General features: G+C 40.0%; 1 long non-coding RNA gene and 1 other non-coding gene across 2 annotated transcripts; one reads left to right on the forward strand and one right to left on the reverse strand.

Moving 5' to 3' along the window:
- Positions 1 to 25,361: 25,361 nt before the first annotated feature.
- LOC112715678 (uncharacterized) lies at positions 25,362 to 28,862 on the reverse strand. Its single transcript, XR_003159902.2, has 2 exons — positions 28,652 to 28,862; positions 25,362 to 28,300 (listed from the first exon to the last, which is right to left on the reverse strand). It is a non-coding gene; the product is annotated as an uncharacterized lncRNA (long non-coding RNA).
- Positions 28,863 to 60,078: 31,216 nt separating this feature from the next.
- LOC112718474 (small nucleolar RNA R71) lies at positions 60,079 to 60,186 on the forward strand. Its single transcript, XR_003160813.1, has one exon. It is a non-coding gene; the product is annotated as a small nucleolar RNA R71 (small nucleolar RNA).
- Positions 60,187 to 72,089: the final 11,903 nt, after the last annotated feature.

Raw genomic sequence — 72,089 nt, forward strand, 5'->3', positions numbered from 1 at the left:
GTACCGAATTTGTCGTCAAGTAAAAAACTCACAATAGAGTGAGGTCGAATCCCACAGGGATTTATTGATCAAGCAACTTTAATTAGAGGAGTGTTCTAGTTGAGCGAATCCATGAATAGAGTTGATAATTGCAGAAATTAAAATGGCGAGAAAGTAAATGACTGAAAGTAAATAGCAGAATTGTAAATGGGAATGGGGGAATTGCTCATAAAAGTAAATTGCAGAAAATAAAGAGAATGGGTAAGATCAGAAATGGGGAGTTCATTGGGCTTAGGAGATGTTGCATTCTCCGGATCAATTTCATTTTCATCTATTCCTCAATCAATGCACTCATTGATCTCCTTGGCAATCTTAAGTGATTGAATCACAATTTCTTGCAATTCAATCTCTCAAATCTTGATCAATAGCCAATTCCTTGGTCAATTGCTCATGAGAAGAGATGAAGTGTGGTCACTGATTATACCACATGCACTTCCCAAATCAAATGCTTAGAGGGTTATAGCCACATACCCATCCACACTCAATTTGGTCCAGCATGAGAAATCATTTCTAGCTAATCTCTTCATTCCTCTTTCAATGATCCGAAAAGATCCATGTTTGAATAGCTTCTTTTCCAAGATAACTATCCAATTGGATGAAGATCGAAAGCTTTCAAGTAAAATCAAAAGGAAAGATAGAAGAAGAATAAGAAAATTAGTATTGATCCATCAAATTACAACAGAGCTCCCTAACCCAATGAAAGGGGTTTAGTTGTTCATAGCTCTAGAAATTAAAATCAAAGATGGAGTGTGAAGGGGGGGAAGTCCGAAGACCCCTCATCAATCCCCCATTCCAGAATGACTTGAATGTAAAAACTAAGGCCTTTATATAGGCTTTCCTAAATTACCAAATGAAATTAAAAGCAAATTACACTTAAATGAAAATTCCTATTCTAGATGCATCTTGTGGCCTTGATTGGTTGACAATTGTGGGCTTGCTTGCTTGAGCTTTGAAGTGGACTTGAGAGAGAAGTGAGTCAAGTTGAGGTTCAGATGCTAAAGTTAGTGCTAAAGTTAGCCACACTAACGCTACAAGTGTGGCGTTAGTGCTAAAGTTATTGTGGCTAACGTTGCACTTGCTGCCCAGTTGGTGTTTTTGGGGCTTAAAAGATGCCTCTTATTTGTGCTCCAATTTCATGCCCACTATTGAGTATTATATATCGTTGGAAAGCTCTGAATGTCAGCTTTCTAACGCAACTGGAATCATCTCAATTGGACCTCTGTAGCTCAGCTTATGCCCCTTTGAAGAAGGCATGGTCAGGCATGGTTGCCAACATTAATGAAAATGTTGAGTCTCAATAATGCTAGCGATTTCCCGTTTTTGAAGCTTAAACTTAGTGTCCACCCCATACTATTATATATTTTTGGAAATTCCTGGATGTCTACTTTCCAATGCTTTTGGAAGTGCATCATTTGGAGCTCTACAACTCGAGTTATACTTCTTGGAAGGTGAAGAGGTCAGTTGGCCTTAATACAGGTTGATACCATGTTCATCATTGCACTTTCGGGGCAGGTTTTCTCCCTCAACTTTAATGTCAACCATGTAGTGCCATATATGCTTGGAAATCTCTGGAATCCTACTTTCCAATGCCACTGGAATTACCTCATTTGGAGCTTTATGGCTCAAGTTATGCATGTTTGAAGAAGGCATGGTCAGGCTGCCAGGTGGGACTTTTGTCCACGTTAACTTCCACGTTAACTAAGTTAACGTGGGAGTTAACGTGGCTCATTGTGGCTTGTGTGGCTCCTTCCAACGTTAGTGACAATGTTGAGTGTCACTAACGTTGGCCATCACCTTCTTTCATCCACGTTAGCTTCCACGTTAACCAAGTTAACGTGGAAGTTAACGTGGCTTCCTTGGGGGTTGTGTGGTTGCTTTCAACGTTAGTGACAATGTTGGGTGTCACTAACGTTGTCGACCACCCTTGCCTCTTACGTTAGCTCCCACGTTAACCAAGTTAACGTGGGAGTTAACGTTGCATTTTGCACTTAGGCCAACGTTAGTGACAATGTTGAATGTCACTAACGTTGGCTTCCTTCCCCCTTTTAACGTTAGAGGCCACGTTAACTAAGTTAACGTGGACTCTAACGTGGCCACTTATGAGCTTGGTCCAACGTTAGTGATAATGTTAAGTGTCACTAATGTTGGCTCCATTTCCTTTCTTCAAAGTTAATGCCACTAACGTTCCAACTTTCCTTCCTTCCACGTTAGTGCCCACGTTAGTGTAACTAACGTAACCACTAACGTGGCTCTTCTCTGCTTTTTTTTGCCTGAAATCAAACAAACAGAGTGCATCAAAGTCTTGCTCTTAATCATGGGATCATGCATCATCCAATTTATCATATAATTCATGCAAAATCCTCATGAAATCATGTAAAGTGCACAATGTATACTTGAATCAAGAAGTAAGTGAAATTCTACCCAAAACTAGCTTATTTCCTAAGAAAATGCTAAGAAAATGCATGAAACTACCTTAAAAATAGTGAAGAAAAGGTCAGTGAAACTAGCCAAAATGCCCTGGCATCACAACACCAAACTTAAAGCTTGCTTGTCCCTAAGCAAGTTCTGGAACAAGAGAATGATGAATGGAATGCCAAGAGTAATGAGTCATTCTTGTGGAAGTCATGTCCCTGGTTTTATGGTGGTTTCATGCATAGCAACTTAGGTTCATTCCTGGCTTTTAGACCTTTATCATGTCCTAGAATACTCACTGTGACTGCATACCATGAGACTTTTATTAATTGATCCTTTTGTTGTCAATTCAGGGTTTATTTGTGTTCTTGGGCTAGGTGTTCTGTAAGGGGGCAACTCTTTAAAATAAGCTTTCAGCCAACACTCCCGAACCAGTTGGTTCAAGGTGCTAGGTGTTGAAGCACCCCTAAGAACTTACTTGCTCAAGTCTCTTCCCCATACATACACACCACAGGCATATAGTTTATTTATTTTCTTTTCTTGAGACCTTGGTGTCCAGCACCTCTTTGGGTTACTAAATGCTCTGTAGTGAGGGTTACTCTTGATAGTGGACTTTCAGCTGATAATCCCAAGTTAGTTAACCCAAGTTACCAAGTGATAAGGCACCCCAAAGAGCTTATTCATCCAAGTAGATCCCTCACACATGAGCACCACAGACACATGCCTCAAGCTCAAAACAATTGGTGCCTAGCCTTATTGCTTACTCTTTTTCTTTTGTTTTTCAACCTTTATTGTTCTTTCCCTTTTTCTTCTTAGGATCTTCTTATTTAGTTAGTCTCATGGGGTCTGTCTCCAGCATAGTATTCATGACAGATAGTTGTCCTCCCACCTTGTGGTTGAACCAACTTAGCCAACTTATGACCACACCACAAACTCAGGAACTTACTCCATAGTATAAACTCCACTCTGGTCTTTTATAAAACACTCATTCTCTTTTCATTTGATTCAAAAGGGATAAGCATACAAGTAAGCAAAGTAAGGATGCAGTAATGACATTCAGACTAGAAAACACAGCCTTAATCAATAAAATGTTTAAAAGACAGAATTGACATGCTTATTCACAAGGAGCAAGCACACATACATACAAAGAACTTAGAAGACAATCATGCAAATCAAAGTGCTAGAAATAAGTAAGAGGAGAAAGGAACTTTACCACCTTGTATTTTATCTTCATTGTTGTTGCCCTTTTCCAACTATTCTTCCCCTTCCCACACCAGACATAGAATGATTGCTTATACTCAAGCAACAATTAAAACAGTGGTGATGGAGTCCATGATGGATCATGAATGTCTTAGAATGAAGTGTGAGTATGCATGTGTTTCAGCAAGCAAGGTTAAGGATACAATAAAGACACAAGAGATACAAACAGAGACATTTTGATTGCATTAATAAGTGGTGTTGGCATGGTACTTGCTTGAAAGTTAAGTGGAAACACTAAACTTAGTGTGCCACTATCAATTTAGAATGTTGCAAGTACCCAGTGAAGATTGAAAATCAAATTGTTGCATAGCAACACCAAACTTAGAATGCAATCATATGCCAAATTATTGAAAGCAAACTAAGCAAAGCAAGGAAATGTTACCTACGGTTGGGTTGCCTCCCAACAAGCGCTCTTTTAATGTCATTAGCTTGACATGTTGTTCATGACTTTCTTCCTCTTCTTCCAATTTGTTAAGAGGAATGACCTCAAGAGGAAAGATGAGCCAGTTAATGCCCCTTGTTTTGAGTGCCTCTCTCCAGCAAGCCTTCTTCTGTTGTTAGCTTGTGTAAACTTGCTTGATGGGGTAGGGGTGGGATGGCTTTTGGTTGACCTTTTCTTCTTCATGGATATTGTCCTTCTTTTCTTGGTCACCATCCTCTTTTTAGTGCTCATGTTGATTGCCTTCACCACCTTAGTTTCAGTACTTGGGTGTTGTATGAGGGTTAGAGCAACATCTTCATCAAGAACTTCTTGAATTGGTGGTTCAATGAACTCACCCTCTATGCAACTCTCTATTTTATTGGAGTAGTGTGGACTCCCTTGATTGACTTCCTCTCTTTCTTCTACATGATGTTGCATTGTGTCCTTTGGGAGTGAGTTTGCATGTTCCTCATCTTTTATTGCAATTTCACTTGACACAGGGACCTTTTGTTCTTGTTTTTCCACTTCCTCACCCACAAATTGGTCTTCATTCTCACTGTTTGATGGTTCTAAGTTCCCCCTTGTCTGCTCTAAGGGCCCATTCATCTTCTTGAGGATGATTTCTTTCCAGGATTGGGGTCGTGTGTATCTTTCCACGAGTTTTCTATGTATTTCTATGTATGAAGGTTGAGAATAATCTTGGTGACATGGATGTGTTGTGGTGAAGTTGTGCTGAGGGGTGTGGAATGAGTTGTGTGATTGATGGGATGACTTGTATGGACTTTGTGTTGAGGCATAATCAAGTGATGAAGAATTTAGGCATGTAAAACTTGGAGGTGAGGTTGTATAATTGAGAGGTGATGGCTCTTGATGAATGGGGTATGAATGAGTAAAATCTCTTTGATTATGATCTTCCCAGCCACAACTTGAGTAGTGATCAATTTCACCAAAATATGGATCATTTTGTGGCTCTGGAAAGTACCCCATTTCATGTTCTTGATACTCCCACCCACCATGAGCATAGTAAAGTGAATCATTCTGGGGTGGTGGAGAGTTTCCCATGAAATTTGATTGCCTAAAAGATGATGGATGCTCCTTTCTTTCCTGCAGAAAGCTCTGTCTCAAACAATAATCACCAAAAGATGATGGATGCTCCTTTCTTTCCTGCAGAAAGCTCTGTCTCAAACAATAATCACCAAAAGAAATTGGAATCTCCATTGTCACAGATGAGGAAATTCCCAGTGAGGCAATATCACAAACAGTTAGTGGGTTAGTGAACTGAATTGTAAATAACACAGAAAAACTAAGAAACAGGGTGAAGGAAAGAAATTAACTAAGACAGAAAGTAAATTACTTAAACAGAAAATTAAAGCAAACAAAATAAAAATACTCAATCTAGTGATCCTCTAATTTAATCATTGTCGATGCACAATCGATCCCCGGCAACGGCGCCATAAACTTGATCGGGGTAAAACTTGTCTCTCAACAAATTCCCATTCGGCAAGTGTACCGAATTTGTCGTCAAGTAAAAAACTCACAATAGAGTGAGGTCGAATCCCACAGGGATTTATTGATCAAGCAACTTTAATTAGAGGAGTGTTCTAGTTGAGCGAATCCATGAATAGAGTTGATAATTGCAGAAATTAAAATGGCGAGAAAGTAAATGACTGAAAGTAAATAGCAGAATTGTAAATGGGAATGGGGGAATTGCTCATAAAAGTAAATTGCAGAAAATAAAGAGAATGGGTAAGATTAGAAATGGAGAGTTCATTGGGCTTAGGAGATGTTGCATTCTCCAGATCAATTTCATTTTCATCTCTTCCTCAATCAATGCACTCATTGATCTCCTTGGCAATCTTAAGTGATTGAATCACAATTTCTTGCAATTCAATCTCTCAAATCTTGATCAATAGCCAATTCCTTGGTCAATTGCTCATGAGAAGAGATGAAGTGTGGTCACTGATTATACTACATGCACTTCCCAAATCAAATGCTTAGAGGGTTATAGCCACATACCCATCCACACTCAATTTGGTCCAGCATGAGAAAGTATTTCTAGCTAATCTCTTCATTCCTCTTTCAAGGATCCGAAGAGATCCATGTTTGAATAGCTTCTTTTCCAAGATAACTATCAAATTGGATGAAGATCGAAAGCTTTCAAGTAAAATCAAAAGGAAAGATAGAAGAAGAATAAGAAAATTAGTATTGATCCATCAAATTACAACAGAGCTCCCTAACCCAATGAAAGGGGTTTAGTTGTTCATAGCTCTAGAAATTAAAATCAAAGATGGAGTGTGAAGGGGGGGAAGTCCGAAGACCCCTCATCAATCCCCCATTCCAGAATGACGTGAATGTAAGGCCTTTATATAGGCTTTCCTAAATTACCAAATGAAATTAAAAGCAAATTACACTTAAATGAAAATTCCTATTCTAGATGCGTTTTGTGGCCTTGATTGGTTGACAATTGTGGGCTTGCTTGCTTGAGCTTTGAAGTGGACTTGAGAGAGAAGTGAGTCAAGTTGAGGTCCAGATGCTAAAGTTAGTGCTAAAGTTAGCCACACTAACGCTACAAGTGTGGCGTTAGTGCTAAAGTTATTGTGGCTAACGTTGCACTTGCTGCCCAGTTGGTGTTTTTAGGGCTTAAAAGATACCTCTTGTTTGTGCTCCAATTTCATGCCCACTATAAAGTATTATATATCGTTGGAAAGCTCTGAATGTCAGCTTTCTAGCGCAACTAGAATCACTTCAATTGGACCTCTGCAGCTCAAGTTATGCCCCTTTGAAGAAGGCATGGTCAGGCATGGTCGCCAACGTTAATGAAAATGTTGAGTCTCAATAACGCTAGCGATTTCCCGTTTTTGAAGCTCAAACTTAGTGTCTACCCCATACTATTATATATTTTTGGAAAGTCCTGGATGTCTACTTTCCAATGCTTTTAGAAGCACATCATTTGGAGCTCTACAACGCGAGTTATACTTCTTGGAAGGTGAAGAGGTCAGTTGGCCTTAATACAGGTTGATACCATGTTCATTATTGCACTTTCGGGGCAGGTTTTCTCCCTCAACTTTAGTGTCAACCATGTAGTGCCATATATGCTTGGAAAGCTCTGGAATCCTACTTTCCAATGCCACTGGAATCACCTCATTTGGAGCTTTGTGGCTCAAATTATGCATGTTTGAAGAAGGCATGGTCAGGCTGCCAGGTGGGACTTTTGCCCACGTTAACTTCCACGTTAACTGAGTTAACGTGGGAGTTAACGTGGCTCATTGTGGCTTGTGTGGCTCCTTCCAACGTTAATGACAATGTTGAGTGTCACTAATGTTGGCCATCACCATCTTTCATCCACGTTAGCTTCCACGTTAACTAAGTTAACGTGGAAGTTAACGTGGCTTCCTTGAGGGTTGTGTGGTTGCTTTCAACGTTAGTGACAATGTTGGGTGTCACTAACGTTGTCGACCACCCTTGCCTCTTACGTTAGCTCCCACGTTAACCAAGTTAACGTTGGAGTTAACGTTGCATTTTGCACTTAGGCCAACGTTAGTGACAATGTTGAATGTCACTAACGTTGGCTTCCTTCCCCCTTTTAACGTTAGAGGCCACGTTAACTAAGTTAACATAGACTCTAACGTGGCCACTTATGAGCTTGTTCCAACGTTAGTGATAATGTTAAGTGTCACTAATGTTGGCTCCATTTCCTTTCTTCAAAGTTAATGCCACTAACGTTCCAACTTTCCTTCCTTCCACGTTAGTGCCCACGTTAGTGTAACTAACGTAGCCACTAACATGGCTCTTCTCTGCTTCTTTTTGCCTGAAATCAAACAAACAGAGTGCATCAAAGTCTTGCTCTTAATCATGGGATCATGCATCATCCAATTTATCATATAATTCATGCAAAATCCTCATGAAATTATGTAAAGTGCACAATGTATACTTGAATCAAGAAGTAAGTGAAATTCTACCCAAAACTAGCTTATTTCCTAAGAAAATGCATGAAACTACCTTAAAAACAGTGAAGCAAAAGGTCAGTGAAACTGGCCAAAATGCCCTGGCATCACTCGTGTACTTCTTCCTCAAGCGCATCTAACCTCATGCATTCCCCGAATTGTTCTGGTGGGTAACTCATGGCCTTGAATACGTTGAAGGTCATCTCTTCATTATGTAGTCTCAAGGTGAGGTCACCTTTTTGGACGTCAATGACGGCTTTTGCAGTGGCCAAGAAGGGCCTTCCCAGGATAATGGAGGCTTTGGGTTCCTCTTGCATATCTAGGACCACAAAATCTGCTGGGAATATGAACTCTCCCACCTTCACCAACAAATCTTCTACTATGCCGTGAGTGAACTTGAATGATCGGTCTGCCAGTTGTAGGGCCATCTTTGTTGGCTTAGCCTCTTCGATCTTCATTTTCATCATCATAGCTACTGACATCAAATTGATGCTGGCTCCTAGGTCACAAAGAGCCTTCTCTACCGTGATCTCACCTATGACACAGGGGATCTGAAAACTCCCTGGATCCTTCAATTTCTGGGGTAATTTGTGCTGAATGATAGCACTGCATTCTTCGATCAGTATCACAGTTTCGTTGTTCTTCCAGCTTCTCTTCTTAGTCATGAGTTCCTTTAAGAATTTGGCATAGAGAGGCATTTGTTCTATTGCTTCAGCAAAGGGTATGTTGATTTGTAGCTTTTTGAAGATTTCTAAAAATATCAAAAACTGGTTGTCGTCCCCCTTTTTCTTCAATTGCTGAGGGTATGGAACTCTCGGGACATCCGGTTTCAGCTTCCCTTCTTTTTTTGACTTTTAGAAGTTGGGCTTTGGTCTCCATCTTGCTTTTCTCCTTCCTCAATTGACTCTTCTTCTAGTTTCTTCTAGTCAAATCCCTTCAGCTCCTTCCCACTCCTAAGAGTGATAGATTGACACTCCTCTTTTTTACTTCTGTTGTTGCTAGAAGTCTGATTGAATAGGTAACCAACTTGTGTTTCAAGCTTCTCAATGGCAGCATCTTGGTTCTGCATATTTGACTGTACTTCCTCTCGGAATGCTTTACTGTCTTGGATGTCTCTGCTTATGCTCTCAAGCAGGGTTTCAATCTTAGAGATTTTGTCATTAACTAAAGAATGGGCTGTATTGTTGTTGGGGTTGTGACGTCTTTGATCTTGGCCTTGATCTTGTTGATTACCCCATCCAAAGTTTGGGTGATTCCTCCATCCAGGGTTGTAGGTCTTGGAGTATGGATCATGGTTGTGTCTAGGTGAATTCCCAATGTAGTTGGCTTGCTCCTGAGTGCCTTCTTCCTCTTCACTTGCTTCCTCTTGAGTTAAAGTGGTGATCGCTGCTACTTGACTTCTCTCCATCTTCTTGGTGAGGTCAGCTAGCTGCTTGGTGATGAGCTTGTTTTGAGCAAGCAGAGCATCTACATTGTTCAGCTCCATTACTCCTCTAGTGTTCCCTCTTTCGGAAGCATAGAAGTAGTCATTCTCAGCTACAGTTTCAATGACATCTATGGCTTCCTCAATGGTCTTCTTCTTGTTCAAAGAACCTCCGGATGAATGGTCTACGACCTTCTTAGATTCATATGACAGTCCTTCATAGAAGATGTGCAGCTGCACCCATTCATTGAACATATCAGATGGACATCTCCTTGTTAGGTCTTTAAACCTCTCCCATGCTTCATATAGAGTCTCACTATCTTGTTGCCTGAAAGTTTGGACCTCAGCTCTCAGCCGATTGACTCGTTGAAGGGGGTGAAATCTTGCCAAGAATTTGTTCATAACATCATCCCAAGTTGTCAAGCTCTCCTTTGGAAAAGACTCCAACCACTTGGCTGCCTTGTCTCTGAGAGAGAATGGGAATAACAACAGTCTATAGGCGTCTGGTTGAACGCCATTGGACTTCACTGTGTCACATATTCTCAAGAATGTGTTTAAGTGTTGGTTGGGGTCTTCTTGAACACCTCCTCCAAACGAGCAATTGTTCTGAACGAGGGTGATGAGCTGTGGCTTTGGTTTAAAGTTGTTGGCATGGATGGTTGGTTTTTGGATGCTACTTCCGTAATTCCCTGGGTTTGGGTTGATGTAAGAGCCCAAGACTCTTCTATCTTCCCCACCAGGATTTGCTCTACCTCCTCCACCATGGTTGTGAACCTCTTCCTCACGATGGTCCTCCATGGTTGTTTCAAAGTATTCTTCAAAGTGTTCCTCTTCTTCTTCAGCACCAACCACACATTTTTCTTTTGCCTCCCTTCTTAATCTTAAGAAGGTTCTCTCAGGTTCAGAATCAAAGAAAGTTGAAGCTCCGCTTCTTCTCCCTGTCATACAAACCCACAGAGTACAAGTAGAGAAAAGCAATGCAGAAAGTATCTTGTTAGAATTACTTGTTAGTGTCAGTGATGCAATATATCAAACAGTTAGTGGGGTTAGTGAACTGAATTGTAAATAGCAAAGAAAAACTAAGAAACATGGGAGGGGAAAAATTAAACTAAGACGGAAAGCAAATTAAACAAATAGAAAATTAAATCAAACAAAATACAAATGCTCAATCTAGTGATCGGGGTAAAACTTGTCTCTCAACAAATTCCCATTCGGCAAGTGTACCGAATTTGTCGTCAAGTAAAAACTCACAATAGAGTGAGGTCGAATCCCACAGGGATTGATTGATCAAGCAACTTTAATTAGAGGAATGATCTAGTTGAGCGAATCCATGAATAGAGTTGATAATTGCAGAAATTAAATGGCAAGAACGTAAATGACTGAAAGTAAATAACAGAATTGTAAATGGAAATGGGGGAATTGCTCATAAAAGTAAATTGCAGAAAATAAGGAGAATGGGTAAGATCAGAAATGGGGAGTTCATTGGGCTTAGGAGATGTTGCATTCTCCGGATCAATTTCATTTTCATCTCTTCCTCAATCAATGCACTCATTGATCTCCTTAGCAATCTTAAGTGATTGAATCACAATTTCTTGCAATTAAATCTCTCAAATATTGATCAATAGCCAATTCCTTGGTCAATTGCTCATGAGAAGAGATGAAGTGTGGTCACTGATTATACCACATGCACTTCCCAAATCAAATGCTTAGAGGGTTATAGCCACATACCCATCCACACTCAATTTGGTCCAGCATGAGAAAGCATTTCTAGCTAATCTCTTCATTCCTCTTTCAAGGATCCGAAGAGATCCATGTTTGAATAGCTTCTTTTCCAAGATAACTATCCAATTGGATGAAGATCGAAAGCTTTCAAGTAAAATCAAAAGGAAAGATAGAAGAAGAATAAGAAAATTAGTATTGATCCATCAAATTACAACAGAGCTCCCTAACCCAATGAAAGGGGTTTAGTTGTTCATAGCTCTAGAAATCAAAATCAAAGATGGAGAATACATGATAAAGCTAGAAGTGCAAAGAAAGTAAATACAAAGAGTAGTTCTCTTTCCTAGCTCCTCCCCAAAAGCTCTTCTCTATTTCAAAACTACTCCTATATATACTACTCTTCTCAGCTTCTAGTTAGCTCTTCAAGTCTTGGGCCTCTGGATCTTTGAGCTTGAAGCAGTTTCTTTCTTCAATTGGGCTTGGCTTACTTGCAGGGAGAAAGTGTGAAGTGGGTAGAGACTTTAGCTCAAGACGTTAGGGGTGTTTAACATTTAGTGAAAATACAAGTTCGAGAACGTTAGTGACACTTAACATTGTCACTAACGTTGCCATGCACCCCTTTGTCTCACGTTAAAGCCCACGTTAACTGGGTTAACGTGGCTTTTAACTTTGCCTTGCTAGCCTTCGAGAACGTTAGTGACACTCAACATTGTCACTAACGTTCAAGTGTGCCCCTTCTTGCTTCACGTTAAAGTTCACGTTAACTAGGTTAACGTGGCTTCTAACGTGGCTTTTGCCAACCTTCGAGAACGTTAGTGACACTCAACATTGTCACTAACGCTCAAGTGTGCCCCTAGGTCTCACGTTAGAGTCCACGTTAATTGGGTTAACGTGGCTTCTAACGTGGCCATTCTTAGCCATCCCAACATTAGTGACAATGTTGAGTGTCACTAACGTTGGCTCATTCTTCATTCCTCATCGTTAGCTTCCACGTTAACCAAGTTAACGTGGAGGTTTAACGTGGAGGTTAACGTGGCTCTTGGGGGTTGTGTGGTTGCTCCAACGTTAGTGACAATGTTGAGTGTCACTAACGTTGTCGACAACTTCTCAATCTCTTACGTTAGCTCCCACATTAACCAAGTTAACGTGGGAGTTAACGTGGCTCTTTGCACCTTAGGCCAATGTTAGTGACAATGTTGAGTGTCACTAACGTTGGCTTCTCTTCCCCCTTTAATGTTAGAGGCCACGTTAACTAGGTTAACGTGGCTTCTAACGTGGCCATTTGTGAGCAATTGCCAATGTTAGTGACAATGTTAAGTGTCACTAATGTTGGCTCAACTTCTCTTCTCTACGTTAGAGTTCACGTTAACTTCGTTAACGTGACTCTTTAATGTGGGCATTGATGGCTTTTGAGAGTATTTTTGGCAATCACTTTTCTCCTTAACTTTGCAAGTTACCTCCCATTCCTTGCTTCCTTTGGTCCTGAAATCAAGCAATAGAGTGCATCAAAGTTCTAGTCCACATCATGGGTAATGCAATATACAATTTTGTCATTAAAATCATGCAAAATCCTCATGAAATAATGTAAAATGCACAATGTATGCTTGAATCAAGGTCTGAGTGAATATTTGACCAAAACTAACTTATTTCCTAAGAAAATGCATGAAATTACCTAAAAATAGTAAAGAAAAGGTCAGTGAAACTGGCCAAAATGCCCTGGCATCAGATGCACGATGGATTTGCTGGAGGAGGAATCTCCAAATCATCTCGCAAGCGATACCTCAAAGAAGTATACCATGTCGAAGACAAGAAGGAGGCACCAGACATCCCAGCAATCACGTTTACCAAAGAAGATGCATCCGGAATCATCTCAGGACACGACGACCCCATGGTCATCACAATCATATTGGCAAACGCCAACCTCCACCGTATATTAATTGACCAAGGAAGCTCCGCCGACATCTTATTCAAAACTGCCTTCGACAAGCTCGGCTTAGAAGAAAAAGAACTAAGAGCATACCCGAACAGCCTGTTCGGACTTGGAGATACCCCAGTACAACCACTGGGATACGTATCGTTACATACAACCTTCAGAAAGGGGAACCAATACAGAACACTCAAGATAGACTATATCGTGGTCGAGTAAGCTCAGCCTATAATGCCTTAATAGGTCAGACAACGTTAAATCAACTCGGCGCAATAGTTTCAACTCCACATCTATGTATGAAATTCCCAACTACAGAAGGGATAGCTACAATAAAATCAGATCAAAAGATGGCGCATCACTGTTATAACGAAAGTCTAAACCTCCGAGGCGAAGGAGGAGAGTTCCACATAATCAAACTCGGCGGAAATCAGAAACGAGAAAAAACGTTGCCCACGACCCGAAGGAGAAATAGAAAGAGTCCAGATCGGAGATACCCCGGATAAAACAACTAATATTGGCACGATCCTGAAAGGAGACGCAAAGGAATCACTAATACGGTTCATACAAGATAATGTTGATCTCTTCGCATGGAAAGCTGCCGACATGCCAGACATAGATCCCGAACTAATGAGCCACAAGTTGGCAGTCTACCCGGGATCCCGGCTGGTACAACAAAGATGAAGAAAACTCAGGCCAGAACGGTCTCAGGCTGTAGAAGAACAAGTACAAGCACTACTAGAGGCAGGGTTCATAAGAGAAGTTAAATACCCACCATGGCTAGCAAACGTCGTCTTGGTGAGAAAGTCAAATAGGAAATGGCGAATGTGCACCGACTACACCGACCTCAACAAAGCCTGCCCAAAAATCCCTTATCCACTCCCAAGCATCGATGCTCTAGTAGATGCCTCATCGGGATATAAGTATCTCTCGTTCATGGACGCATACTCAGGCTACAATCAGATCCCAATGTATCCATCGGATCAAGAAAAAACATCATTTCTCACACCAAAAGCAAATTATTGCTACATCGTAATGCCTTTCGGCCTTAAGAACGGGGGAGCCACTTATCAAAGGCTAATGAACAAAGTCTTCTCAGACCACATTGGAAAAATCATGGAGGTCTATGTGGATGACATGTTGATAAAGACACAAAGTGAACAAACATTACTAACCGACTTGGCTCAAGTGTTCAACACCATACGGAAGCATGGCATGCAACTCAACCCGGCTAAATGCACCTTCACAGTGGAAGCAGGTAAATTCTTGGGCTTTATGCTCACACAAAGAAGAATTGAGGCAAATCCAGATAAGTGCCAGGTCATACTCAACATGAAAAGCCCGACCTGCGTCAAAGAGGTACAACAACTCAATGGAAGATTGGCGGCCTTGTCCAAATTCCTAGCAGGGTCAGCAATAAGATCCCTCCCCTTCTACGCTACCTTAAGGAAGGGAAAGAACTTCGAATGGACAACAGAATGTGAACAAGCCTTCCGAGACTTCAAAGAATTCTTGGGACAGCCCCCATCCTAGCTCGACCACAAGAGGGAGAACCGCTCATACTGTACCTCGCAGTAGGAAGTTGGGCAATAGCCTCAGCACTAATTCGAGAAGATGAAAGGGGACAACAATTCGTCTACTTCATTAGTTAAGCACTACAGGGGTCAGAGTTGAACTGCCAGAAAATAGAGAAGTTTTCCTACGCTCTGATACTCGCATCCCAACGACTTCGCCCATACTTCCAAGCGCACACCATTAAAGTTCAGACCAACCAGCCCATAAAAGGGATATTGCAGAAAACAGATCTAGCAGGAAGAATCCTACAGTGGGCAATCGAGTTGTCCGAGTTCGACCTCCAATACGAGATGCGGACAGCCATCAAATCACAATACCTAGCCGACTTCATTGCAGAATTCACAGACACCACGAAAATCCCCATAGAGTGGAACATATACGTGGACGGTTCCTCGAATAAAACTGGAAGCGGTGCAGGTGTGATAATCGAAAGCAACCAAGGAACCCAACTTGAGCTTTCCCTGAAATTTGAATTCCCGGCCTCAAACAACCAGGTGGAATATGAAGCGTTATTAGCTGGTTTGAAGCTGGCTAGGGAAGTTGGAGCTCAGAAACTCAACATCTACAGTGACTCACTAGTCGTTACCTCGCAAATAACGGGAAGCTACCAAGCCAAAGATCCTACCATGAAAAAATATTTGGATAAAACCAAAGAACAGCTCGGACAACTCGGGGAAGATAGGATCTGCCACATACCCCGTGAGCAAAATGCCCGAGCTGACGCACTCTCAAAACTAGCCAGCACCAAACCAGGGGGAAACAATAGAAGCCTCATCCAGGAAATACTGCATAACCCATCAATATCGGAAGAAGAAAAAATCCTAGCCATAACAGGTCGGGATCAAGGATGGATGACCCCCATAAATAACTACCTCAAAACAGAAGCGCTCCCCACAGATGAAAATGAGGCAAAGAGGTTAAAAAGGGAGGCACAGTACTACACTATCATAAACAACACCCTATACAAAAGAGGGATCTCAACACCATTGTTAAAATGCGTACCGACCTCCAATACAAAGGAAGTCTTGGAGGAAGTACACAGCGGCATTTGTGGCAATCATCTCGGAGCGCAAGCTCTCACCAAAAAGGTACTACGGGCGGGATTCTATTGGCCGACTCTACAAAAGGAAGCTACCGAATTTGTAAAGACATGTCCACCATGTCAGAAGCATGTCAACTTTCAAATCGCCCCGCCGGAAAAGCTCATCAGCATAACCTCACCCTGGCCATTTGCAAAGTGGGGACTCGATCTTCTCGGACCCTTTCCCCAGGGATCGGGACAAGTCAAGTTTCTCAAAGTAGGGGTAGACTACTTCACAAAATGGATTGAGGCAAAATCCCTAGCCAATGCCACTGCTCAAAGAAGTCGGAAATTCCTATATAGGAACATTATTACAAGGTTCGGGGTTCCATACTCCATCACCACGGATAATGGCACCCAATTCACAGATGCAGGCTTTAGAAAACTAGTAGCCGACTTGAACATAAAACACCAGTTCACCTCCGTCGAACATTCCCAAGCCAATGGACAAGCCGAAGCAGCCAACAATGTCATATTGGCCGGGCTAAAACGGAGACTACAAGAAGCAAAGGGAGCTTGGGCCGAGGAACTTCCACAAGTCCTATGGGCGTATCGAACAACTCCACATTCCACTATGAATGAATCACCATTTTGATTAACATACGGAGTGGAGGCAATGATTCCAATAGAAGTTGAGGAAGGGTCTCCTCAAGTAGTACACTACAATGAACAAACCAACTCTCAACTTCAAAGAGAAGAGCTCGACCTACTTCCGGAAATTCAAGAGAGAGCTCGGATCAGAGAAGAAGCACTAAAGTGACGAATGGCTTCCAGATATAATCAAAAGGTAGTGCCAAGAGGTTTCGCTGAGAATGATCTCATCTTAATCCGAAATGATATTGGAACAACTCGACCCGGAGAAGGAAAGCTGGCAGCCAACTGGAAAGGACCCTACCGAGTCACAGAGGTACTTGGAAAGGGCTACTACAGACTGTCTGAACTCGAGGGACGAGAACTCCCCAGATCATGGCACACCTGTAACCTAAGAAGGTACTATAGTTAGATAAAGGTCTTATCACAAGATGCACTCTTTTTTCCTGAAAAGGTTTTTTAATGAGGCGTCAAGATTGAGATTTAATCCGACTTAAGGGTATGAAAAACTCCCGCCTGTATATATTTGCACTTTCTTTAAATAAAATACATTTAAGATATTCTACAAGTTCTCAAGACGCATTAATCTGAAGCATTCATCGTCCGATTATAAAGCAACGGATCGAACAGAAAGTGAAGAACAGATTCACTATACGATCTCGATAGGAATGATCGATCGACAAAGGTGAAAACGCGATTCACCTAAAGGTCGATTAAACTAGGACAGAAACCACAATCTACAAATCGGCAAAAGATGAACACAGAATAATACAAGAAGTTATCGAAAGTGATCCCAAAAAGAACCTGACGAGGTCTTATGGATTGCTATATAATAACTTAAAAAGACTGGCCGACACTAAAAAGTCGGACCAAGTGATCGGGGTAAAACTTGTCTCTCAACAAATTTCCATTCGGCAAGTGTACCGAATTTGTCGTCAAGTAAAAACTCACAATAGAGTGAGGTCGAATCCTACAGGGATTGATTGATCAAGCAACTTTAATTAGAGGAATGATCTAGTTGAGCGAATCCATGAATAGAGTTGATAATTGCAGAAATTGAAATGGCGAGAAAGTAAATGACTGAAAGTAAATAGCAGAATTGTAAATGGGAATGGGGGAATTGCTCATAAAAGTAAATTGCAGAAAATAAAGAGAATGGGTAAGATCAGAAATGGGGAGTTCATTGGGCTTAGGAGATGTTGCATTCTCCGGATCAATTTCATTTTCATCTCTTCCTCAATCAATGCACTCATTGATCTCCTTGGCAATCTTAAGTGATTGAATCACAATTTCTTGCAATTAAATCTCTCAAATCTTGATCAATAGCCAATTCCTTGGTCAATTGCTCATGAGAAGAGATAAAGTGTGGTCACTGATTATACCACATGCACTTCCCAAATCAAATGCTTAGAGGGTTATAGCCACATACCCATCCACACTCAATTTGGTCCAGCATGAGAAAGCATTTCTAGCTAATCTCTTCATTCCTCTTTCAAGGAGCTGAAGAGATCCATGTTTGAATAGCTTCTTTTCCAAGATAACTATCCAATTGGATGAAGATCGAAAGCTTTCAAGTAAAATCAAAAGGAAAGATAGAAGAAGAATAAGAAAATTAGTATTTATCCATCAAATTACAACAGAGCTCCCTAACCCAATGAAAGGGGTTTAGTTGTTCATAGCTCTAGAAATCAAAATCAAAGATGGTGTGTGAAGGGGGGGAAGTCCGAAGACCCCTCGTCAATCCCCCATTCCAGAATGACTTCAATGTAAAGACTAAGGCCTTTATATAGGCTCTCCTAAATTACAAAATGAAATTCGAAGCAAATTACAATTAAATGAAAATTTCTATTCTAGATGCTTCTTGTGGTCTTGATTGGTTGACAATTGTGGGCTTACTTGCTTGGGCTTTGAAGTGGACTTGAGAGAGAAGTGGATCAAGTTGAGGTCCAGGTGCTTATCATTAGTGCTACCGTTAGCCACACTAACGCTACAAGTGTGGCGTTAGTGCTGAAGTTAGTGTGGCTAACGTCACACTTGGTACCTGTTGGTATTTTTGGGGCTTAAAAGATTCCTCTGGTTTGTGCTCCAATTTCATGCCCACTATAGAGTATTATATATCATTGGAAAGCTCTAAATGTCAGCTTTCTAAGGCAACTAGAATCACCTCAATTGGACCTCTGTAACTCAAGTTATGCCCCTTTGAAGTGGACATGATCGCTGGCATGGTCGCCAACGTTAATGAAAATGTTGAGTCTCAATAACGCCAGCGATTTCCCGTTTTTGAAGCTCAAACTTAGTGTCCACCCCATACTATTATATATTGTTGGAAATCCCTGGATGTCTACTTTCCAATGCTTTTGGAAGCGTATTATTTGGAGCTTCACAACTCGAGTTATACTTCTTGGAAGGTGAAGAGGTCAGTTGGCCTTAATACAGGTTGATACCATGTTCATCATTGCACTTTCGGGGCAGGTTTTCTCCCTTAACTTTAGTGTCAACCATGTAGTGCCATATATGATTGGAAAGCTCTGGAATCCCGCTTTCCAATGCCACTGGAATCACCTCATTTGGAGCTTTGTGGCTTAAGTTATGCATGTTTGCAGAAGGCATGGTCAGGCTGCCAGGTGGGACTTTTGCCCACGTTAACTTCCACGTTAACTGAGTTAACGTGGGAATTAACGTGGCTCATTGTGGCTTGTGTGGCTCCTTCCAACGTTAGTGACAATGTTGAGTGTCACTAATGTTGGCCATCACCTTCTTTCATCCACTTTAGCTTCCACGTTAACTAAGTTAACGTGGAATTTAACGTGGCTTCCTTGGGGTTGTGTGGTTGCTTTCAACGTTAGTGACAATGTTGGGTGTCACTAACGTTGTCGACCACCCTTGCCTCTTACGTTAGCTCCCACGTTAACCAAGTTAACGTGGGAGTTAACGTTGCATTTTGCACTTAGGCCAACGTTAGTGACAATGTTGAATGTCACTAACGTTGGCTTCCTTCCCCCTTTTAACGTTAGAAGCCACGTTAACTAAGCTAACGTGGACTCTAACGTGGCCACTTATGAGCTTGGTCCAACGTTAGTGATAATGTTAAGTGTCACTAACGTTGGCTCCATTTCCTTTCTTCAAAGTTAATGCCACTAACGTTCCAACTTTCCTTCCTTCCACGTTAGTGCCCACGTTAGTGTAACTAACGTAGCCACTAACGTGGCTCTTCTCTGCTTCTTTTTGCCTGAAATCAAACAAACAGAGTGCATCAAAGTCTTGCTCTTAATCATGGGATCATGCATTATCCAATTTATCATATAATTCATGCAAAATCCTCATGAAATCATGTAAAGTGCACAATGTATACTTGAATCAAGAAGTAAGTGAAATTCTACCCAAAACTAGCTTATTTCCTAAGAAAATGCATGAAACTACCTTAAAAACAGTGAAGAAAAGGTCAGTGAAACTGGCCAAAATGCCCTGGCATCACCAAGTCAATCCAAGTTATCAACAAATCCCTGAAAAGAGGTCTGGCCAACCCTATTAAAGATGAATTGCTATAACTTAGAAGAGATCGACCTAACGAAGTCGGTCTCCTACGAAGACAAGTTGTAAAAGTAATCCCTGAAAGAGACCTAACAAAGGTCCAAGAAAGAGGACTACAAAAACAACTTAGAAGAGATCGACCTAACGAAGTCGGTCTCCTACAAAGACAAGTTGTAAAAGTAATCCCTGAAATAGACCTAATAAAGGTCCAAGAAAGAGGATTACAAAAACAACTTAGAAGAGATCGACCTAACGAAGTCGGTCTCCTACAAAGACAAGTTGTAAAAGTAATCCCTGAAAGAGACCTAATAAAGGTCCAAGAAAGAGGATTACAAAAACAACTTAGAAGAGATTGACCTAACGAAGTCGGTCTCCTACAAATACAAGTTGTAAAAGTAATCCCTGAAAGAAATCTAATAAAGGTCCAAGAAAGAGGATTACAAAAACAACTTAGAAGAGATTGACCTAACGAAGTCAGTCTCCTACAAAACAAGTTGTAAAAGTAATCCCTGAAAGAGACCTAGTAAAGGTCCAAGAAAGAGGATTACAAAAACAACTTAGAAGAGATCGACCTAACGAAGTCAGTCTCCTACAAAACAAGTTGTAAAAGTAATCCCTTAAAGAGACCTAACAATGGTCCAAGAAAGAGGATTACAAAAACAACTAGGAAAAGATCGACCTAACGAAGTCGGTCTCCTACAAAGATAAGTTACAAAAGTAATCCCTTAAAAAGACCTGACAAAAGGTCCGGAAAAGAGGATTATAAAAATAACTTAGAAGGGGACCAACATAAAGAAATCGGTTATAAGGCGCTAAAAATACAAGCAAAAGCGAGGAAACGGAGAAACAAGTCGGACCCCCCACAGCCACGACCTCAAAAGGATCCAAGCTGCAAACAATAAGTACGAAAGCAATTTTAAGAGGCCAAGCAGCAAGATTCCAACAGATACCCTGTTAAAGCACAATGAAAGCATAGTATGATAAAGCTTCAAGAGGCCACCAAAATCAACCTCAAAGAAACCATTTTGTTTTCAAAATAAAGTTGCTAAAATAGCAACTGGAGTATCAACAGTCAATAAAACATCATTCACAAAAAAGAGTTCAAAGCCCACAAACCGGGCTATTTACACAAATACTTAAAGGAGATCACCCAAGATCTGGAGCCTTCCCAGCAGCATCAGTACGGGGAGAAGGAGGGCAAGTCTAAATAGGCACAGCATCTACAGTTCCATCATTCTGGTTCAGAATCTGGCAATTCGGATCGGACGTAACGGGAGGAACTGAGGAGGTCGACACTTTAAGAGAAGGCACTGGGGGAGGGTCAGCATCATCATCATCCTGGTCATCAGGGACAATCTTACCATCCCTCACAACATTGTCCAGGCTGACGAGAATCAAGTCGGCATCAGGAGCAACAATCCGGAACTGCTCCATCATGTTCTCGGAGGCGGCAGTTACGCTGCCCACAAGGTGACCCTGAAGCTCGGCATAATTAACCCGAGCAGTTTCCAAATCATCCCGGAGATGCATCAACTCCCTATAAGCTGAGACATAGCTATCCTTATGCTTCAGTGCCATGTCCTCAGCCAACTTCAAAGAAGCAGCCAAGGCAATAGAGCTGGCCTTCTCACCCTCCAGCTCCTTCTCCACCTTCACCAACTTCACCTCCAACTCATCCTTCAGACCCTTGATCTAATCAAATTCTGACTTGGCCTCCTCCATGAAGGATTTTGTGGCATGAATCGGAATCCCCTGAACTGTTCGGAAAATAGCCGCACCCATATGAGCCATCTTCACACTACTTTTGGTGATAAAATCCAGACGCTGAAGAAGAGACACGTCGTCCATGGAAAGCCTACCATAGGGGGCATTTGCTGGTCAACAAACTCGATAGCATCAAAGACTGGGGCATCTAGGTTAAAAGGCTCGGATGTTTTTTGCTTTTTCAAGGGAGGGACACCAGAAGCAACGGCAGAAGTCTATGGAGGATCGACTTGATGAAATCGAGGAGTACGAATTACTTTCCTCGTCCCGAGAGAACTCGGCACAGGAGGCTTCACTGGGATCTGAGAAGACCCCTCGCCGGCCACTTTGGCCGAGATGTTCAGAGCAGCAATTGCTTTCTTTGCCCTTTTAAAAGCCTTCATGGAGTCGTTGTTCTTTGACATCTCTACAAATACAGAAATAGCCACAACAAAGAGTTACGGTCACAAACAAGAGGAAGAAAAAATTAAGAAACAAGTATAAGAGACAAGTCAGACAAGTACCCAAAACAGTCCGAACCAAGGATGGGTCATTCAAAAACCTTTTTGTATCAAGATGGGGTGGTTTCCCCCATAGATCCTCAAGAACAACAACAAAGGCACGCTCAACATCATCAAGCATCTCCCAGGTATAACGAGACACTCTCACATCCCTCTGCCACTCTAGAGGGAAAGAAGGCTCATCATTTTCATCAAGAAAAAAGGGGCGGGCCCCCTCGATAGCACGAACCTTAAAGAAGTAATTCTTGAAGTCCTTAAAGGACTCATCATACATAGCAAAAACTTTGTGGCCCTGGGTGGACCTAAAGAAAACCCAGGAAGCTTTCTTTTTTGAAGAACCACCAGGCTTGGCGGAAACAAACAAATAAAGGAAAAGAGTCTGGGAAGGTGTTACATCTAATTCACGATAGAGAAGTTAAAAAATTTTAATAAAACCCCAGGAATTAGGGTGAAGCTGGGATGGGGCAATATTACACGACCACAACAGGTCGGTCTCGAAAGCAGTAAAATTGAAAAGTAACGTTCAACTGGCTGAAGAAGTATTCATAGGCATAGAAGAAGGGACGCTCCCTCTCAATGGAAGTTGGAAAACAAACTCTCTCATCAGAATCAGGAGCAACAAGCTCGTAATCCTTCTCACGGGCATTGTTACCACAAATCCTATGGCGCTTCCTCAGCTCGGTGCAAAACTCAGCATCCACAACAGAAACACACAACAAAACAAGGGAGTCCAGCCAATCGGACATCCCGTCGGGAACTCTGGAAGACATCTCTACAATGTTATTGTGAGAAGACATGAGGCCAACTAACCCTACAAGTAAGAAAAGAAGATGGGGTTACCACAAATATCTCGGACAAAGGGAGAAAACAACTCGGTCAATACTTCTCAGGCGATGGAACAAAGAAAAGGAAAACCCCAAGACTCAAACCAAAGTCCTGGGGCATCCTTTGGAGGCAGTAACAAAGCAAGGTTTCCAGGAAAAATCTACAGCTGGCATCCCAGCATTTCTCAGAAAAAAATTCAAAACAGCAAACACTTTTCATCAAAGAAAAACACAAAAAATCATTACAAGTCTACCAAGCAAAAAGCATTCCCAAACATCAAGCACGCCAAGTAGAGACCATTAAAGATGCAACCTTTTTCAAGATCAGACAAAAAGCAATCTCAAAAAGCGAGGAACAGATGCAGATTTTCTATCGGTATCAGACAGGAAACAACCAGAAGCAACAATAAAACCCTAGAAAGCCTCAACAGAAATGCCAAGAAAATCCATAAGAGAAAGATAGGAAAAACATGTTACAGCGGCAAGCAACACAAAGAAAGCAGAAGCGCAAACAAAAAATAGAGAGCGAAGAGAGCGGGAGAAAAGAAGTTACAAAAAGGGCAAAAGGAGAGGAACCGTTTCTGGGTTTTCAAAATCGAAATAAAGAGCCAAATGGAAACGGGGCAATTAATGCTCAAATTAAAGAAGGCATTAAACCCTCGCACGTTCCCAAAAAAGCGCCGATATAAAAGCGCGCGTCTTTTAGAAGAAATGTTCTACATTCAAAAGCTACTACAAAGGAGTCAATAAAATGCTTGAGTTCGGCTTCACCAAAGAAAGACCGAAGTCAAGGACTCGATCTCAAAAAGAAGACCGAGCTCAAGTAGGGGCACTGTTCATATCCTAGGTCGAGTTGTCCAACCCGGGATGTTCTATAGACAAAGCGACCGACCTCTTCAGGTCAGGACAATCCGACCTCTTCTCAAAGAGCTCGGTCAAGTCACGAGAAAGCCCAAACAAAGGGCCCAAATAGAGGAACACGCCCCAAATCCTAAGGCAGCCCAAGCCTACAAGAGAAGGGCGGTTCCCTTAAAGATAAGATGACCTCTCTCAAAAGATAAAGATAAGATAAGATAACTAACTTATCTTATCCAAAAAGGTCACTCCACACCATTATAAATACACTGGAGCACCCAGGTATAACTCATACTCTGATTCTACTCAATACCTGCTTAATACCCTTGCTAACTTAAACATCAGAGTCTCTTGCAGGTACCCCCCACCCTCTGGGGACGAAGGATCAGCAGCACTGTCAGTCCCACAAGTCGGACACACCAACTCCGGCCGCTATACACCTGCCGGACACGTCGGCTCCGACCAACACAGAAGATCTCGACCAAGATCGACCTACAGTTTCAGGTAACCCTCGGAACAAATACCAATTCATGATACCCACATAATCATCAAAAATATAATTTTTATATTGATATCGATTTATAATAATCTTTGGTAATAAAATGGTTTTACGAAAAATCCCTACCTTGTTGACGGTAGTTTTTCAATAGTTAGATTCTCTTCTCAATCACACCCAAGCATCCGTCCATGGCTCCAAGCCTCCACTAAGTGCTCTGAAATCAAGCCAAGCCACAAAACTACAACACAAACTCAATCCAAGCAAGCTATCATTCCTTATTAAATCTAATTACACCAAACATTCACATCTCAAGCTAGGGTTTCATACATAATTAGAAAAAAAATCAAAGGAAAAGAGTTTTCTTACCTCATACCATATAATCTTAGATCAAAACCCCTTTAAAATTGGTGGTTAAGCTTTCCCTAAATATCAAAATCACAAAAATCTCAACACCACTGACGTTAGGATTTCTGCTAGTAAAGAATTTTATAAAAATAGTCGCGTTGTATGTATAGCTTCTAAACCAACAGAAAATCCTTTCGTACAAACGTTTGGTTGTCACAAGTAACAAACCCCTTTGCAGGGAAGTATGAATTATTATTGGTTATGCAAAGGTATATTTCGGGGTTTTGAAAAGGTTTGAACAAGAGAAATAGATTGCAGGAATTAATAAATTAATAACTAATAAATCTCTTGGTAAGGTATGAAAACTGGAAGTCCTATCCTATTTATCCTTATCAATGGTGATGAGAATTATATTTTTGCTACCACTAAGTCAACCTCTAACTATGGAGGTCAGTTAAGTGGACAAATTAATTTAACACCTAAAGTCCTACTCAACTCCTGAGGAAACGACTAGAGTTATAGGAATCTAAATCAATCAGTAAAGATATTAATCATCAATCACGATGAGTTTGACAACTCAAGAGTTACCAATTAATCAACTAAAGCCAAAAGGGAAAAATCTAAATTATTTATATAAATAAAGGAAAGCAATCATGAGTCTGAAATACCTCAAATTATATTAATTAAGAAAATCCTAACATGAAAAGTTCATAAGCCAATTTGGCAAACTAAAATAAAATAATAGAATGAATAAAAGTTGAAGAGAAATTGAAGTAAAGGAACATTGAACCTGTGATGAAGAAGAAATAAATCCTAATCCTAATAGAAATCCTAATCCTAAATCCTAAGAGAGAAGAGAGAGCCTCTCTCTCTAAAAACTACATCTAAATTATGAAAAGAGAATTATGATCTGATCTGAAGTATCCCTGATGAATGAATGGATTCTCCCACTTTATAACCTCTAATATGTGCTTTCTGGGCCGAAAATTGGGTCAAAAACAGCCCAAAAATCGTTTTGGTATGTACAGGTCGCGGAAAACTGACGCGGAGGCGTCGTCCACTCGTTTGCGTGGATTGAAGTTCACAAATGCGACGTGGGCGCGTCATTCATGCGTTTGTGTCACCTAACTTCGTAGCAGCTATGGTAAATTATATATCGTTGTGAAACCCCGGATGTTAGCTTTCCAACGCAACTGGAACCATCTCATTTATACCTTTGTAGCTCAAGTTATGACCATTTGAGTGCAAAGAGGTCAGGCTGGACAGCTTAGCAATTTCTTCAACTTCTTGTATTCCTTCCACTTTTGCAAGCTTCCTTTCCCATCCTCTAAGTCATTCCTGCCCTGTAATCTCTGAAATCACTTAACACAAATATCAAGGTATCGAATGGTAATAAGAGAGGATTAAATGTAGCAAAATTAAGACCAAAGAAGCATGTTTTCAATCATAGCACAAAATCAGGAAGGAAAATGTAAAACATGCGAATAGTATGAATAAGTGTATGAAAGATTGATAAAATCCACTCAATTAAGCACAAAATAAACCATAAAATTGTGGTTTATCAACCACATACCCAAAACGTGGATTGAAGGGGAGAATAAAAATGGCTCAGGGTTCTTGGGAGTACTTACTGCAAAAGTGGAATAGAATCGAAGAGCACGACGAAAGCAATGCGTGATAATGAGACTTCGATTGGAGCTACAAATTGAAAGTTATGTGGATTTAAAGATTGGAGTGAATAGTAAACAAAGATTTTTGTTCTTCTCCTCTTCTCTCTATGTGTGCCTCTCATTCAAATGAGGGATATGTGTGCTGAACTATTAAGTTAGGAGGGTTATAAACTTAGGCTTGGGACCAACATGGGTCCATTTGTGGTTTTTAGTCCGTTTTGTCCTATTTTGGGACAAAACCTTTAAGATAAGAGTCTAGATTTTTGTTTTAAATATTTTTCTTTGTCATTCATAGAACAAAGTTCAAAATCTCAAATAACTAATATTTTCAATTTTCAAAAATCCGAGGTCTTACAACCCCTCTGCAGATTGAAGCTATCCAGTTTATTTAAAATTCCACATGATGGAGAAGGAAGAAGAGCAAACACAGTTCATAATCAGATGGGTCGTACTACTTAGGAAACCGAAATTGCGCAAGGAATGCTCAAGGAACCTCCAATCAACCCTATCATAAGTATTTTCCAAGTTAATTTTAAAGGCTAAAGTACATTTTTTTATTTAGTCATTTTCATATGATGTAGAATCTCCTGTGCAACAATAATATTATCAGTAGTCCCTCAGCCGAGAATAAAGCCTCCTTAAAGAGGTCCTACTATCTCAGTGAGAAAGGGGGATAAGCAGTTAACAATAACTTTTGTAATGATCTTGTAAACCATATTGAAAAGACTAATAGGACGAAACTCTTTAAACGAAGTGGGAGACTCCACCTTGGGAATAAGCACAATGAGAGTCTGTAGAACAGAAGGATGAATATGACCCCCAATAAAGGCCACACTCACAATATGTCGAATATCCTTCCAACAATATCCTAAAACTCCTTATAGAAGAAAGTCTGAAAACTATCTGGACCAGGGGTCTAGAAAGAGTTCATGCCCATGACAGCAATCCTAACTTCTTTCAAGGTGACTGGCGCAGTAAGAGACCTACAAGCATCCTGACTCAACTGAGGAAGAGGGATATCCACTAATGTATCAATATCCACAGTCTCTCTGAAACAAAAAAGTTTTTGAAAAATATATTAGCTTCCACGCTGATATTCGTAGTTCAAGTACCATCCTCAATGAAAATACCATGTATCTTATTCTTCTTTCGTCGCATGATCATCTGAAGATGGAAAAATTTAGTATTCCGGTCACCACATCTGACCATTGTTCTTTAAATTTCTGGTACCAAAAAAGTTCTTCCTATAGAAGAATAGTACTGTACTCATTCAAAGTTTTCTCCTTCAACCATAAACTAGCATTTCCAGAAGTATCTATGCTCTGCTGAAGGCTACAAATATGCTCTTCTAGCTATCTTTTCTTAACAAAAATATTACCAAACACCTCTTTATTAAACTTTAGAGCATCCTTCTGAACCTCCTTGAGACTATCCAGCACTATCAGTGATCCCTTCCTCCAGACCTCCTTAACTACCCTAAAGAAGGCATGATGAGTCTTCCAAACTGCTTGAAATCTAAAAGGTTTATTATCTAGTTGGTCTCTTGCAACGAATCAAAAGAGGACAACGATCAAAATGGAATCTGCTCAACATATCCGTGTAGGCTTCCAGAAAAAAATGACACCAATCCTGATTAAAAAGAGCTCTATCAAGTTTTTTAGCAATGTCTCTGTTCCCAACAATCCTTCTATACCAAGTAAACTCTTTGCTGGAAGCACCTATATCAACCAAGCCACATCTATACAAAGTGTCAATAAAAACATCAGCTCTCATCTCATTAAAAGTCCCTCCTTTGACTTCCCCGTGATGGAGTATTTCATTGAAATCTCCTACCACCATCCATGGTAGAACAATGTTTTTAGCCAATCCAGTAAGGCGATGCCACAATTCCTGACGGTGCGCCACATTTGGGCTCATAAATAGCTGTATAAACACAAGACCTATTACTTAGATTAATCTCAATTGTCGCACACTGATTCATAACCTCTATGACCTTTCAATAGCTAGCAGATGCAGAAGAAAAAAATCAAATACCACCACTATGACCTTGCACTTTAGAAATACTAATAGCAGAATAACTTAAACTATTTCAAAAACTTTTAAGTCTATCAAATATCACATGAGTTTTTAAAAGAATAAAAGAGTAGGATGATATTTTCTTAAAAATTTCTTGCAATAAATACGAGCAACTCTATTAGAGACTCTGCGAATATTCCAAACCAATAAATTAAATTCACAATTATCGATAAAATAAATAGTAGAAAGAAAAGTTACTCCATGGTTGGAGAGAGCCCAACTAAGTTAGTTTCCATTAGGATCCGCCCCTTTGTGAGAAGGAGCTTCTTCCGCAATGCTAACATCGCTAGCTTGAACATCACTAACTGGAAAATTCTGAAGAGAATTGGGACGAAGCCTTTTACGATTAGATGTTCTAGCAGGAGTCTTTTTATAATCACCGACATCTTGGTTTTTGAGAGGAGCATAGGCCCACTTCATGCCATGATTCTTGTTTGACTTGTTAGTTGTTTTCACCGTGCCAGAAACAACACTAGGCTTTTTGTTTTTATTTGTAAGCACAAACCCAACTTTGACATTGGATTTCACGTGTTTAGTTCCTGATGGACCCACCTCATCATTGCTTGGGCTTATTTTTTTTCCTTTCTTTCTTGAAGACACATTAATCCATCCCTTCTCTAATTGATTCACCACTGTAATCATGCATATCTTTTCCATGCATATTACGTTCTGCAATATCCTCACTATGCATATTATTCCCCCTCATTCGAGGAGGCTTTCCAAATTCAAAAACATTTTAACTTTTTGAATCTTCCTGCACAATGGCTGCACCTTCACCACTCTGCCTTTTGTCGGCGTCCACCGGATCTTCCTTATCATCCGAATTTTGCGATGGAAAACCTTTCATGTTACCCCCACTACAAGTACACACCATTGACTCATATCCATAGCAATTACAACGATCACAAATCAACTCAAGACTTTCATATTCCACCTGATAGCAGTAACCATTGACCTTAATATGCCTTACCACCGGTAGTCCCAGATTAATTTGTACACAAGCACGTGAAAACTTTCCACGTTCAGCTTCCATTATTACCAAATCAACCTTCATCCGAGCACCAATTGCAGAAGCAAAGCGTTTTATAACACGCTCTTGGTAGAACAAGATGTTCAAACCCGCTATTCGAATCCATACCGTGTTGATCAAAACGGTTCCTCACAAGGATGGAAGGATGGTGTCCATGGCATAACCGCTAAGTAGTATCCACCAAGCCTCTACGAAGCACCAAGCAAAATCTTCTTTTTGTCCTTCAGTAGATCACATTTAACCATGAAATAGTCGAACCCGACATCGAGAATCTCGTAACCACCTTGCAGCCGCCATAAACTTTTTAAATGATGCACTAGTGTTGTGCAGCTCACATGCTTCCCAAGCAATTTGATAACAATCGAACCCTGGTAGGGTTCAAAGAGTGCCTTCATCCCCTCTTCCGAGAATGTCACACTTGGTGGAGTTGGATCACCCTGTTTGTCCAAAACCACTGCCAAGTGCTCACCATCAAGAGTATCATCCACCACCAAAGGCTTAGGGTTGCTAGCACCCACTATCTTGTCTCTGAATGACACACAGAACCCTTTGACCCCCTCCTTAACACCTGGAGCACCCACCCTCGACTCTCTCCCCTTTGTGTCCACCTCCGGCCAAACCGGTATCCTCGCTATGTTTCCCTCTCTCTTGTTCACTCATTTCCCCGCTCACTCCGTGCTCACTCATTGTCTTTTTTAGGATTTGATATATATAAAGGTCGCTAAACTAATTGATTAATAAATTATTGAAGTACAAAATGAAATTCAAACCTCAAATATATTTTAAAAAATGAACGAATTAGCTAATCATTATTTTTAGGCATATGAGAGGGTAATAGTAGGTGGCTTTCATAGACTGGACTGATCTGACATATTGAACATGAACCTATTAGACTGGGCTAACAAATTTCAGCCCAATTAAAGCTTCGAGCCTCTTTCCCACCAAAATCAAGATTCAAGCTTCATCCGGATTGCCAATGAACCTTAGCTCACAGAGCATATCTCCTCCTTTTCACTTCAAAGGTCTAAGGTTTAAATCCTAGAAATTGCAATTGAGAAAAAAATATGATAAAAGTGTGAGGAATTTGTGGATGTGTTGTGTATCTAGAATTGAAAGTTGTTTAATTTATTGGGATACTTAGGATAAAAAATTGTCCAATCCACCGACCACAAGAAAAAAAAGACTCCATCGGCATTCAAGTACAAAAAAAAAGCTTCATCAGAATTTTCTATTAAAAAAAAAAAAGAATCCATCTGAATTAAAGTTCAAAAGAAAAAATCCATTGAAATTCCAAATAAAATTAAAAAAACACACTCCGGCAAAAACCAAAAATTAGAGGAGGCTATTTTAGTAGTTGATTCTCCCAAGCATGACTGCATGCCTTATGATTTCCTCTCAATCCAACAAAATTGTGACTGGATGCCTTATGATTTCCTCTCAATCCAACAAAATTGTGATAGGGAGTGCTTACATAAAGACGTCACCAAGATTATGTTTGGTTCTAAACAGAGATATAAAATTAAAATACAGAGATATAAAATTTAATATTTTTATATTTTATTTGATAATAAATTAAAATAAATTATGAAAACTTAATATACTCTGTTGTTTTTCATACAAAAAATTTAAAATATATATATATATAATTATAAAAAGTTGATGAAAATAATAAAAAATTAAAAAATAAGTTATATTTTTTATTAGTATTTCTATTTCCTTTCAAAAAATATAAAATACACTAATTCAGTATCTTTAGAAATGATATTTCTATTTTTATCTTATCTATTAAATATCTTTTTGTCTTTGTGTTCCTGTCTCAGTATTTTGTGCATGTAAACAGTAGTGGATCTTGAAATAAAATATTAGGGAGCCAAATATATATTCAAGTATATAAATTATGTAAAAGTATATATATTTAAATTAAATATGTCAATTCTTTGATTTTAATCATTATAAATTCTAATTATAGGATTATAATAAATTCTAAACAAATTAAGAAATTATAATTACCATAATAACGTTCAGAATTATATTTTTTTCAAATTAATTTTTTAAATATTGAAAATCAATAAAAAGAATATAAAATGAAAAATTTAAAATCGAACAAGATTTTTTTTATTATTTGATTTATGATACCACTTACTCTATTGTATACAACATATTTTGGCAATGATATAGATAATTAAAAAATTAGACTTATTTAAATAATATATATATTACTTATCTGATAAATCAAGTGAAATTAATTTATCTATTTTATAGTTTATTTATTATTTTATAGTTAAATTTTATTTGGTAAAATTATATAATTTAAAATAATTAACTTATCCTTTTAATTATAAATTTAAAAAATATTACTTATAATTATAATATGAAATCAAGATATAAATAAAAAAAATAAAAAATAAAGATTTGATTTCATTAAAAGAATAAAGAGAAAAAAAAACATATCTCCAATGGACAATAAAAGAAGAAAAAATGTGGTTGAAGTAAGAATTAAACCAACGACAAATGACAATAGTATTGTAAAGAACTTATGAAAAAAATGAACATTAATTTAACAACTTTATATATATGAAACAAGTGAAAATTATTTTTTATAAAATTTTGGGAGAGGGGGCATGGCCCCATTGTCCTCCGTAATTATAAGTACCATCCCCTATTTTTAAACATAGAGTTAAATACGATTTTAGTCATTAAGATATAAGTTGAAAATTTTTTTCGTCTTTAACATTTTTTTACATATGAAATCGTCTCTAAAGTTTAAAACTAAGTTTTAAAATCATCTTTTTTACTTAAATATTAAAATTTTGTACTAAATTACCCATAATAAAAAAATTATAAAATAAAAAAAGAAAAATAAGAGAAAGAGAGCGTTTCTACTCCTGTGAAGTGAGAAGGAAAAAAGAAGAAAGAAGAAGAGAAGACGAAGAAAAATAGTTGTCCATGACCCACCTCTGTTTTCACTTCTATCGCCACCTCTGTACGATTTTGATCACTAAAGTAAGGACGATTTTAAAATCAAGTTAAATTTTAGAGACGATTTTGTATACAAAAAAGGTTGAGGAAAATTTTCGGCCAATACCTTATAGACCAAAATCGTACTTAACCCTTAAACAAACATTACATTAATGTTATATTTTAGGTTTAATTACTCTGTTGGTCCCTATAGTTTCGCAAAATTTTTAATTAGGTCTCCGTATTTTTTTTCCTTTTAATTGAGTCCTTGCACCAAGATTCTTTTTAATTGGGTCTTTACACTTTTTTTTTATTTGGGTCCTTGCATCAATTTTTTTTAATTGGGTCCCTATAAAATTAAGCAAATTACTGCTAAGAAGGACCTAATTGAAAAAAATTTGGTACAAAGACCCAATGTAACACCCTACCATACAGAGACTTATGCTTAAGTCATAATTCAGAGATGGCAAGGTATTACGACCTCTAAAATAACAATTTAGTACGTATAGTAGTATGAATAATGATTATAACTAGGAGCCTTTGAAGAAAAGGGGTAAAACAAACTGGCAACTCCAAAGCGCAACACTCTGATCGTAAACGTAACGAATAAAGGATAAGCTAACGCAAGATTATATATATACAAAAGAGTACCAAAAACATGAATATCAAAACTTAAAAATTCGGTTGCAAACATAACTGATCCGAGTATAGAAATATATACATATAAATAAAATAAGAACCCCAAGAAAACCCAAAGGGGATTAAAAATAGAAAACCTATTCTCCAAAATCTCTTCTAAGAGGAGTCATCACAGTTTGTATTATTTATTGGAGATAAAAGTATCTAAGAAAAACATATAAACCAAAATCGAGGCCCGAGAACCAAGGATCTTCGCTAATCCAGAAGTCTCCAGCATGCTTCAGCGAGAAGCCTTACGTCCTACATCTGAAAACCACAAAATCTACATGGGTGAGAACCGGAGGTTCTCAGTATGGTAACAGTGCCCACATATATAACATGTAATGTCTTTGGAAAGCCAAAGGCAATTCTAGAACTTCCAACAGATAATTCAAAGCTTATGAACAGGCTAAACCATAAATGGCAACTGACTAAATATCTTCAGTCTAACTAATAGTTCCCTTTCCAAATCCTTCAGACCTCCCACAATTCAACTTCAATCAATCATCAAGCATATATCACAACATGCATATCTCTCATGCATCACACCATCAAGGCATCAATAATCATAATCACATATATGACCACATAATATATCTCAACCATTCAACAATATCAACAATTCAATGCCTATCTTAGGGCCTCTAGCCTAAGTTTTCACACCACATTACATTTTAGATGCAGGAAACCGAGACCATACCTTAGCCGATTTCTCCCGCTCAACCGGAGCACTTCCAAACTACTTTTTCCACAAGTTCTCAAAGTCTCAACACCTCCAAGAACAGATTTTTACACACCAAATCCCTCTTCCAAGCTTTTTAAAATCTCAATCAAGCTTCAATATTAACATACACACTACCTAAGCCACAATTATCATACCCAAACACCACAACTCAATACCCAATCATCATAAACAACAAATTACCCTAGGGTTGAGAATCTTAGCACACCCAAGGTTCAAGGAGACAAGACTAATCTTCTCCTCCAAGAGAGTTGGGTCCTATAACATCAAAGAGTCCAAAATCTCAACACTTTTCTCCATTAAATTCAAAATTAAGGGATGAAGAACTGAGATAAAATTGTGGCTTACCTCAAAAATAAAGTACTGAGTTTTATAGGGCTCTTCTCGATGAACGCGTGGCTGCAAACGGTGCGGCAATCAGAGCTATAGATCAAAAGTTATGGTGATTTGAAGATCAACCAAGGGTTAGAACTTGAGAGAGTGTTCTTCCCCTTTTCTCATACCATTTCACCCTGTTCTTGAGTGTAGTGAGGAGAGAGAGTGCTGAAATGAGGGTTTTAGGTTTAGTTATGTTGGGCCAAGGGTCCAATATGGGTCCGGTTAGTTCGGTTTGGCCCGTTCGGTCCAATTTTGGTCCGATTTCTATAAAATTGGTATCAAGATTCTCGTTTCAATCTCCTCTATCATATTAAGTCATAAAAATCACATTTTTGACTTTCTAGAATAAATTCTCATTTATAGATTAATTAGTCATTAATTAACTGGGTTTTATACCCAATTAAAAAAAACGTATATAAACCTAATTAAAAATTTTGCAAAATTATAGAGACCAATAGAGTAATTAAACATATATTTTATTTATTGACACTTTCCCTTTTGAAAAAATAAAAAAACTTGTGAAAAATTAATACATGTTTATCCTATATTATTATATTTATGATAATTATATATGAGAAGAATCTACAAATTTGATTTAGTAGTTCATTACAAGGAATTACTACTTCACACAATAAAATTGAAAGTTTCTTTTCTAGAACAATACAAATTAATTATTGAATTAGTTACTATATATTATTTATATATTTATATGTATTTAATATATTATTTATAGTTATACGACATGTATAAATATTTTAGTAAATAAGTCCAACAAAACAAATCCATGCATGAATTTATGTTTTTGTGCGTGCTTCTTTTAACGTTAATTTTTTTAGTGATTTACGCTAATAAAATGAATGGAGTTTAAAATTATGCAAATATTTTAAATTAGAATTGGTTACATGTCATATTTTAAATATTTTCATATAAATTGATTCGATTTATGATGTTTATATATAAATCGAATCAAACAAGAACACTATTAAAATAGACAGTCAAATTGACAGCAAAGTCATTAATAATAGTAAAAATCGAAGACAAAAACTGTCGCTTTTAAATGAGTCAATTTTTTTTAAATCTAATAAAATCGACGATTACCGAACTGTCGATAAATTTTTAATAGAATCGACAACTAATGTGTCGATAATATGAATTTAAGATTTTTGCATATTTAATAAAATTGACCGCCTATGGTATGCTACAAGTGAATATTTACGACAAGAAATGAGTCCCAATTTTAGGATGACCGACCCCCTAAATCCAGTTCATATAATGTCTTTCTCAGGCGCTAGAGGAAATGCATCTCAAGTACACCAATTAGTGGGTATGAGAGGATTAATGTCAGATCCACAAGGACAAATGATTGATTTACCCATTCAAAGCAATTTACGCGAGACTGTCGATAATATTATCTAAAACTGACAAGATATCTGTCGATATTTGATATATTAAAATTGACAAATTAACCGTCAATTTAATTATTAAAGTACCCACGAGGCCATCGTCTATTTTTTATTTTCTTGTCTATTTTAAATAAAAAAAACAATAACAGTGTCGTCGATTTTAATAGTTATATTTTTTGTTCATTTTTTTCATTTGAAAATAGTAGATAATTAATACAAATAAATTTTAAATATAAAAATAAAATTTATACTAAATATTAAAAAATGAGACAAATAAATTTTTAAAGGATATTATATTATTATATATCAATATGATGTCTAATAATATTGATTCACAAGAAAAAAATTATCCATATAAAAATACTGAAATACATGTAAAATTAAACAACAAAATAGCTTCCAAACTTTTTTTCATTATGAGGAATAATTATGAAACTATACATATAAAAATATTAAAATAAAGTGAATAGAACTAGTTAAAATACTCTAGAATACAATTCTTTGCTTGAAATTCTGTAGTCCTTAGTGGATAATACACAGTTGAGGAAGCTGCTTTCAGCAAATATATATTACTTGCAAGTATTAAAAGCTAATTTACAACAACAACAAACAACAACAAAACCTTGTTCCACTAGGTGTGGTTGGCTACATGAATCAAACAACGTCATTGAACTCTGTCATGTATCATGTCTACAGAGAGACCGTTTACATGTAGATCTCATTTGTCCACCTCATGGATGGTCTTCTTAGGTCTTCCTCTGCCTTTCACCTCTTGTCCATCTTCCATCTCATCCACCTTCCTGACTGGGCATTCTATCGGTCTTCTTCTCACGTGTCCAAACCACTTGAGACGCAATTCTACCATATTTTCCATAATGGGTGCTACTTCAACTCTCTCCCTTATATCTTCATTCCTTATTTTATCAAATCGTGTATGACCACTCATCCATCTCAAGATCTTCATCTCTACCACACTCAACTTATGTTCGTGCTTCCCTTTGGCCGATTTAGATTTTTTTTCTTTATTATTATCATTTCACAAGAAACTCGGGATCAATTGAATAACCTCAACCTTGAAAAAGAAAGGTGGTAGGCCGTTGAACGCTTCAACTTGGCCACTGAAGAAGGGCAGGGGGAGGGCATAAGGCGGGATCTATCAGCTGCGAATTCCCCAATTCTTTGTCTTATTAGCACAGGTGTTCGTCAATGATGAAAGCCGCTGAACTTAAGACTCGAGTTGAGATAGAGGGCTAGGCCAAGGATAAGAGGCCTTTCAGGGACTGGGTCCTGTCTTTAAGATTCAAATAAGAAAAGAGTTCCAAACCTTTATGCATGCACCTACGTATACATGGAAGGCCCTGTTATTATTATGCAGGTCGCTCACATAGTGGATCTCTCTTAATAAAAAAAATTCAAGCATGAAGAGTAGCTAGTTGTAAGAACCTGTCTAGAAACTGCTAGCGAACAAAGGCCTCTTCAGCGAATTTGTCAATAATGGCATGAACCTTCTTCTTAGCATTATCCCTTAAATTACACAAGTTCATGATCTATTCATCATGTTAAATAGTTAAAGAATATCATATCAGCATCAATGGAACAAGCTAAAAACCTCTCACAAATCATGAACAAACTAAAAATTATTACCTGCTCCAGAGCGCTGATGTTTCTAGTGTCAATTGAATGAATAATTGTATATGGAGTAACTACTTTGTGGTCTCACCCGGTGATTTTTCTCCACTGCAATGAATTAACTGAACAATAAACAGAAACAAATATTATTGTCACAATTTTCAACAATATGTACAATTTCTTAGCAATTTCCTACATACACAACATGAACATAGGGGAAGTCCCAGCATAGAGACAATAAAGATGGCTCAAACATACACACACACCTCATGAACTTGAATCACATTCACTAAGTCAATGCAGCACCAATCATATCTATCATCTTCTAAAAATTCTAAATTAATCCACATAAACAACAATATTCAAACTTCACTTAGTTAACCACATACACTTCACTTCAAATATCTGACGAGGTTCTATATTTATGATAAATTGTTTATTTAGAAATAACACAAATAGTAATGATAATAAAATGAAAGTGGCAGCTACAAATTTGACATGAAAGAGCTGAGGCTTTGGAGAAAAAAGAAGCCTTGGATTGGTGAACACAACGATCACAAGTGGTGGCAATACAATACAACACAATAGATGAGATATATACTAATTACTACTATTGGGCCAGGATCTAGAAGCCCATATCACCTCAACAACATCCAAAAATTATACCCTGGTAAAATAATTTCATCCTACCCAAAACCCTACCCCTTACTTTTACTGTTTTACTGCAGCACATTTTGAAACACACACACACCGTCGCGCCAGAATACTGGGAGCTACGTGTACACCTCCTCTTCTCCTTCATCGGACGCAGCGCCTTCACCTACAACGTGCGGGTAACCTTGGAGCATTGTCGTTCCAGAATGCCGCGACCGGACCATCCCTTCGGTGCTTCCCTAATCTCAGATGCTCGTCTGTGAGAAACAATTAGGTTTAGCTGATCACGAAGGGTGCACCACTAGTGCTGCATGCCTGTTTTGGCAGTGTCGTTGAGGACTCTCGACTCTGCTCCAGCCTGGAAAACCTACCTTCACATGACTAATTGGTATGTATGTAGATGTTGCTTCTGATTTCAACTGCACGTTTTTTCAATAGAATTTGGTCAATGTATTATAACGGTGTTTTTGGGTTTTTTTTGGAGATTAGATGTTGCTATTAGGGTGTATAGTTCATGTACTAGTACTAGAAGTAGTATAGTTCATGTTACGGTGTTTATACTTATTTGAATTGAAGATTAGATGTTACTATTAGGGTGTATAGTTCATGTACTAGTATTGGAAGTAGTATAGTTCATGTTATAGTGTTTATGCTTATTTAAATTGATTTAAGGTTACTTTATGGGTAAGAGTGTTGCTATCAAAATAAAATTAATAATTTAGTTAGTTTTAGTCCATGTAAAAATTTTGCTCAAAATTTAAATGTGAAGGAACCATCTGTGTATTGTCTACAAATAATCCTTATCATGTTGTTGACTGGTATATCAGTTATCAGAATACGAGAGCAAATAATTCAATGAGAGTGGAAATTTTGAAAAAAATGTCTAATGTGATGAGAATAAGCTTTAATTTACATTACAGGCAACAGTATTTCAGTAAAAAATAGCAGGAATTATTTATTGCCTCCAACAATTATCTTGTTAACCCAACGGATTTTTATAAATGTTAAAGTGAGTATAAATATAGTTGGCAATCAATTGCATGCTCTTGGTTGAGCAGTGTTTTTTTTTTGGATTCACAGGGGGTAAGAAACGTACTTCACTGGTAATTATGATGTTTTTCCTAATTGAATTTGGGTATGAACTGATTTTATCAACTTCTAGCAAGAAAATTCGATTTTTTGTGTAAGATTTGTTGGTGGTTTTACAACATCTATTGGAGTTTATTAGTTACCTAGAACATAAAATTTGAAATGGTTTAATTCTGTTTTGTAATCTATGCTTAGCTTCATGAACTATGGTTGTAGTCGATGTGGTTTACCTTTGCTAATTTGTTGGATGTTGTTGAATTGCTATAACTAGCGAACAGATAATTCTGAAATTAGAAAGAGAAAGATGTTGTTATTGACAATTGGGTTTTGCTATATTGACTTTGATTGGTGATTGATTGTTGCTGTTCTCTTAATTGTGGTTTGGATTTTGGATGGTGAAACTATAGTAACTTTTATTTGATTTGTGTAAAACTAAGTATTGGTCCTTACTCATGATTCAAACGTCAATTTATCAGGACCTCTGAAATTGTTTCTACTACCCGTGTTGTAGCTTAATGCTTGTTAAATCATGTTTCCTATATTCAAATTTACCTGTTTGCTTTCTAACCTTTTATACCCTGGAACGCACACTTGATGCAATCTATGTAACTTAAGACTCTCTTCAGGCGGTTTTCTATTCATGTTGAATATCTGCTCTAATTTTGCATGTGTTTAAAATTGAACCTCGTGCAATTTGATATATATATATATATATATATATATATATATATATATATATATATATATATATATACTGCTTCTAATTTTGGTTTAATATGGTATTAATTGATGTCGGTTTCATAAAGCATCATCAACCATGTTTAATTGAGAATTCTTGATGTTGCCTCTGATGTTTGTTGGCAGTATCCATTAAAGGATTAGAGGTTGTTTCTTGTGAAACTGCAGTAGGATTGTTTTGAAGAAAAGCCAACCAACATGGGGAAAAAGGTAAAATGATGTCTACCATTCGCAGTTTAACATTCCACATGATCTTATAGATGACTTACAGCTAGTGTAACAATTAACAGAAATTGTTAGAGTCGCGGTGCTCACCCAGCTACATACATGACATGATGAGCACGCTATCTAAAAAAAATCCGTTGAGAAGCTGGCAGAGATTGATGAAATCGGATTCGGATTCTTAAGGCTTTTCCAAATTGGTCAGAAAAGCAAGCCATCATGGTTCACGTGGCTAAGTCGTATCCAGTTAAGCAAAGAATTTTCATACTCGACATTGGCAATATCTGACTCAATGCCGAGTTAATTGGGAAGTTTTTGGCATTCTGTCTCGAGGTAAGTTCTGCTATCTTAATTACCTAGTCTTGCGTAGGCATACTGGCGCAAATATCTTTGGGTATGGATATATTACCATGCAATAACACATGAACATGTTGTAGGGGATCCATTTCCAGCCCTGGATGACAGTAATCCGTGCCATGTGGCCATTAAAAAAAGGTTCCATAGACGGACAACAACCGAACTCTGGGATTTAGTTTACAATTGTCGAATGGCCACGGAATCAGATAGGATGGAGTTCAGGAGATATTTCCTACTGGTGGTAATGAAAATGTTCCTGTGCCCCACCAATCAACAGGTACTTTCACCATGACAAATGAATTTTTGTCGGTATAGAATTTATCAAGTGATCAATCGTAGTATAGTCTAAACCAACGCAAAATCCATCATCAAACAAATCTACAATCTATATCCGAGAGTACTAGTCTCCCGAGTCGTTCTCCCTTGGAATTGCCAAAGTGTGCATCTTATTGATTTAGTAAGCCTTGTTTGAGTTCTTTGAAGGTCTTAGCAAAGTAATGAGAAACAAACAATCAATTATCAAAAGGACTTGACTTAGGGTTGGCATTAGAAATCTTATCATTATAGTCCACTCAATGTTGACAACAATTAGGTCTTGCTCCATTTAGTTATCCCCCAAGTGTAGAGGAAAATAAAATGAAAACGATCAACTTGAGTCACAAGTTCTAGCTTCACCTCATGGGAATCTAGCTTTAGTGCACTCCAAGTCAATTGGCAATCCCTAACTCCAAATCAACCATTGACACAACCATTCAACTTATTCCAATGACCAAACCCTATGCCAAGTGTAAAAATTCTACTCCATAGCTAGCGTTGACATTTTATCAAACATGTAATGAGCAAGAAGGAAGGTCATTGTAAAATGAAGAGAAAAGTAGAATTAAAGATATTGCAATACAAGAAATTAACAACAAACAATTGTCAAAGAGCAATAATGAGGATCAAAATCTCAAAACATCAATGGAATCCAAAAATCATAAAGTTGAATCCTAGATCCAAGGAATTTTAGCAATTACAACTACAACTTGAAATTGGAAAAGAAAACCTATTACATGAACAAAGTGGAATGAAAGTTGCAATGGATCTCACCAAGGAATGGGTAAAAATCCAAAATTTTGATGAAGAAGAACCCTAGTAAGAACTTGAGTCCTCTCTCCTCTCTCTCCCCCAAAAAATATCTCAAACCTAGAAAAATGAACTAAGTGTCTTTTACCCTTGCCCCCTTGGTCCTCTTAAGCCTTTTCCCGCCAAAGCAATTTCCCAAAAGTGGGATCCTCAACTACCTCTATGCTTAAGTCATGTGACTTCTTAAAAAAAAAAACACATTCGCAAATCGGCGCGCACGCGCAAGGTACGCGTACGCGCCTGTTGAGGCGTCTTGTATTGTGCGCGGAGGCGTGATGTACGCGTGCGCATCCCTGAGGATCCTGGCTTAGCCGCCACTCAAACCGGCTCGTGGCTTGGCTCTTAGTCTCGGCTTCACGTTGCTCTTATCCGCGCGGGCGCGCCAATTGCGCGCACGCGCCCATGTGGAAGTTTCCAAAGACTAATTCTCATGCTTTCTTCCTTTTGCACCCGTCTTCCTTTTCTTTTCCTGTCCATTCCTACTCTATATCCTGAAACCACTTAACACACAAGTCATGGCATCGAATGGCATCAAGAGAAGATTAGAAATGTATCTATTTTAGTGCAAAATATGCATGTTTTCATTCATGAGGCGAAACTAGGAAAAGAATGCAATTCCTTGTGTTTTCATGCAGAAAGTGTGTGAAATCATTGATAAACCCCTTTGAAATTAGCACAAGATAAACCCTCAAAATGGGGTTTGTCAACCTCCCCACACTTAGATTCTAGCATGTCCTCATGCTTAGGAAAATGCAAAGAAACACAGAAGACCGAGGGGTCACAAACGTATAGGACTCACGAAATGCAACCTACTCATATGCATGCAACTACGACTAGTGCTGTTATCTACTTGGTTAGGAACAAATCAGCTTTCTTATGAAATATGCGAGCACATGGGACACGATGGTGGTCAATGCATAGGACTTGCCAATTTCTAAGTATCAAATGCAATATATACAACCTTGCATGAGGAATGCTCGCGAGAGCCGGGAATCAAATGATTGAGCATCGAACCCTCACCGGAAGTGTTTGCGCTCTGGTCGCTCAAGTGTTTAGGGTTGATTCTCTCAATTCTCCCCTAATCATGCTTTCCAAGATTTGTTCTTCTTCTAACAATCAACATATATTTCATGCATGCATACATCTATCATGAGGTCTTCTCCTTAGGTTGTAATGGGGTTAAGGTTAAGGTAGGATGCATATATGGTTAAGTGAGCTTGAATTTTGAATCTTTGATAAGTTTAAACTTTTCCACCTAACCTATATAATGACCTATACAATTAAGTGCTAATCTAACTACCCATTCCTCACTTTTTCACATACTCATGTATTTTCTATTCATTTCACAACACTTATGCATTGATTTTATTTAAACTTTACTTTGGGGCATTTTGTCCCCTTTATTGCTTTTCTCTTTCTTTTTTTTCTTTTTTTCTATGAATTTTTTTTTTCTTTTCCATATTATTTTTCTTTTCTCTTTCTCATTTTTTTTCTACATACAAGAGCATCAATGCATAAGGTCTATACATTTGATCAATACATGAGCATGTACCCAATTCCCAACATTTTCAATAGAAAATACAAAACTACCCTTTTATGCACCCAATGTCCCAAGGCTCTCACACTTGAACAATTCTCACTCACACTAGCCTAAGCTAATCAAAGATCCAAATAAGGATATTTATTGTTTTCCGCTTTAAGGCTTGTAGTGTGCTAAAATTAAGAACAAGCGGGTTAATCGTAGGCTCAAATTGGCTAACAAAGGAATATAAAAGGGCTGGCTATTTGGATAAGTGAGCTAAAGAAATGATGGCCTCAATCACATAAATGCATGTATACACAAAATAATGGACATAAAGGATCAAACAAATCAAAGATTGCAATCATGGAGGAGAATAGTGCACACAAGAAGGAAAATAAGTGGTTATAAGATGTAACCACACCATTAGACTCAAAACTCACTTGCTTGTGTTCTTAGCTCAAAACCATGTTCCAAAATATAATTCTTCATGCAATTTTGGCATTAAAGCATTTAAAATTTGCAATGCCCCATGGTTGCCCCAAAGTATTGGTTTCCTAAGAAAGAATTTCATTGTTCCAACCAAGTAAACTTATCATGCGAATGGTGCCAACTAAGACCTAATCATGCAACCTATCCTAATGTATTCAGATTTATTCAGATGTTACCTACGGAGATCGGTCGGCCGACCTCCCCACACTTAAAACTTAGCACGGTCCTCCGTGCTATAGGTTAGGTGCAGTGGTTGGTTGAGCTCCGAGTGTCCCACATCTCCGATGTCATCGCTTTCTCCGCTTAAAGTTGCGGTAGATGTGGAGATATCGGGTTCCTCCATAGGTGGGGTGACTATGCTTAGAAGTCTCTTCACATGAGCATAACGGCGTTGGTTGCGCCTCTCATAACGGTCCAATTTCTTGTGAAGGTCTTCAAGGCATTGGGCGGCCGATTTTTGTGATGTAGATGAAGTGGTGGTGTTGCGAGTTGGTGTGGGTAGTCTGATGTCCTTGGCGGCTTCCGGAGGCTTGAGGCATCTCTTGGTCGGAATTATATCACCATCGACCGGAATTGATGTTCTCCTATCTTTAGCCTCTCGGTTGACGCCGGCTTTTGCAACCAATTCTGTCACCAAAACGGGGAATGGTAGATTGCCTTTGGCATGAATGCGCCCCATGGATTGGCGGATGGCATGCGAAATGTTGACCGGCTTCTCGGTTAAGATGCACCATATCAATAAGGCCAACTCGGCGGTGATGGATGACCCATGTGTACTTGGGAGCACATAGTGAGCTAGAATTTGGGCCCATGCCGTGGCTTCTTGAGTGAGGTGGCAGACATCTAAACCCTTGGGTCTTTGCTTTATGGTCCCCCGAATCCAATATGCGTCGGGTAAAGCAATGACGCGGAGGATCGCGCTCCAATCGAATGCACGGTCATCGCATGTAGCCAAGGCTTCTTCGTAGGCATCATATACATCCGATGATGGTTCAATCCCAAGGACTTCTTGGATGGTTTCCACTATGACCGACACTTGCTTTCGGCGCACAAATATTGATGTGAGAAGGGGGGAGTGGTAGTTGGAGTAAAATTCCACTACCCATGAGAGATTTGCCTCCTTTGGTTGCCTCAAGAGGAACCTCCATTGCCTCCGGTCAATGTGTGGCATCACAATCGGACGGAGGTGAGCCGGTAGGACTAGGAGGGGTTCCGAATGATAATTCCTTTCGATCATTCTTGAGTAAACAAGTTCGCAGTAACGGTTGGGAAACTTGTTCGAATCCTTAGGAGGGTTGTCCTTCTCTAAAACATCAACGGGGCCCTTAGTCTTCCTTAAGAGCGGCTTGGCTGTTACGTCGTGGTGCGCTTTATTGGAAGTTGGCTTCTTGGGGGCTTTTCCTTTGTTCTTTTTGATGACCATCCTATGAGAACAAAGAAAGGGAAAAACATCAAACCCAAATAAGTGGAAGTAAATGTGATTATACAATGAAAAGTTATGCCGTAGAATATGGGTATCATTGTCACATGACAGTTGCAACATGTAACTAAGATAACATGGGAAGAGCAAGGCAAATCATATTCGTGTGGTGTAAGGGTAATTTAAGCATGCAAGTAAGGAAGCATGAGAGGCACATACCCTTAAGGACCACAAATGGAAAGTAATGTTAAGAAAAGTGTGAGTGGATGGATTGGAGGAAATGGGGATGCGCCTAAAAGTGATAAGTTGAGAGGCAATTTAGTCAAAGTGGGCTCAAAAGTCAAGTATGCCTTTCGTCGAACACTTGGTGTGCATTCTTTTGTAGTGTGTGATTAGAAGATGGTGAAAGCAATGGAGTGATCCACAATCCAATATTAATGATTACGGTCCACAGTGATTGTAAGAAAAACAAGCAACACAACTCATCTACTAATGCAAGTGAAGTGGAGACCCAAATACCCATGAAGAGTTAAGTTGAGGGAGAGGAAAAAGGAAAAAGAAAACAAAAAAACAAAAACTCCTAAAGAGGTAACTAAAATAAAAGAAGAAAGAAGCTAACTAAAAGAAGGTGAGACTAAATGAATAAGAATCACAAGAGATGGTGGCTTAGTATAGTACCTTGTGAGATGATGAAGAAAATGGGAGAGGAGGTTGTGGTGTGGGTTGATGGGGAGTGGTGGAGAAGGTAGTAAGTGGTAGAAGGTAGTGTAGAAGAGGGTATGGAGGGATGAGGGTGAAAGGGGGGTGTGTCCCTTTTTCAAGTTGGATGTGTAGTAGAAGGTCTGGGAGGGGAAAGAAAATGTGATGTGAAAGTGAAGGGGTGAGTGTGCCCCTGTTTACATTGGCGCCGATCATCCGCGCGTGCGCGCGCAGTACGCGCTCGCGCAGGGAGGCGAGGTGGGAAGGGACGCGCGCGCGCACGTTGCGCGTGCGCGTCCATGCGCTTGGGCTGGGGGCACAAGGGAGGCACAGGGGTGGCACAACTCTCTGGACGCAGTACTAGAGATTGCTTCAGGACCTTTGGCGCGCGCGCACAGTGCGCGCACGCGTCAACGCGGTTGTGCCCCAAGCATGAGAAGGGCCTGGAGGGGGCTCAACTCTCTGTGAAATGGCTCAGAGAGGAGTGCAGGATCAAAGGGCGCGTGCGCGGCTATGGCCCGCGCGCGCATCTTGTGCTCGCAGTGTATGGACGCGTGCGCGCCAGGTGCGCACACGCGGCAGAGGTTTTGGGCTGGTGGCTTGATATAGGCCTGAGAATGGCTTAACTCTCTGGAATATGTACCAGGAGTGCAGCAGGGCGATCGGCGCGGACGCGCACAGTACGCTTGCGCGTCGATTGGCAGATTTCGCCCAGGGGCGCGGACGCACCATGTGCGCGTGCGCGCGAGCTTCCTGTGCTTCAGGCATGGTCCTGGCATGGTGTGGGCGCAACTCTCGGGTGAATGTATGGAGGGTTGTTATTCGTGATCCACGCGTCCGCGCACGGTGCGCGTCCGCATAGATGACCGTTGAGTGCCTTAAGGGCGCAGCGCAGAGGGGGGTGTTTTTCCTAAATTTGCATGTGTTTACATCACTTTTGATATTTCAACTCCCCCCTCCATACAGTTGCTTAGGCACTATAGCAGGGCATTTTGCTTGGTAAAACATCAATGAATTTAACACAAAACAAGAAAGAAAAACGGGGAATCGACATTAAAATCTATCTAACAATCATGAAGTCAAGTGTCTATGTACAAAGCTCAAAGGAAGATCTTACCATGGTGGGGTGTCTCCCACCTAGCACTTTTGTTTAACATCCTTAAGTTGGACTTCCAGCAGCTCATAGTGCTTGTTCAAGAGTTACATCCCTCAAGAGGAACACTTCAAATTCCTTGGAGTTCTTTCTTTGCTCACCATGATACAATTTGAGACGGTGCCCGTTTACCTTGAAGATGTCCGGGCTTGTCGGGTGGCGCAAGTGGTAGACCCCATAAGGTTCTACTTTCTCCACTTGGTATGGTCCATCCCACCTTGATATAAGCTTTCCGGGTAGTAATCTCAACCTTGAATTGTAGAGAAGGACTAGGTCACCGGGTCGGAACTCTCTTCTCCTAATGTTCTTGTCATGGATGGCTTTCAACTTTTCCTTATAAAGCCTAGCGTTGTCGTAAGCTTCTAATCTCAAGCATTCCAATTCCGCCAATTGAAGCTTTCTCTCTATGCCGGCCCCACCCAAGTTCATATTACACTCCTTTACGGCCCAATACGCTTTGTGTTCGATCTCCACCGGTAAGTGGCATGCTTTACCATATACAAGCCGGAAGGGGCTCATGCCGATCGGTGTCTTGTAAGCCGTCCGATAGGCCCAAAGTGCATCGGAGAGTTTAATGCTCCAATCTTTCCTATTCGGCTTTACAATTCTTTCTAAGAGATGCTTGATTTCCCGATTAGAGACTTCGGCTTGGCCGTTTGTCTGAGGGTGGTAAGCCGTGGCGACTTTGTGGATGATGCCATATTTTCTCATGAGGCCGTCTATTTTTTTGTTGCAAAAGTGTGATCCTTGGTCACTTATGATTGCTCTTAGGGTGCCAAAGCGGCAAATGATATTGTTCCTCACAAAAGAGTACACAACATTAGCGTCATCCGTTCGGGTGGGGATTGCCTCCACCCATTTTGACACATAATCGACGGCTAACAAGATGTAGAGAAAGCCATTGGATTTTGGAAATGGTCCCATGAAGTCGATTCCCCATACGTCAAAGATTTCACAAAAAAGCATATTTTGTTGGGGAATTTCGTCCTTCTTGGAAATATCTCCAGTCCTAATACATTAGGAGCAAGATTTGCAATAGAGAGACGCATCCTTGAGAAGAGTTGGCCACCAAAATCCGCAATCAAGGACTTTTCTTGCCGTTCTTTGGGGCCCACAGTGACCACCTCCTTCGGAAGCATGGCAAGCATCCAAGATTGCTTGGAATTCGGTTTGAGGTATGCACCGTCGCACTATTTGGTCCGCTCCACACCTCCACAAATAGGGGTCATCCCAAATATAGTATTTGGATTCGCTTTTCAGCGTATCCCTCTTGTTTTTATCGAGATTAGGAGGGAAAGTGTGTGAAACCAAATAGTTTGCGATTGGGGCATACCAAGGAATCACTTCCGAGATTGCGTGCAAAGCATCTAAAGGAAAGGAGTCATTGATAGGAGTGGTGTCGCCTTTTGTGTGTTCGAGGCGACTTAAATGGTCCGCCACTAGGTTTTGGGAACCACTCCTATCTTTGATCTCCAAGTCAAATTCTTGTAACAAAAGCACCCAACGAATTAATCTTGGTTTTGATTCCTTTTTGGCCAACAAGTACTTTAGTGCCGCATGATCCGAGTACACTACAACCTTGGAACCAAGAAGATAGGCTCGGAACTTGTCCAAAGCAAAAACAATAGCTAGGAGTTCCTTTTCGGTAGTAGTGTAGTTGGATTGGGCTCCGTCTAATGTTTTGGAAGCATAAGCTATGACATAGGGAATCTTACCTTCGCGTTGTGCTAACGCGGCTCCTATCGCCTAATTCGAAGCATCACACATGATTTCAAAAGGTTGAGTCCAATTGGGGCCTCGCACTATAGGAGCTTGTGTCAATGCTACTTTGAGTTTGTCATATGCTTCCATACATTCCTTGCTTAGCTCAAATTCGGTGTCTTTTTGTAGTAATCGAGAGAGAGGTAAGGCCACCTTGCTAAAGTCTTTGATGAATCTCCGGTAAAATCCTGCATGTCCAAGAAAAGAACGGACTTCCCTCTCGGAGGAGGGGTAAGGTAAACTGGATATGACATTTATCTTTGCCGGATCTACGGAGATGCCCTCCTTTGATACTATGTGTCCCAAAACAATGCCTTGTTTAACCATGAAATGGCATTTTTCAAAATTTAAGACAAGGTTTGTTTTGGTGCATCTCTCTAAGACTTTTTCAAGGTTACCTAAGCAATGCTCAAACGAATCACCATACACACTAAAGTCATCCATGAAAACTTCCATTGATTGCTCTAGAAAGTCCGCAAATAGGCTCATCATGCATCTTTGGAACGTTGCCGGTGCATTGCATAGGCCAAATGGCATACGCTTGTAAGCATACGTCCCAAAGGGGCAAGTAAATGTGGTTTTTTCTTGGTCCTCTAGAGCAATATGAATTTGGAAGTATCCGGAGTAGCCATCAAGAAAACAATAATATGATTTACCGGCTAGTCGATCAAGCATTTGATCAATAAATGGTAGTGGGAAGTGATCTTTTCTTGTGGCCGCATTCAAACTTCGGTAGTCTATGCATACTCTCCAAGAATTTTGCACTCTTGTTGCTATAAGTTCACCCCTTTCGTTTTTGATTGTTGTCACTCCGGACTTTTTGGGCACCACTTGGACCGGGCTTACCCATTCGCTATCCGAGATAGGGTAGATGATGTTTGCTTCAAGTAGCTTAATGACTTCTTTCTTTACCACCTCAAGAATGGTTGGATTAAGTCTCCTTTGAGGTTGTCGGACCGGTCTTGCTCCTTCTTCAAGGAATATGCAGTGCTCGCATACTTTGGGGCTTATTCCCACTAGATCCGCCAAACTCCACCCGATTGCCCTTTTGTTTTTTCTCAATACGTTTAGCAATTTTTCTTCTTGTTGAGGGGTTAGCTCTTGTGCAATTATCACGGGTAGCTCTTGTGCTTCGTCAAGGTATGAATACCTTAAGTGAGGTGGTAGTGGCTTCAATTCCATCTTCTTGTCATTCTTTGAAGTTTGAGTTTCCGGATGGTTTGTATGATGTGTGGTATTTAGTTCACTTGACTTTTCATTTGCTTCTTCAACCATATACTTCTTATCTAACTTTGCTAGATGCACTTCGGCCACTATGTTATCGATTGGATCACACCGAAATAAAGAGTGGTTCTCCGGTGGATGCTTCATTGCTTCCTCTAGGCTAAAGCTTACAATTCTCCCATCTATTTCAAATGAGTAGTTCCCGAGTAAGCATCAAGTTTAAATCTAGAAGTTCTCAAGAATGGTCTTCCAAGTAGGATAGACGATGCTCTCTCGGTTTCGCTTGATGGCATTTCAAGGACATAGAAGTCAATCGGAAACACCAACCCTTTTATGTTCACCAACACATCTTCCGCGACACCCGCTACGGTTATTATGCTTTTATCCGCTAGGACGAATCTTGCCGTCGACCTTTTTAGTGGTGGCAACTTCAATACCCGGTAGACGGAGAGCGGCATGATGCTAACACATGCTCCGAGGTCACACATACAATCTCTAAATTGAACTCCATTGACTGTGCAAGTAACCATACAAGGGCCCGGATCATCACATTTCTCGGGCAATGTTCCCATTAGAGCGGAGATAGAGCTCCCCAATGGGATGGTTTCCAATTCAAGAATTCTATCCTTGTTTATGCATAAGTCCTTGAGGAATTTGGCATATCTAGGAACTTGATGGATAGCATCAAAGAGGGGGATGGTTACCTCAACTTTCTTGAACATTTCTACCATTTTGGGGTCGAGTTCTATGCGCTTTTTAGCTTTCTTCGCAAGTGTTGGAAATGGAAGTGGTTGAGCAACTTCTTCTTCCAAGGTTCTTTTGGCCTTGGTTGTCTCCCTTGTTGGTTGGGCTTCATCCTCAACTATGGCTTGTGGTGTCTCCTCTTCCACTACCTCTTCTATATCTATTCTCTCCTCATCTTGGGTGGTTGTGATAGGACTTGAGTCCTTTTCTTCCTTCTCTTTTAGTTGCGTACTAGATCTAAGGGTGATGGCATTGATGCCTCCCTTTGGATTTGGTTGAGGTTGAGAGGGAATGACACTTTGGATTGGAGGTTGAGGAGTGGGAGTTGATGGTGTATCCATGCGTGCAAGAAAAGCTTGTAGTGTAGAGGTGAGACCGGTGAGACTGGAAGCAAGTGTGTTTTGTAGTTCCTTTTGACCTTGGATAATGGTTCGGAGTGTTTCGTCTTGGTTGGAGGTGGTGGTTGCATATGTGAGTTGAGGAGCTTGTGATTGGTTGGGTGGTGGTCTTTGATGTGGTGGTTGATATGCTTGGTAGTTTCTTTGTGGGTTTTGTTGATTGTATGGTTGATTTTGTGACTGGTATGGTCGGTTTTGTGAGAAGTTTTGTGAGTTGTTACCCCATCTTTGACCTCCTCCATTGTTGTTGTTGTCCCTATTCCCTTGTTGATGGTTGTCTCTCCAATTTTGATTATTGTGTCCACTTCCTTGGTTGTAGCTTCCTCCTCCTTGATAAGAGTACCCTTGGTTAGGATTACCGCCTTGGTAGTACCCTTGATTGGGGCGGTCATAGAAATTGTGGGTAGCCGCCAAGGTATTGTCTTCTTGAAGGCTCGGGCACTCATCCGTGTAGTGAGAGTAGCAAGAGCAAATGCCACATACTCTTTGAGGGACCAATTGTTGGTTGTGTTGTTGCGGTGGTGGAGGGTGTTGTTGTTGGTATGATTGAGGTTGTGGTTGTTGTTGGTTCAATTGGAGTTGCTTCAAGATGGATGTCATCTCATTCAAGGATTGAGTTAGAGCGGTGGTTTCACTACTAGTTGATACCTCATTCACGGTCCGTGGACGGTTGACTCTTCGCCTCATATGTTGATTGGATTCGGCTAAGTCAATAATACGTTGCCATGCTTCCTCCGCGGTTTTATATTTGGACAAAGAACCATTGTTAGAAGTGTCCAAGAGGGTTCTATCTTGCTCTCGCATCCCTTGACATATGTATCCAAGCAATACTTGAGTGTCGATCATGTGATTAGGGCACGCATCTAGTAGTTTGCGAAACCGTTCCCAATACTCATAGAGTGGTTCCGTCTCACTTTGCACAATACAAGACATTTCCTTCCTTAGCCTATCCATCTTTTCCGGAGGTAGGAATTTATCCAAGAATCCCCTTCTAAGTAAGTCCCAATCGGAGGTAACTTCACTCGAGAGGGTGTAGAACCATTCTTTAGCCTTGTCCTCAAGAGAGAAAGGGAAAGCAAACAACCATATAGCAACTTCATCGGACCTTTCCCGTCTAGTAGTCGAGCATATGCGATGGAAGTCCTTGAGATGTCGAATAGGGTCTTGTGCGGGAAGCCCGTGAAACTTGGGTAGGAGGTTGATCAAAACGGTCTTCAATTCGAAGTTCGCATTCAAGTTGGGGTGAGTTACGTGAAGGGGTTGAAGGACATAATCCGGTGCACCCGCTTCCTTGATAGTAACTCTCCTCGGAGCATCCATGGTATTAGTACCTAGAACAAAAGAAGATTTGTTAGTGAAATTGATGGAAGTAGGATTAATGCCTTCTTTGAGTGACGGTTCAATGTTCACTTCTAATAAGGTGGTTGAGGTGGTGAAAGCCTCTTCCCCTTTTCCAAACTTAAGCCGCCTCCGAGCTTGTCTAATATGAAACAAAGTCCGTTCTATTTCCAGATCAAAAGGGACTAAGCTCGGATTCGGTTGTGAACGCGTCATGCAATGAAGGAGAAATGAAATTCATTGTAACGAATGAGGGGTTAGTCACTTGAATTATTTACAATGAAGTGCAACTATGTACATATATACACGCTTAATCCAAACAATAACATGGCACACTAAGCAAATTCCCCGGCAACGGCGCCATTTTGACAAATGAATTTTTGTCGGTATAGAATTTATCAAGTGATCAATCGTAGTATAGTCTAAACCAACGCAAAATCCATCATCAAACAAATCTACAATCTATATCTGAGAGTACTAGTCTCCCGAGTCGTTCTCCCTTGGAATTGCCAAAGTGTGCATCTTATTGATTTAGTAAGCCTTGTTTGAGTTCTTTGAAGGTCCTAGCAAAGTAATGAGAAACAAACAATCAATTATCAAAAGGACTTGACTTAGGGTTGGCATTAGAAATCTTATCATTATAGTCCACTCAATGTTGACAACAATTAGGTCTTGCTCCATTTAGTTATCCCCCAAGTGTAGAGGAAAATCAAATGAAAACGATCAACTTGAGTCACAAGTTCTAGCTTCACCTCATGGGAATCTAGCTTTAGTGCACTCCAAGTCAATTGGCAATCCCTAACTCCAAATCAACCATTGACACAACCATTCAACTTATTCCAATGACCAAACCCTATGCCAAGTGTAAAAATTCTACTCCATAGCTAGTGTTGACATTTTATCAAACATGTAATGAGCAAGAAGGAAGGTCATTATAAAATGAAGAGAAAAGTAGAATTAAAGATATTGCAATACAAGGAATTAACAACAAACAATTGTCAAAGAGCAATAATGAGGATCAAAATCTCAAAACATCAATGGAATCCAAAAATCATAAAGTTGAATCCTAGATCCAAGGAATTTTAGCAATTACAACTACAACTTGAAATTGGAAAAGAAAACCTATTACATGAACAAAGTGGAATGAAAGTTGCAATGGATCTCACCAAGGAATGGGTAAAAATCCAGAATTTTGATGAAGAAGAACCCTAGTAAGAACTTGAGTCCTCTCTCCTCTCTCTCCCCCAAAAAATATCTCAAAACTAGAAAAATGAACTAAGTGTCTTTTACCCTTGCCCCCTTGGTCCTCTTAAGCCTTTTCCCGCCAAAGCAATTTCCCAAAAGTGGGATCCTCAACTACCTCTATGCTTAAGTCACGTGACTTCTTAAAAAAAAAAACACATTCGCAAATCGGCGCGCACGCGCAAGGTACGCGTACGCGCCTGTTGAGGCATCTTGTATTGTGCGCGGAGGCGTGATGTACGCGTGCGCATCCCTGAGGATCCTGGCTTAGCCGCCACTCAAACCGGCTCGTGGCTTGGCTCTTAGTCTCGGCTTCACGTTGCTCTTATCCGCGCGGGCGCGCCAGGTGCGCGCACGCGCCCATGTGGAAATTTCCAAAGACTAATTCTCATGCTTTCTTCCTTTTGCACCCGTCTTCCTTTTCTTTTCCTGTCCATTCCTACTCTATATCCTGAAACCACTTAACACACAAGTCACGGCATCGAATGGCATCAAGAGAAGATTAGAAATGTATCTATTTTAGTGCAAAATAAGCATGTTTTCATTCATGAGGCGAAACTAGGAAAAGAATGCAATTCCTTGTGTTTTCATGCAGAAAGTGTGTGAAATCATTGATAAACCCCTTTGAAATTAGCACAAGATAAACCCTCAAAATGGGGTTTGTCAATTATACCAGGTAGAAATCGGGTGAAAACCAGGCCATTAACATTACATTACCTTGATACCTTCTTATAAGCTAGTATGTGAAAATATCCAAATTTCCAAAGCTCCAACTATTATTTGACATGGTAAAATTCACTTAGAAAAATATAATAAGAACCAACTCTTCTCTAAAGTTAAAGTGGTGCACGAAATTGTGATCATCAATGGCGTCATCAACATGGTACGCTCAATTGCAATCTCAACTCTTTATCACAACTTTGCACAACTAACCAGCAAGTGCACTGGGTCGTCCAAGTAATAAACCTTACGCGAATAAGGGTCGATCCCACGGAGATTGTTGGTATGAAGCAAGCTATGGTCATCTTGTAAATCTTAGTCAAGCGGATTCAAATGGTTATGGAGGATTAATGATTAAAAGATGAATAAAACATAAAATAAAGATAGAGATACTTATGTAATTCATGGTGAGAATTTTAGATAAGCGTATGGAGATGCTTTGTCCCTTCCGTCTCTCTGCTTTCCTACTGTCTTCATCCAATCCTTCTTACTCCTTTCCATGGCAAGCCGTATGTTGGGCATCACTATTGTCAATGGCTACAGTCCCGTCCTCTCAGTGAAAATGTTCAACGCACTCTGTCACAGCACGGCTATTCATCTGTCGGTTCTCGATCATGTCGGAATAGAATCCAGTGATTCTTTTGCGTCTGTCACTAACGCCCCACAATCGCGAGTTTGGAACTCATCACAATCATTCAATCCTTGAATCCTACTCAGAATACCACAGACAAGGTTTAGACCTTCCAGATTCTCAAGAATGCCGCCATCAATTCTAGCTTATACCACGAAGATTCTGATTAAGGAATCCAAGAGATACACATTCAAGCCTTGTTTGCATGTAGAACGGAAGTGGTTGTCAGGCACGCGTTCATAAGTGAAAATGATGATGAACGTCACATAATCATCACATTCATCAAGTTCTTGAGTGCGAATGAATATCTTGGAACAAGAATAAGGAGAATTGAATAGAAGAACAATAGTAATTGCATTAATACTCGAGGTACAACAGAGCTCCACACCTTAATCTATGGTGTGTAGAAACTCCACCGTTGAAAGTACATAAGAACAAGGTCTAGGCATGGCCGTGAGGCCAGCCCCATGATCTAAGATAGCATAAGACTACTCGAAGATAGTTACCAAGATGAAAATACAATAGCAAAAGGTCTTATTTATAGAGAACTAGTAGCTTAGGATTTACAAAAATGAGTAAATGACGTAAAATTCCACTTCCGGGCCCACTTGGTGTGTGTTTGGGCTGAGCATTGAAGCTTTCATGTGTAGACACTTTTATTGGAGTTAAACGCCAGCTTTTGTGCCAGTTTGGGCGTTTAACTCCAGCTTTTGTGCCAGTTCCGGCGTTTAACGCCGGGAATTCTTGAGCTGATTTGGAACGCCTGTTTGGGCCATCAAATCTCGGGCAAAGTATGGACTATTATCTATTTCTGGAAAGCCCAGGATATCTACTTTCCAACGCAATTGAAAGCGCGCCAATTGGGCTTATGTAGCTCCAGAAAATCTACTTCGAGTGTAGGGAGGTCAGAATCCAACAGCATCTGCAGTCCTTTTCAGCCTCTGAATAAGATTTTTGCTCAGGTCCCTCAATTTCAGCCAGAAAATACCTGAAATCACAGAAAAATACACAAACTCATAGTAAAGTCCAGAAAAGTGAATTTTAAATAAAAACTAATAAAAATTATAATAAAAACTAACTAAAACATACTAAAAATATACTAAAAATAATGCCAAAAAGCGTACAAATTATCCGCTCATCACAACACCAAACTTAAATTGTTGCTTGTCCCCAAGCAACTGAAAATCAAATAGGATAAAAAGAAGAGAATATACAATTAATTCCAAAAACATCTATGAAGATCAGTATTAATTAGATGAGCGGGGCTTTTAGCTTTTTGCCTCTGAACAGTTTTGGCATCTCACTTTATCCTTTGAAGTTCAGAATGATTGGCTTCTATAGGAACTCAGAATCCAGATAGTGTTATTGATTCTCCTAGTTAAGTATGATGATTCTTGAACACAACTACTTTATGAGTCTTGGCCGTGGCCCAAAGCACTCTGTTTTCCAGTATTACCACCGGATACATCCATTCCACAGACACATAACTGGGTGAACCTTTTCAGATTGTGACTCAGCTTTGCTAGAGTCCCCAATTAGAGGTGTCCAGGGTTCTTAAGCACACTCTTTTTGCTTCGGATCACGACTTTAACCGCTCAGTCTCAAGTTTTCACTTGACACTTTCATGCCACAAGCACATGGTTAGGGACAGCTTGGTTTAGCCGCTTAGGCCAGGATGTTATTCCTGTAGGCCCTCCTATCCACTGATGCTCAAAGCCTTGGATCCTTTTTATTATCCTTGCCTTTTGGTTTAAAGGGCTATTGGCTTTTTCTGCTTGCTCTTTTTTTCTTTTTTTTTTTAATTCACTGCTTTTTCTTGCTTCAAGAATCATTTTTATGATTTTTCAGATCCTCAGTAACATGTCTCCTTTTTCATCATTCTTTCAAGAGCCAACAATTTTAACATTCATTAACAACAAATTCAAAAGACATATGCACTGTTCAAGCATACATTCAGAAGTCAAAAGTATTGCCACCACATCAAAATAATTAAGCTAGTTTTAAGGATGAATTGGAAATCATGTACTTCTTGTTCTTTTGTAATAGAAACATTTTTCATTTAAGAAAGGTGATGGATTCATAGGACATTCATAACTTTAAGGCATAGACACTAAGACACTAATGATCATGTAATAAGACACAAACATAGATAAACATAAGCATAAAAATTCAAAAAAAATAGAAAAATAGAGAACAAGGAGATTAAAGAACGGGTCCACCTTAGTGATGGCGGCTTGTTCTTCCTCTTGAAGATCTTATGGAGTGCTTGAGCTCCTCAATGTCTCTTCCTTGCCTTTCTTGCTCCTCTCTCATGATTCTTTGATCTTCTCTAACTTCATGGAGGAGGATGGAATGTTCTTGGTGCTCCACCCTTAGTTGTCCCATGTTGGAACTTAACTCTCCTAGGGAGGTGTTGATTTGCTCCCAATAATTTTGTGGAGGAAAGTTCATCCCTTGAGGTATCTCAGGGATTTCATGATGAGGAGTTTCCTCATGCTCATGTCCATGAGTGGGATCTCTTGTTTGCTCCATCCTTTTCTTAGTGGTATCCATGAGGACTTGGTCCAATCTTTGATCAAAGTTGACCCTTTTTGAGTTTGAAAGGGACATCGGGGATCACCTTCTTCTTGGCCACAACTTCATAGAAGTGGTCTTGATGCACCCTTGAGATGAATCTCTTCATCTCCCATGAGTCGGAGGTGGAAGCTTTTGCCTTCCTTTTCCTCTTTCTAGAGGTTTCTCCGGCCTTAGGTGCCATAAATGGTTATGGAAAAACAAAAAGCAACGCTTTTACCACACCAAACTTAGAAGGTTTGCTCGTCCTCAAGCAAAAGAAGAAAGAAAAGAGTAGAAGAAGAAGAAAATAGAGGAGATGGAGGGGGCTTTGTGGTTCGGCCAAGGGGGAGAAGTAGTGTTTAGGTTGTGTGAAAATGAAGGAGTGAAGAAGGGTTTATATAGGGGTGGAGAGAGAGGTAGGTTTTGGCCATTATGGGTGGATTTGGGAGGGAAAGTGGTTTGAATTTGGATGGTGGGGTAGGTGGGGTTTTATGAAGAATGGATGTGAGTGGTGAAGAGAATGGTGGGATTTGATAGGTGAGGGATTTTTGGGGAAAAGGTATTGAGGTGATTGGTGAATGGGTGAAGAAGAGAGAGAGGGGTGGGGTAGGTGGGGATCCTGTGGGGTCCACAGATCCTGAGGTGTCAAGGATATCTCATCCCTGCACCAAGTGGCGTACAAAAATGCCATTTCTGCCAATCCTGGCGTTAAACGCTGGGCTGCTGCCCTTTTCTGGCGTTAAACGCCAGTCTGGTGCCCCTTTCTGGTGTTAAGCGCCCAGAATGGTGCCAGACTAGGCGTTAAACGCCCATTTGCTGCCCTTACTGGGGTTTAAACGCCAGTAAATTTTTCCTCCAGGGTGTGCAGTTTTTTCATTCTGTTTTTACATTTTCAATTGTTTTTGTGACTTCACATGATCATCAACCTATAGGAAACATAAAATAACAATGGAAAATAAATAAATATATCATTAGGTTGCCTCCCAACAAGCGCTTCTTTAATGTCAGTAGCTTGACAGTGGGCTCTCATGGAGCCTCACAGATGTTCAGAGCAATGTTGGAACCTCCCAACACCAAACTTAGAGTTTGAATGTGGGGGTTCAACACCAAACTTAGAATTTGGTTGTGGCCTCCCAACACCAAACTTAGAGTTTGACTGTGGGGGCTCTGTTTGACTCTGTTTTGAGAGAAGCTCTTCATGCTTCCTCTCCATGGTTACAGAAGGATATCCTTGAGCCTTAAACACAAGGGATTCTTCATTCACTTGAATGATCAATTCTCCTCTGTCAACATCAATCACAGCCTTTGCTGTGGCTAGGAAGGGTCTGCCAAGGATGATGGATTCATCCATGCACTTCCCAGTCTCTAGGACAATGAAATTAGCAGGGATGTAATGGTCTTCAATCTTTACCAGAACATCCTCTACAAGTCCATAAGCTTGTTTTCTTGAATTGTCTGCCATCTCTAGTGAGATTCTTGCAGCTTGTACCTCAACGATCCCTAGCTTCTCCATTACAGAGAGAGGCATGAGGTTTATGCTTGACCTTAGGTCACACAGAGCCTTTTTGAAGGTCATGGTGCCTAATTTACAAGGTATTGAGAACTTCCCAGGGTCCTGTCTCTTTTGAGGTAATCTCTGCCTAGTCAAGTCATCAAGTTCTTTGGTGAGCAAATGGGGTTCGTCCTCCCAAGTCTCATTACCAAATAACTTGTCATTTAGCTTCATGATTGCTCCAAGGTACTTAGCAACTTGCTCTTCAGTGACATCTTCGTCTTCTTTAGAGGAAGAATACTCATCAGAGCTCATGAATGGCAGAAGTAAATCCAATAGAATCTCTATGGTCTCAGTGTGAGCCTCAGATTCCCATGGTTCCTCATTAGGGAACTCATTGGAGGCCAGTGAACGTCCATTGAGGTCTTCCTCAATGGCGCTCACTGCCTCTTTCTCCTCTCCAAATTCGGCCATGTTGATGGCCTTACACTCTCCTTTTGGTTTCTTTTCTGTATTGCTTGGAAGAGTACTAGGAGGGAGTTCAGTAACTTTCTTACTCAACTGACCCACTTGTGCCTCCAAGTTTCTAATGGAGGACCTTGTTTCAGTCATGAAACTTTGAGCGGTTTTGATTAGATCAGAGACCATGGTTGCTATGTCAGAGTGGCTCTGCTTAGAATTCTCTGTCTGTTGCTGAGAAGATGATGGAAAAGGCTTGCCATTGCTAAACCTGTTTCTTCCACCATTATTGTTGTTGAAACCTTGTTGAGGTCTCTGTTGATCCTTCCATGAGAGATTTGGATGATTTCTCCATGAAGGATTATAGGTGTTTCCATAGGGTTCTCCCATGTAATTCACCTCTTCCATTGATGGGTTCTCAGGATCATAAGCTTCTTCTTTAGATGAAGCGTCCTTAGTACTGCCTGGTGCAGCTTGCATTCCAGATAGACTTTGAGAAATTATATTGACTTGCTGAGTCAATATTTTGTTCTGAGCCAATATGGCATTCAGAGTATCAATCTCAAGAACTCCTTTCTTCTGATTCGTCCCATTGTTCACAGGATTCCTTTCAGAAGTGTACATGAATTGGTTATTTGCAACCATTTCAATGAGTTCTTGAGCTTCTGCAAGCGTCTTCTTCAGATGAAGAGATCTTCCAGCAGAGTTGTCCAATGACATCTTGAACAGTTCATACAGACCATCATAGAAGATACCTATGATGCTCCATTCAGAAAGCATGTCAGAAGGACACTTTCTGATCAATTGTTTGTATCTTTCCCAAGCTTCATAGAGGGATTCACCTTCCTTCTGTCTGAAGGTTTGGACTTCCACTCTAAGCTTACTCAATTTTTGAGGTGGAAAGAACTTTGCCAAGAAGGTGTTGACTAGCTTTTCCCAAGAGTTCAGGCTTTCTTTAGGTTGTGAGTCCAACCATATCCTAGCTTTGTCTCTTACAGCAAAAGGGAATAGCATAAGTCTGTAGACCTCAGGGTCAACCCTATTGGTCTTGACAGTGTCACAGATTTGTAAGAACTCAGCTAAAAACTGATGAGGATCTTCCAATGAAAGTCCATGAAACTTGCAATTCTGTTGCATTAGAGAAACTAATTGAGGCTTAAGCTCAAAGTTGTTTGCTCCAATGGCAGGGATAGAGATGCTTCTCCCATAGAAGTTGGGAGTAGGTGCAGTAAAGTCACCCAGCACCTTCCTTGCATTGTTGGCATTGTTGTTGTTTTCGGCTGCCATGTCTTCTTCTTGTTTGAAGATTTCTGTTAGGTCCTCTACAGAGAGTAGTGCTTTAGCTTCTCTTAGCTTTCGCTTCAAGGTCCTTTCAGGTTCAGGGTCAGCCTCAACAAGAATACTTTTGTCTTTGCTCCTGCTCATATAAAAGAGAAGAGAACAAGAAAATATGGAATCTTTATGTCACAGTATAGAGATTCCTTGAGATGTCAGAGGAAAAGAAGAAAAGAAGGAGGAGGTAGAAAAACAAGAATTCGAACTTATCAAGAGGGATAGAGTTCGAATTGTGTATTGAGGAGGAGTGTTAGTCCATAAATAGAAGGATGTGAGAAGAGGGGAAGAATTTTAGAAATTAAAGTAAAAGATTCTAAAATAATTAAAAGAAATTTTGAAAATTTGATTGATGATTTTCGAAAATTAAAGTTGGGCAAGAAATAAAGTGATTTTTGAAAAAGATTTTGAAATTAGAAATCAAAAGGATATGATTGAAAACTATTTTGAAAAAGATGTGATTAAGAAGATATGATTGAAAAGTTATGGTTTTAAAGAGATATGATTGAAAAGATATGATTGAAAAATAATTTAAAAAGATTTAATTTTTTTTTAAAATTGATGACTTGGCTAACAAGAAAAGATATGATTCAAACATTAAACCTTTCTCAACAGAAAAGGCAACATACTTGAAATGTTTGAATCAAATCATTAATTGTTAGCAAGTATTTTTGAAAATGGAAATAAATTGATTTTGAAAATATATGATTGAAAATATATGATTTGAAAAAGATTTGATTTTAAAAAATTAAGAAAACTTAAAAAAATTTGAATTAAAAACAAAATCTTCCCTCTTGTGCCATCCTGGCATTAAACGCCCAGAATGGTATCCATTCTGGCGTTTAACGCCCAAAATGCTACCCTTTTGGGCGTTAAACGCCCAGCCAGGTGCCCTGGCTGGCGTTTAAATGCCAGTTTTCCTTCTTCACTGGGCGTTTTGAACGCCCAGCTTTTTCTGTGTAATTCCTCTGCTGCATGTTCTGAATCTTCAATTCTCTATATTATTGACTTGAAAAGACACAAATTAATTTTTTTTGAATTTTTAATGATGATGAATAATCAAAATGCAACTAAAATCAAATAAACAATGCATGCAAGACACCAAACTTAGAAGTTTGTATACTACTGACACTAACAAATTGAGAATGCATATGAGAAACAACAAAACACACAAAACAAGAGAATTTAAAGATCAGAGCAAGGAAATCATCAAGAACATCTTGAAGATCAATGAAGAACATAATGCATGTAATTTTCAAAAATTAGAGGACTAAAAACATGCAATGGACACCAAACTTAAAATTAGACACTAGACTCAAACAAGAAACATAAAAATATTTTTGATTTTAAGATTTTATAATTTTTTTTTGATTTTTTGAAAATTGAGTGGAAAAGAAAATAAGGATATCAAAATTCTTAATAAGAATTTCCAGGAATCATGTAATGTTAGTCTAAAGCTTTAGTCTAAAGAGATTAGACATGGCTAGCCAAGCTTCAGTAGGACATTACATTCAACAGCTAAATTTTTGAGAATCAATCAGCTTTTGTGATGATAAGAACATCACCTTCAAACTCTAGAATTCATTCATAAAAATTCTAAAGAAAAATACCTAATCTAAGCAACAAGTTGAACCGTCAGTTGTCCAAACTCGAGCAATCTCCGGCAACGGCGCCAAAAACTTGGTGCACGAAATTGTGATCATCAATGGCGCCATCAACATGGTACGCTCAATTGCAATCTCAAATCTTTATCACAACTTCGCACAACTAACCAGCAAGTGCACTGGGTCGTCCAAGTAATAAACCTTACGCGAGTAAGGGTCGATCCCACGGAGATTGTTGGTATGAAGCAAGCTATGGTCATCTTGTAAATCTCAGTCAGGTGAATTCAAATGGTTATGGAGGATTAATGATTAAAAGATGAATAAAACATAAAATAAAGATAGAGATACTTATGTAATTCATTGGTAAGAATTTCAGATAAGCGTATGGAGATGCTTTATCCTTTCCGTCTCTCTGCTTTTCTACTGTCTTCATCCAATCCTTCTTACTCCATTCCATGGCAAGCTGTATGTTGGGCATCACCGTTGTCAATGGCTACAGTCCCATCCTCTCAGTGAAAATGTTCAACGCACTCTGTCACAGCACGGCTATTCATCTGTCGGTTCTCGATCATGTCGGAATAGAATCCAGTGATTCTTTTGCGTCTGTCACTAACGCCCTACAATCGCGAGTTTGAAGCTCTTCACAGTAATTCAATCCTTGAATCCTACTCAGAATACCACAGACAAGGTTTAGACCTTCTGGATTCTCAAGAATGCCTCCATCAATTCTAGCTTATACCACGAAGATTCAGATTAAGGAATCCAAGAGATATACATTCAAGCCTTGTTTGCATGTAGAACGGAAGTAGTTGTCAGGCACGCGTTCATAAGTGAGAATGATGATGAGCGTGATATAATCATCACATTCATCAAGTTCTTGAGTGCGAATGAATATCTTGGAACAAGAATAAGCTGAATTGAATAGAAGAACAATAGTAATTGTATTAATACTCAAGGTATAGCAGAGCTCCACACCTTAATCTATGGTGTGTAGAAACTCCACCGTTGAAAGTACATAAGAACAAGGTCTAGGCATGGCCGTGAGGCCAGCCCCATGATCTAAGATAGCGTAAGACTACTCGAAGATAGTTACCAAGATGAAAATACAATAGCAAAACGTCCTATTTATAGAGAACTAGTAGCTTAGGGTTTACAAAAATGAGTAAATGACGTAAAAATCCACTTCCGGGCCCACTTGGTGTGTGATTGGGCTGAGCATTGAAGCTTTCATGTGTAGAGACTTTTCTTGGAGTTAAACGCCAGCTTTTGTGCCAGTTTGGGCGTTTAACTCCAGCTTTTGTGCCAGTTCCGGCGTTTAACGCCGGGAATTCTTGAGCTGATTTGGAACGCCTATTTGGGCCATCAAATCTCGAGCAAAGTATGAACTATTATATATTACTAGAAAGCCCAGGATGTCTACTTTCCAACGCAATTGAGAGCGCACCAATTGGGCTTCTGTAGCTCCAGAAAATTCACTTCGAGTGCAGGAAGGTCAGAATCCAACAGCATCTGCAGTCCTTTTTAGCCTCTGTATCAGATTTTTGCTCAGGTCCCTCAATTTCAGCCAGAAAATACCTGAAATTACAGAAAAACACACAAACTCATAGTAAAGTCCAGAAAAGTAAATTTTAAATAAAAACTAATAAAAATATAATAAAAACTAACTAAAACATACTAAAAACATACTAAAAACAATGCCAAAAAGCGTACAAATTATCCGCTCATCATAAAGCATAACCATAATCAAAACTAATATTGTATAATAATACCAAATATTTAAATCAATACAAATAACACAACATTATGCATTAGTCTAAAATCTTATGCATTTTAAACATAAAACCTTAGCTTATAGTCTTATAAAACCTAATAACACAAAATATTAAGGTTTACAATACTTAAATTCCACATAAGAATAGCCATCATCCATCACTAATAACACAAAATATTAATTGTGTATGATAACCGGGCCACCGGGCCGACTTCGGTTGACCCGAACCATGGCCCATACCTGACCCAAAATAATGACCGGGTCTATTTTTGAGACCCTTACCCGACCCTAGACCCGATGAAATCACACCAAATTAGCCTCTAAAATGCTCCGGGCCGGGCCGGGCCGGACCATGCACACCCCTAATTCTGAAGTAGTTCAACATGGCAGTCGAGAAGTATAAGCTGAAAGGGAACAAAACATGTGAAGGCTGCATGTTTGTCATGCTGGTAGGGCGCAATGACTATTAGTAAATTCAGTATGCCGTTTTTTTAAGAAGAACATAACTTGTAGAAAATTAATTTCCTATACATTAGTTTGGAGAGTTCAGGCTCTAGTACTGTTATTTGTATGAGATATATTGATATGTTGCTGAATTACTTGAATCTTTGTTGACTAATTTTAGATGGCTCAGTGTATGATTTCAGTTGAATGTTTCCTGTCACTAGTTCATGTGCCTTGCTATATACCAATTAATTGCGAACCTTTTACCATCTTGAACCATATCTGATGCTAACTGTTCAACTTAAGAGTATATTCAACCTGGTTTTCCATCATGTATAACAAAACTTATGCCCATCCTCTGTGTAGATCCTCTATTTTCACTGGTTGCAATACGGTCTGCTCGACAACTGTCTTGAGCATGAGCCATGGCTCGATGCGTGGACCTCGGAAAGGCTAGAAAACAAGGCACAATATATTCTATCCGAGGTACTCATTTCTCTCTCGTAATCGGTTAATTTATGCCATTATGTTAGTCGAAGCTGCCTATCAAAGGACTCAAGATGTTTTATATGTTTGCTTTTTTGTAGTTTCTAAATGTTTTCTATTTTTTAGATGTGCTAGGTAGTTCTGGCTGACCCCGTGTGTTTAAGATGTTAATTTTTTTTAATTTTGCTGTTTCTGGTTTCTGTTTTGGTGGTGCTTCGGGGTTTGATTAAGATCATTGATTCTCTTCGTTTCTTAAATCAAGGGCACCTTTTGACTAGACAGGGGGAAGGTGAAGACATAAAGGGCCAGTTACCACAAGCTGCAAGGAGAAAATTGGGAAAAAAGCACCACAGAAGCGTGGATGAAAGGATTTGATGCCGCCAAGGGTAAGCACGTTTTAAGGCTTTAGCATGTTAACAATTTTACTTCGCTATTATTAATTTGATTCATGCTATTACTTCAAACATGGGAGCTCCGTCGGTGGAGAGAGTAAGCAGGTAGCAAAGGAAAGACGACCAAGTGTACACACAACAGCTCCACATCCAACCAAAAGAAGTTCACGGCGCGCAGAAGGATAAAAAACTAGCCCGAGAGTAAGTATATTTTTATTGTTGTGTATGGTTTAAATCATTGACTAGTCTTGCATAAGTTTATAAGGTTCATTTCAATGTACTTGAATGTTTCTTTACCTAACATATTCGTTATACGTAAAACAGCCCAGCAGGGGACCTATGCAAAAAAAGGGCGGGCCTAAAAAGGACCGATCACGTAGATCCAGCCCAAAACAATCTAAAGAAAAAGATCTCCCGATGAGCACACATGATGATAAGGAGAATGAGCCTGTTGCTAAGAGGATGTGCCGACTGTTTAACCAGGGAGTTGACCAACAAAAACCAAGTGCCGATCCCACCGAAGGCAACCTCAATCAGGATAACGCTCCCCATGAAACACATGTCTCTAGAGTTCCCGATGTAGGAACACTCTCCGTTGTGTTAGTGCAACATGAAGAATGGGAGTTCGATGGGCAAGTTTCCTAAGCAAGACTATTTCATTTTGTGGTCTATTTTGCTTGTTAGTGAATCAGGGATTGTATCCGTATACAACTGCCTTTTCTCTAACATTGGTTGAGTTTCTTGTAGTAATCCCAATTTTCTATCGAACCGAGACCCCAAGAGTGAACGAATATGGCAATACTTTGAGCAACTGCAGAACACGAGGCCACTATAGACCGTGATGCCAGCCACTCCATCTTGCATGACTCCTAGTCCACTGAGCAAGAAGATTTCATCAGGCATGACTCGGATGGAATAGAAGTTTACCCAATGTACTCCTATAAAGGTGCATCCACTGCTAAAGGGGAGAAAGCTAGACAAGGATAATGAGGAGCAATTGCGACGATGGGCTGCCAATGGTTCGTTGGAGAAAAGGCAGGTCGTGGCGTCCTATGAAGGAAGGCAGCATCTATCATTGGTCTGAGAGGACATCTGCTCACTGCTACCCCGGCACTAGGCCAACAGCAACGTAAGTAGAACATACTAACACTTTGATAGAATGAATATGGTTCTTAATATATATCGTGGCTCATATAGATGACCCTATCTCAATTAAAATTTATCATGCAGATCATTCAGTGGATGTGTTCAACCTTTAATGACTCAGAATCATTGCGGTTTAGGGATGACTTTTACTGTATTCCGCCAGGAATTTTGGTATGCATGAATTTGTGGATTCTTATCTTTCATGATTTGAGGTCTGAAACTAAATAGTGCTTTTTTAATAGGAAACTGTGTTGCAAAAGAGGAACTTGGATTCCTTTAGGGAGGTTCCTACCATTAGTTATGTAGGGCTATATCCTCACTTCGATGATGATTCTAGATTTTTTGACAAGATAGTAGCTTTCATGCAAAAATCGGTAAGTCAATGCGCTAGTTGAACAAAAACTGTATGGTTCTTGTATGAGCTAATTCTTGCAAGTTGATGTTTTGGTTTAAGTGCTTACAACCCCGTGTTTTTTACTTGGATGTTGCTTATGATAGGCACTAGGATGTTCCCGTTCATTGACAATTGGATGGTTCTGTATATGTCTTAGTTTTCATGTCGTAGGCACTTGAATTTGCGTGTACTTAATTGAGATGTGATTGGCTTTCGTTTCATTAGATGTTTCGCAACACGTTACATGTTTTAGGAATTTCGCAACTATCTGTATTTAGTGACTAACTTGATCATGTAACTTCTTTGATCTTTCTATTTCCATCGCAGTGGTTTGACCCAGTCTGTATCAATCATCATTGGTGGCTGTATGCCTTTGAGATTGCTCAGAAAAGACTGTGGGTGCTGGATAGTATGTATTCAGGAGAGCATAATAATGAAAGATTAAAAGTACATGCTTATGCGGTAAGTATATGTCAACCAATTAGTTCACCGACATCCTTAGTAGTTGAAAATGTGTCATTGCTAACGTGTTGCTACTTTCCAGGGGAGAATCATTGAAGACACGGGAAAAGTTTCTATGCTCGAATATGAGCCCACGGAGAACGACCTACCTCGTTTCTATCCCAGCGTCTGAAAACAACATCACTGGTCAGTTAAAATGACACCTAACAATACTCTTAATAGCACTTCACTTGATAATGATATTGTTCCGGGGGTTACCTGAAACGTGTAGCTCGGTCGTCTTCGGAGAGGCCCGAGGTGGGGGTCAGGGACCCGAGCTTGATATGTGGAGTGGTTGGTGGTTGTACCTGCAATGACACTCCGATGCTTAAGTTAGCATGGGTTCAAGCAGATATGTGTAGAGTGTGGAATGTATGTCATACCTGGGTGTTCCAGTGTATTTATAGTAGTTGGCCGTGATCTTCCCTGGATAAGATATTCTTATCTTATCTTATCTTTTGGGAGTTTTATCTCTATCTTTGCGGAACCGCCTTTCCTAGGCCTTTTCGGCCTTTAGGTTTTGGGCTGCGTTCCTTTTGATGGGCCTTTTTAGCTTTGTTGTCCGAGGTCCGACCTCAGGCGTGGGCCTTGGGACGAGGTCGGACCTTTCATGGATTTTGCCGATTTGGAGGAGCCCGGTCCGGGTATGAACAGTGCCCCTGCCCGAGTTCGTCCTTTTTTGGGAGGTCAAGCTCGGGCATAGTAGTTTTTTCAAAATTCAAAAATGGCCGTTCCTGCATTTATTGCATTTTACCGTTTCTCCTTGGTTTCCGTTCGGGCTCTGTGAAGGCATTATTTATTTGCCCCTTTCCCCCTTTTCTTCGTTTATTCTGTTCCCTTCCTTTTTTCTGAGTTTTCGCCATTCTCCTTTTTCTTTGTTCTTCTTCCCCGAATCTTTCCGCGTGTCTTTCCGGGGTTTCCTCTGCATCGCCGTTCCATTCTCCTTGCTTTGGAGCTCGTCGTCTTTGTTATTCTTCCAGGTTTGTTCCCATCTCTTTTCTTGTGCACATATGCTTCTGTTTCTTTTGTGTGGCTCTTTGTTTGTTTCTTTTTCTCTATTCCTGGGTTGCCCCGAAAAGAGGCGCCGCCATTGCTTTGTTTGTTTGTACATGGGGGGGACTCTTTTTTGTTCTCTGGTATCTTGCTCCGGGTTGCTGTATTTTCTTCTAAAAGATCTTTGTTTCTTGCTTTGCTGAATGGGTTTTCGCTGTCTGCTTTTATGTGATTTTTGCTTGCTGTTGTATTCTTCTTTGTAGGTAAGAATTTTATGTCTCGAAAGGTTCTTCAAGCGATGTCAACCAAGATTCCAAGTGGTCTTGGTTGGGTAGATCCTGTTCCTCTAAGAGTCCCTTCTGTGGTAGATTCTGAGTATTTAGCTAGGTTTCGTAGGCAATGTAGCATATGTGAAGATAGAGAGTCTGAGAGGGATTATGAACTAGTAGCCCCGGATTCCGAGGAGAGAGTTTGCTTCCCGCCTTTAGATAGTTCCGAGAAGCTCTTCTTTTACGCTTATGATTGTTTTTTCTCTAAGCTGAGTGTCCGACTTCCTTTTACCGACCTGGAGTCCGAGGTGTTATGGTCTTGTAACCTTGCCCCTACGCAGCTCCATCCAAATTCTTGGGCATTTTTAAAGCTGTTTCAACTTTTGTGTCAGTTTTTGGGCGTTGCTCCCTCTATTTCTCTTTTTTCCTACTTGTTTGTGTTGACGAAGCCGGGGTCGGGTGGAGGGAAGGTATCTTGGGTCTCTTTTAGGGCTAACCAGGGAAGGAAGTTTTGTACCCTGTATGATGAGTCCTTTCACGATTTTAAGAACTTTTATTTCAAGGTCCGGGCTACTGGAGACGTCCGACCTTTCTTTCTAGATGAGAGTGGGGAGCCTTCTTTTCCTCTTTGTTGGCAGGAGAATGTAGTGTCTGCTAAGTATACCTTTGAGAGTCTAGATGAGGTGGAGCAGGCTTTTGTGGGTGTGGTGAGCAGTTTATGGGGTCGGGCACCTCACTTGGATACGAAGAAAATGTTGGGAGATCCAAGCCTTCTCCGTTCCGAGTTAGGTAGTTCCCGACCTCTTCCGAGATTCATTTTTTCTAGTATTTTGGTTTTGCTTACTTTTGGTGGAATTTCTGTTGTGGTAATCCTTTTCTTTATTTCTTGCAGAGATGTCTTCTCAGGCGGATTCCATGAAGTTCCTTCGTCGGACGAAGAAGTCTGTGGCTGCTCGGAATATCGAGGCCGGGGAGGCTTCTGCCCGATCTTCTCCGCAGAAGACTACTGTGGGTGTTCAGACTCGGTCGAAGACTATTCCGACTCCCCAGTTTCGAGCTATAAGTCAGGATCCTCCGACCTCTGGGCCTGCTACTTCTTCTCCTCCTCCGTTCTCGGGTCCTCCTCCCAAGAAGCAGAAGACCTCTCAAGAGCTTGCCGGTTTCAATGATAAGGATTTTGATGCTCTTGGTTGGATTGAGCAGCATATTCTCCCTCAGACCTTTATTTCCACTGATGATGTATCTATGGAGCATCATTTTCAGTATATGGCGCGGAGCTATGTCCGGATGGCTAGTCTCCATGCCGCTATTGCCCGGGAGTTCAAGAAATCCCCCTTGGGGCGACCAGCTCCCGACTTGAGAAGGCTCAGTCCGAGCTTGATAGGATTAGTCAACTGAAGGCTGCCAGGATTACTGAGTTGGAGGCCTCTTTGGAGAAAGAGAAAACTAAAGCTACCGCGGCTGTGGCGGCAGCGAAGACATCTGAGGAGATAGCGATGGCGGCTACAGAGAATTATACTCGGCTATATACCGAGCTTGTGGAGACAAAGGAGACGTTGCAATCCGCGCAGGACGAGTTTTACGAGCTGGAAGGTCATGTGGCCAAGGGTATGGATGCTATGTTTGAAAATTTGAAGGCTCAGGTCCGGGTTCTTGCTCCCGACCTGGATCTGAGTTTATTCAGTACGGACAACGTTGTTGTGGAGGGAAAGATTGTTCCTGCTCCTACCGAGGATGAGGTTCCGATGTCCGACCCCAAAGTTCCAGTTGAGAACCCGACTTCACCTTTGGTCGGGGATGGTTCTGGCGTGGAGGTTTCAAACCGGGATGACGTTGCTGTTGATGCGGTCCCGATATCTATGTTTCCTCCGCAGCCTTCTGTTGATGTGGAGTCTGGAAAGGACCTTGATCCTCTGTAATCTTTTTGGTGTTTTGCCCGGCCTGTGGGCTTTTTGGATGGTTTCTGTGAACGCTTTGGACACCTTTTGCTTTATTTAGCTACTTGTAGTAACTTTATTATGCGGTGTTTTTGTTCGCGTTTTGACTTTTTGTTTCCGCTTTTGTGCTTTTTTGTTTGTTTTTGGATAACAACTTTTTAGCTAGCGTTTCGAAACTTCCTTTGCTTTCGTTCTTTTGCTTGTACCTTTTAGCTGCTTTTTGTAAAGCAACTTTTTAGTAAGCGTTTTCGAGACTTCCTTTGATTTCGTTCCTTCGCTTGTACTTTTTAGCTGCGTTTTGTAAAGCAACTTTTTAGTAAGCGTTTTCGAGACTTCCTTTGATTTCGTTCCTTCGCTTGTACTTTTTAGCTGCTTTTTGTAAAGCAACTTTTTAGTAAGCGTTTTCGAGACTTCCTTTGATTTCGTTCCTTCGCTTGTACTTTTCAGTTGTTTTTTGTAAAGCAACGTTTTAGTAAGCGTTTTTCGAAATCTTGGTTCTCGCCGTTTTAAGGCTTCTTTCTTGGATCCGAGCTTTTTCTCGGACCTCGAGCGCTCGAGTACCTCCTTTTTGTTGGGTCCGATTTTGTCGTTGGTCGGCCTTTTTAAGTTATTTTTGTAATCTCTTTTTATTTGGCCTTTTGAGCCTTTTCAGAGTTACTTTCTAACTTCTCACATTAATTTGAACCTCGTCGCTTTATCTTTGCCGACCTTGTGTGGTCTCTTGGCAAATGAGTTTTTGCGTTTTGCCGAGCATAAATTAATGCGCCTTGGTGGGGTACTTTCCAGGATTTGTTTCATCATGAGGAAGAAGAAAAGAAAATAGAGAAATTTGATTAGTATTAAAAAAGAAAGAATATTTACAGAGTGTTTACCCTTTGACTAGGTCGGGTCTCTTACTTTAACCGGGTGTCTCATTAAAAAACCCTTGTAGGGAAAAAGAGTACACCTCGGGTTAAGTTTTTCTAGCTGTAGTACCTCATTAAAAAACCCTGGGCAGCTCATTGCCTTCTAGGTCGGATACTTTGTAGTAGCCTGTCCCTAAGACTTCTGTTACCTTGTAGGGTCCTTTCCAATTTGCAGCTAGCTTTCCTTCTCCCGACTTTTGTGTTCCGATGTCATTTCGGATTAGAATCAGGTCGTGAATGGAGAAGCTTCGCTTTATTACTTTCTGATTGTATCTGAGGGCCGTTCGTCGTTTTAAGGCTTTTTCTCGGATTTGGGCTCTTTCTCGGACCTCGGGGAGGAGGTCGAGTTCTTCCCTTTGTGCCTGTGGGTTGCCTCCTTCGTTGTAGAAGATGACTCTGGGTGACCCTTCATCTATTTCGATAGGAATCATTGCCTCCATCCCGTAAGCTAGTCGGAATGGGAATTCTCCCGTTGTAGAGTGTGGGGTTGTCCGATATGCCCATAGTACCTGGGGGAGTTCCTCGGCCCATGCCTCTTTGGCCTCTTGGAGTCTTCGTTTTAACCCTGCCAAGATGACTTTATTTGCAGCCTCTGCTTGTCCATTGGCTTG

The sequence above is a fragment of the Arachis hypogaea genome, chromosome 10 (genome assembly GCF_003086295.3).
Source record: "Arachis hypogaea cultivar Tifrunner chromosome 10, arahy.Tifrunner.gnm2.J5K5, whole genome shotgun sequence".
NCBI classification, from domain to species: domain Eukaryota; kingdom Viridiplantae; phylum Streptophyta; class Magnoliopsida; order Fabales; family Fabaceae; genus Arachis; species Arachis hypogaea.